The 72089-nt window shown below is 39.1% G+C and overlaps 1 protein-coding gene across 1 annotated transcript; it reads right to left on the bottom strand.

The window, feature by feature from the left end:
- Positions 1-49475: 49475 nt before the first annotated feature.
- Positions 49476-50675, bottom strand: LOC149165622 (uncharacterized). The gene has a single exon (XM_089429881.1). It carries the CDS (start codon positions 50673-50675, stop codon positions 49476-49478), a length of 1200 nt encoding a protein of 399 aa, XP_089286007.1.
- Positions 50676-72089: the final 21414 nt, after the last annotated feature.

The raw sequence follows: 72089 nt of genomic DNA, 5'->3' as shown, positions 1-72089 counted from the left end.
AACGCAGATGTAACCACGGTCAAACAGCAAGGTTCCAAGCGGTGGCACGGCTCTGCGTGAGCAGGTGAAGCACGTAACCACAGCTGGCATCTTCTTCGAGCCACGAAGACGGCAGGGGACAAGAATCTAACCGTGGATTTATCATCCACGATGACCGTTTCCTCAAACAGTGCACGGTGCTGCTGCGTGTCTTTTGCACAGTTAATTAGTTAGCTGGTTGTTAGCTTAGTTTACGCAGAAGACAGTTTGTCTCTGCTGCTATAAATAAAGCGTTTGCATACGCTTAGTAGTTAGTCTTCAAGTTTAGTTTTTGGCTGTAATCATTTTGTTTATAAAACTCTGTTTTAAAGACTGTTTTATACAGCGTTTACACTTTTGTATTTTGTGACATGCTGATTTAATACCAAGAAGACAGTTCTGTTCCTACCTGCGTAGCTGATCTTTTTCATTGGCTGAGTGGATGGAGGGCCCCTGTCTGCTACAACCATTGTACAGTAGCTTTTAGATTTATTTTCCTGCATTTCTCTTTTCTGATTTACCATGTATATTAATGTACAGTTTGATTTCTGCAATTTCAATTCCTTTTGACATGTATATTAATGTACAGTTTGAATTATGCTGCTTTACGTTTCTGTACTTTTCATGGCTGATCAGCGTTTGTTTTTGCAGCTTTTTTAGGAGCCCGGGACAGTGTGCTTTTCCTTCTTTTTATCACTAGTGGCATTTGAAGTTGTCTTATCTAAACTGCTGACCTTTGCTTTGACTAGTTTCCTTGCTTAATTAGTTTCCTTGCTTAGTTACTTTACCAGGTTTTGTCAAGTTGCTAATCTCTTGATGGTTCTTCTTATCATAATTTCACTAACTTTTGTGGGACCAAAACATCATTTAATTGTAGCTTGGTTTATTTAGTTTTAGACTCATATTGCTAATTCACTCCTAACTCTTTTTCACATGATCAATTTGGCTAAAGGCAGAATGTTAAGGGAGAATTAAGTAGTGTGATTTGTCATTTAATTTTTGTATTGCTTTAGAGGAGTTAGAGTAGTGTTCTTGCTTTCAATTGAGTTAATGTAGATGTCATTTTCATTCTTATCAGCAGTAAAGGTATTGGACTAGTGCCATTGGTCTTCTTGTTTGATGCTTTACTTTCATTTGAAGCTTTAATTTCATTCCAAGTTATTGTTCAAGTTTTTCCTTTAAATTTCAAGAAGCATTTAGAAATCACAATATACACACACATTCACTCACTTGTTTATAACTCCATCACATCACATTAGGAAGATAAGTCAAACATGAACTAAAAACGACAAAAAGAACTAGAAAAGGCTGCTTAAGTATATATTGTACACTTCACTTCATCAGCTTACGAGCCCCGGGTTGACAATTTATGATAGCAATTTAGACAACACTAAATTGACCAAACAGATGGTTCGGGGAGCACTGGTATTGATGTGGGGAGTTCAAAATGTAACTCTGTACAAGCTGCAAGGTAGCATGGTTGTTGATGGGTGCAACAGTTATGTGGTTCCTGAAAGTGGAGCAGAAAATCTAGTGGTCTCTAGGGAGAAGACCATGCTGTGGCATCAAAGGCAAGACATATTGGAGAGAAGGGCCTTCGAATACTTCATGGTAAAGGTATGGTAGAAGATATGAGTAATAGCTCTCTGGATTTTGATTTCTATGAAAATTGTTTATATGTGAAGCAGAATCAGGTGAGTTTCCCCTTCGGTGGTAAGAGGGAAAAACATATATTAGAGCTTCTGCATACTGATTTCTTTGGACCTGTGAAGGTTCCATCACTGGGTAAGTCTGTGTACTATGTATCATTTATAGATGACTTCTCAAGGAATACATGGATATATTTCCTTAAGAAGAAATCTGAAGTCTTTGACAAGTTTAAAGAATTCAAGGCTCTGGTGGAAAACTTGGAAAAGAGGAAGATAAAGGTGATGAGGACAGATAACAACAGAGAGTTTTGCAGTAAGGAATTTGAATAATTCTATAAGAAGTGTGGTATAGCACAGCAGAAGACTACTCCATATACACCTCAGCAAAATGGAGTTGCAAAAAGAATGAACAAGACGTTGATGGAAAGGGCAACAAGCATGCTCAGTGGTGACGGGTTAGGACAGGAATTCTAGGCAGAGGCAGTGGAGACAGCATGTTACCTGGTCAACAGATCACCTTCATCAACATTGGAGGATAAAACTCCACAAGAGGTATGGACTGGTAAGAAACCCTCTCTTTCACATCTAAGGGTATTTGGATGTGATGCATATGTACATGTTCCAGAGGAGAAATGAACCAAGTTGGATAGTAAATCTGAAAAGTGCATCTTTATTGGGTATAAGGATGGTTTAAAGGGTTATAAGCTTTGGAACCCAATAACAAGGAAAGTTGTGTATAGCCGAGATGTGGTATTCAGAGAGGTGAAACATGTTATTAAACATGAAGTCCAACCAAAGAAACCTAAGAAGATAGAGTTTGAGCTAAAGGAGGAAGAATCAATCTCTACAGTAGAGGAGGAATTAGAATAGGAAGAGCCACAAACTTCGGGTGTGAGAAGATCAGTTCGAGAAAGAAGGCAGCTAGAAAGGTATAGTCCATCTGCTTTCTGTTCAAATTTTGCTTTGTCTATTACTGATGATGATCCCAGAACTGTGAAGGAAGCAGTAGATTCAGAGGATGGAAAACTCTGGAAAGAGGCCATGGTTGATGAAATGGCATCCTTACACAAAAATGAGGCTTGGGATCTAGTGGAGTTGCCGGCTGGAAGGAAACCCATTGGTAGCAAATGGGTGTTCAAGAAGAAGACAAATGCAGAAGGAAAGGTGGAGAAATACAAAGCTCGGTTGGTAGCAAAAGGTTATTCCAAGGTGCCGAGAATTGATTTTGGTGATATTTTCTCTTGTTGCCAAGGTAACTTCTATTAGATTACTTTTATCTATTGTTGTTGCTTTTTATTTTGAGGTAGAACATATGGATGTGAAGATAGAATTTCTTCACGGGGATCTGGAAGAGGAAATCTACATGAAGCAACCTGAGGGATTTGCGGTGAAGGGTAAGAAAGAACTAGTATGCAAGTTAAAGAAGTCTATGTATGGGTTAAAACAATCACCAAGGATGTGGTATCAGAAATTTGATACATTTATACAGGGACTTGGCATCACTAGAAGCAAAGAAAATCACTGTGTGTATTTTAAATTAATTGGTGACCGTGTTATTTATTTGGTCTTGTATGTGGATGATATGTTGTTGGTTGGAAATGACAAAGAAATTATCCAGGATTTGAAAACCCAATTTTCCTCCAAATTCGACATGAAAGATCTTGGTGCTGCAAACTATATTTTGGGCATGGAAATTAAAAGATATAGGGCAAAGAGGAAGCTCTGGTTAAACCGAAGGAAGTATGTCGAGACAATATTGCAGAGATTTAATATGCAAGATAGTAAACCGGTGAAGGTCCTTATTCCTGTAGGTGTAAAGTTATCTGCTGAACAGTGTCCCAAGACACAAGAAGAGGAAGAGGACATGTCCCGTGTTCCATATCCAAGTGCAATCAGTAGCCTGACATATGCAATGGTCTGTACTATACCATACATTGCACATGCATGGGAGTATCGAGCAGGTTTATGTCAAAACCAGGAAAGGAGCATTGGACAATAGTGAAGCGGGTTTTGAGGTATTTGCGTGGCACTAGTAATTATGGTTTGTTCTACCAATGAAGACCAGGATTGGACAGAGTGTTGGATATTCATGGCTTTGTTGATGCAGACTGGGTGGAGATCTAGATCAGACAAGATCTACAAGTGGGTATGTGTTTAACCTATTTGGAGGTGTAGTCAGTTGGATGAGTAAGAAACAATCTGTAGTGGCACTATCAACTATAGAGGCAGAATACATGGCAGCCACTCATGCAAGCAAGGAAGCAGTTTGGTTGTAGAGATTGTGTTCAAGTATTGGCTTAGTACAGAGAGCTATAAGGATAGACTGTGACAGCCAAAGTGCAATTTTCTTGGCAAAGAAACCTGCATATCATTCAAAGACAAAGCACATTGATGTTCAGTATCACTTTGTGAGGGATATGATAGAAGACAAAAAGGTGTTGTTGGTAAAGGTGGACACTTCGAAGAATACTGCAGATGCATTGACAAAATCTCTGAGCTCTAAGAAGTTCTCTTGGTGTAGAGAAACAATGGGCATTACAGGACTGGATAAATGAGTAAGCTCTCTTATGGCCCCCTGTGGAAAGAAAACAACAAATGGGAGAATGTTGGGTTGTGTTATATTCTTTCCATGACTATCCCACGTAGTTAAACAGGGGGTTAGAGGGGAGGCGGAGCCTCCCCTTCGTTGCACCGATTGCATAGCGGGGGCTCACAGGGGATTTGAGGGGTGCAAGTAACCCCACTCTATGGGGTTTGAGGTGGCACCCCGGAAAATTTTGGTTTTGGAAGCTATGTTAGGTTAGGCAGACCCACCTATGGTTTTGTGTATGATTTTCACACATGTTTTTGGATGCAATGGTTTTTAGTCCATGGTTTTGGACGCGATGGTTTTTGGTCCATGGTATTGAATGCTTCGGCATGTACAAATATGTATTGTAACATTGAAAGGAATATAATGAAAAATCAAGCTAGTAGTCCTGGTTTGGGATCCAGGGGAAAATCTCTGTGTATATTATTTTTATGTGTTATGCTCTCGCATTTTTATTTTGTGTGTTTTATTTTGATAAGTTTGATGATCCTCCTATTTATAACGAAAATAGTTTAAATGGAGAGCAGGATGAAGCTCTTCAAGTTCATCAGTTGAGTGTTGAACATATAGGAAGAAACCAGCAAGAGGGATATGTTGGACAGAAATATATTGAGCCATCTATCATAGCAAAAGAGGCTATCTCATGTAAAAAGGAAGCTGATAAAGAGGTTGTATATCATTGCATTGAAGAACACAATGATGCCCATGGATCAGAGGTAAATAATCCATTTGAAGTTGATCACATGTCGTATAGTAATGAGAAAAACTTTTTTTTTTTTCCTGAGGTTAATATTACAAATTATTTTCAATCAAAGCTTAGAGATGAAAAGTGGAGACATGAAAGTGACATAGATCATTTTTTAAAGATGTTATTGATTGTTCTGTTAAGCATATTATCCCAACAGAAGGTCTATTTGGGCAAGAACCTTCATACATAGAGAATTTCCTTTTTGGAGTTGATCAAGACCATATTTTTTCTTATTCTTTTGAAGATTCTATGGTAGATTACATGGAAGAATTTATCAACAGTATACACATATCATTTTGTGGATATACTTCTATTTTTTTATGTGAGCTGCCTCTATGCATAGTTTATTTTTCATCCAGGATTAATTGTATTTTAAAACTTCACTGGCAGAATGGTTCAAGATTATGCACTCAAATGCTAATCTGGTATCATTGGAAGATTAACTTCACCTGATTGAGGTCAATCATGTACATATGTAGGGACTTGTACATAAATAAGCTCAGGTGTTGAGCATTTGGTTTCCAGTTGTAGTTCTTCATTTTAATCATTAGTTGATGAATAAGGGTGACTTTCCCAGTTGGAAACTAGTTTGCAGAGGTTTCAGACTTCAAGATTCTCAGGTTCCAGTTTGTCAAATTTAAGGGTTTTCACAGTTTTGGACTCCATGCCCAACTAAGGCTACTGATCTACGATTCTCAATATTTTTTTATCAAAGCACAAGCATCTTATCACTGCAGATATTGGTGTGGGTTCACTGTACAAATGTTCACACAGTTAAGGTTGGAAAAGATATATATGGCTCCATGCCCAATCAATAAGGCACTAATCTATGGTTCTTAGTGCTTCTGCAGTAAAAGCACTATCCCCAGGTGGAGCCAGATGTTGTAACATGTATTTTTTGTTGCCTTTAATATTCATGTTTCATTAAAAAATCACTTGAAAATATCTTTAAAAAGAGATAAAAGTAAGATGAAGAAGTGACATAGCAGAATTGCTAAAAGAATTGTAAAAGAATCGGCCCCGGAGTAGCCAAATTTGCTATACAAACAAAACAAGTCATTATATAAATGATTATATGGAGCTATACCCTGTTAGCACTCCAAGAAACTCTCCTAGGTTGTAGCTCGGAGATGCCTGGTAACATATAATCTTCAATATTGTTCTCTGAACTATTGGAATAAATGGTGGTTTCGATCAAGTTAGATAACCATTTTAGCTCTGTTTTCACTCAATGCATGCATGAACGCTCTAACCAATACAAGGCTTTAGAACACTAATGTTTAATAAGTTATAAATTCAATGGACAGATGGAGAATACTAACTATACCAGTAGATTACATATATAAACATACATCAATGGCTAGCTACAGGTAGCAAAATAGAATACTGACTGTACTGGCAGATGCATATATGACCACATATGGATGGCTAGTTACAGGCAGCAAAGAAGCTTGCAAATCTAATATATCAAAGCAAAGATAAGATGACAATTCTCTATCCTTAGACACACAGAAAACCTGAACAAACTGTTCAAGTGCAAGCATAGAACAAAAAAGAGAATAGACATTGAACATATAATGGCAAAAGAAGCTTATATTGCTAGAATGAAGATGAGAAGCTTGAATGAACAGAGGAGGAATAATCTCCAAGAGTTGAACCCTTATTACATTTAGCTTTCAGCCTTTTATAGGCCTTTTACAATGATTCTGAGCCTACTGAGGCTCGAAGTCTTAATCTATCCTCTTTGTCCCTTTAACTGTTTGATGCCCTGACTAGGAAAGCATGGGCTTGGAGGATTATTCTTCTGACAGCAGAGTAACTATATTAAGATATTTTGGTTGCGCTAGCAGGACTGTTGATGCTCCATGATCAGTTGTTGTCGTGGTTGTGTTGCGCTGTCTATTCTCAGCCTCTATGTCAGTTTGGATAGGAGCTGCGCGTGCTGTGGCTCTTTCTATGTTTTAACAATGTATGCTTTCTGTGAAAGCAGAACAGCGCTGCCCTAGTGTGTACCTCTGTTGAAAACAGTGCATATTTATATTTTAAATAGAAAACACAACAACACTGAGAATCCCACCCTTCTCTGTCCTTTTCAGACTTCAAAGGTCTTCAAAAATGGTTTATTCTTCTCTTGGGTCCGCCCTTGTCACCCTCGCAATTCACAAAATCCTGCTCTTGTGTGTTTTCTTTGTATTTGGAACTCTGCGAAAAACACTGAAAAACACGTAAAATCGGCTTTGGCGGACCTGAAACAGTATATATTTTAACTCTGAAACCCATCGGGTCTGGCCTTATCGCTATCACAATTCGCATTTGGCCCGTTCCCTTTGTATTTCATTGAACTAACGAAAATACATAAAAACATTAAAATATGGCTTTTCCCGGACCTGAAATATTATATAATATCATTCCTGAACCCTTTCGGGTCTGGGCTTTATCGCTATCGGTGTTGTTATGTATTCCTTTGTATTTCATTTAAACAATGAAATATATTGAAAATGTATTGAAAATGGCCAACCTACAGACTTGAAGTTTTATGCAATCTTATCTATATAACCGTCGGGTCTAGTTATCGAGTCGCACCCGTATATATGTAAATAGGCCCCACCCATGGTATATTGCCAATGCAACATAGTGATGCAATAAATCACAATTGTTAATCACTCAACTCCTAGGCCTTTATATAACATAACATATGTTCTCCACCGTTGCGACCACCGATGCGACCTGCCGATCCGATCATCGCCGATCGCTGATCGGCAGTGTCATGTGCCCGCCTTTAGACTGCCCCCTCTGTGATAGCGCCGATTGCGATTAGCCACTTAGATCTGGGTCATTGGTTGGCCAGATCTAACGGTTGTTGTGCCTCAACTATTAAAGCCTCCATTTGTGTATTTTTCATGGGTTTTTAAGTAATTTAGCCTCCCGATAGTGTATTTCCGCCCTTCCAAGGGTTCTCCTCTTGCGTTGATTTTGATCACTGGAAGATATTTGAGAAAAAATTGAAGATTTAAATCCTATTAATGGACTCATTGGCATGTTTTTAAACAAATTTGGAGACTCTAAGAGCCATTATGGATCCATTTGTGGGCCTTTTTCCAGTAAGGCTAACAAACCCAATCTATATATATATATATATATATATATATATATATATATATATATATATATATATATATATATATATATATATATATATATATATATATATATATATATATATATATATATATATATATATATGTAAGTGCATATTGAAACAAGAAAGAAATAAAGAAATATATCGGATTTACAAAGGAAACAAGTGTTAAAGTGTTAACACTGAACCCGAAATATATATGTTGTGTTTAAAAGTTCAGCAGGTCCACAATGATTATGGACGATTGGTTCTCCTGACAAGCACCAATTGCGATTTGCGATTGGGTTCCAGACCCGATATTTTATATGCCATGTTTTAAGATGTTGGCATGTCCAAAATAACACAGAGCGCTTATTATATATGTATGTGATCCCGTCAATCGCGATCTGCGATAAGGGCCTGACCCATATATATATATATATATATATATATATATATATATATATATATATATATATATATATATATATAATGTGTTTCATAACTCTGGCAGGTCCACAAAGCCTTTTATGCATGCATGTTGGTTCCTTTTCCGATTGCGATGAGCGATGGCGATTTCAGACCCGATAGTCTATACATTATGTTTTATAACTCTGGTGTGTCCGTTATATCATGGTTTTGTTAAGGATTGGGTCAATATAACATTTGATAGCACCGATTGTGATTTATAATGGGAAGTCAACGGAATTGGGTTAATTCCTTTCAATTTCGCTTTGCGTGTTTTGCGTCGATTTTGTTGTGTAAATGAAAAAATTAGTGTTAAAGCCAAATTTGAAGAAAAAGGCAGTTGGTCGAATTTCTTGGTGTTTTGGCCAATCAAAACGCCTAATACATACATAAGTCCATATTTAAGCATGGCAAACATAGTTTATCACAACTAAAATGGATTAATCATTATTTAAGCATATACAGAAGAACCCAATAGTCAATTAACAGAGCAAGCCAGCAGTTAATGTCATCTTCGAAGTTCAGTTATTTTTCTGTTATTTCATGTTCTTTGACGTGTCTTTTACCCTCTGTAAAATTCTCTAATAGTTTTTACTTCATATAGTTAGAGAAGCAGTTAAATAATTTGGGCGGTTTCAGAAATCAACAACTATTCCATAATGTATAAAAAGAGGAAAATTTACAAAGAAAGTGTTAATGGCTCAAATTTTGGAGAACCCGGAGACTAGGCCACTGTATTCCTGATATCATCATTGATTAATGAAAGAATCAGAAGTTTCCATGAGTTGTTGGGTATAATTTTGTAGCCTTCTCTGTCATGTGTCATGTTATGTTTTAATTCTTTCAAGCATAGTAATGAAGCTGCAGGTCTTTATTTGCTTATGTAGATAAAGTTAAAATTCCTTAAAAGAGCACTCCTATAATTGAGGTTTCCACCTTCCTTTCTAAGTTATAGATAATAGTTTCTGTGAAAGAATAGCATATTATCTTTAACTTCTCCAAGCGTCACAGATAGTAGTTTCTGTGTTAAGCAGCATATTGTCTACGATTCAGTTCTCATTTTCATATTTCTTCTAAGTGATGGATAATAGTTTCTGTGAAAGATTAGCATATTATCTTTAACTTTTCCTTCAAGTTTTCTTCATTCATCATTTGTATCTAGCAACAAATGGCATTCTGAGATATTCTGGTCATACATGTATTAAAGGTTAAAGACCTAGTGTTCCAAGTCCTTCATTCGAGGATACAACAAACAATAAAGTGACCAATAAGTTACAATAAATAACATTTATTAATGTCTTAAGCACAATTTCTCTACAGCCGAGAAATTGGTTTCTTAAGGTACAACATTAATTGGCACTGTTGCTGAGGAGAGAAGACAAGAACATTTTTCCCTAGGTTTTCAATATTTTCCTCTGGTTGTTCAATGAGGAGGAAATATTGGCTATTTTGAATAAAATCAATTGATAAGAGCACTTTTCCTTGAGTTTATTAAGTTTGAAGCTGATTCTTGAGAATGACAAGTTTCAGCAGTTGGTTGTACATTCACACTTGTGATTTTCACTTACAACATTGATTGGCGACTCCACTGTACTTTGAAGTTTTATTTTATGGCTTTTAATGAATCTCCCTGCATTCTTAGTCCATAAATTTCATCCATTTGAGTTTACTAGGATCACTAGTTATCCTCATGATATGCCTACATTTTCCCCGTGGAATGAGTATCTTCCAAAATTCAGTAGAAAGGAATATGAAGCTCCGGCTCAGCATCTCCAACGGTTTCATGAATGCATGGAGCAGCAGGAAATCATTCATGAAGATGTGAAGATGAAGTTGTTTTTGTTTTCTTTGGACCTAGAAGCTAGGGTTTGGTTTAGGTCTTTGCCTTTTGCAAGCATTTAATCTTTGAAATATTTCCATTCAGTATTCAATTCTTCTTGTAGAATTTATTATCCACACAAGTTTTGTTTTGAAGGTTGTTCTGAATATTATGATGCTAAAGAAACTTTAAAAGCTCAAGATAATCTTGTTAGGAAACTAAAGATCTTGTTGATAATATATCAAGCATCCAGAGAAGTTATAGCCAAATTAACTATGAACAAGTCTCTGAAAGCAAGGAACTATCATTTTCTCAAAATGATGAAGAGAAGTTTATAAAACATTTCTATCCAATAATATCACAAGCAGAGAATTGGTTGACTCTAATCTAAGAAAATTTGGTGGTTGCAGGAAAAGCACCAGAGACACAGCCTATCCAAGACAAGGGAAAGGCAAAGATGGAATCCTCTCAAAGTCAAGCATTGGAGGATATGTGTAATGTAATTAAAACTTTGTTAGATAAGTTGAATAAGTTAGAAAATAAGAATTCTCAGACATCTACATTATATGCAGTAGATGAAGATGAACTTGGTATCGAAGGAGAAGAGTATGAATATGATGAAATAGATGCCATTCATGATGAAAATAAAATGATGAATATTGGAAACAATTCTCTGATTTCATGCAAACTGAACTACATAAGAAATGTGACTTGAGATTGAGGAAAAGATCAAGAAGTCAAGAATATAAAAGTGATCAGCAAGTTTCAACTTCCTCACCAAAGGAAACTCCACAAGAATCTCAGCCTGCAAAGCAAGTGAATAAAGCAGATCAAGGGAGTATTCAGATGGAAGAAAATTCAAACATGCATGAATAATTTCTGCTCAGCAGTCGAGAAGAGGAAGAAACAATTAAGTTGCAAATAAATCCCTAGAGATCTTATTTTGATAAGTTTGATGATCCTCCTATTTATAACGAAAATAGTTTAAATGGAGAACAGGATGAAGCTCTTCAAGTTCATCAGTTCGGTGTTGAACATACAGGAAGAAACTAGCAAGAGGGATACGTTGGATAGCAATATATTGAGCCATCTATCATAGCAAAAGAGGCTATCTCATTTAAAAATGAAACTGATAAAGAGGTTTTATATCATTGCATTGAAAACACAATGATGCCCATGGATCAAAGGTAAATAATCTATTTGAAGTTGATCATATTTCGTATAGTAATGAGAAAAACTTTCTTTTTCTTCCTAAGGTTAAAATTACAAATTATTTTCAATCAAAGCTTAGAGATGAAAAGTGGAGACATGAAAGTGACATAGATCATTTTCTTAAAGATGTTATTGATTGTTCTGTTAAGCATATTATCCCAACAGAAGGTCTATTTGGGGAAGAACCTTCATACATAGAGAATTTCCTTTTTGGAGCTGATCAAGACCATATTTTTTCTTATACTTTTGAAGATTCTGTGGCAGATTACATGAAATAATTTATCAACTGTCTACACATATCCTTTTGTGGATATACTTCTAATTTTTGCTGTGAGTTGCCTTTATGAATAGTTTATTTTTCATTCAGGATGAATTGTATTTTAAAAATTCACTGGCAGAATGGTTCAAGATTATGCACTCAAATTCTAATTTGGTATCATTGGAAGATTGACTTCGCCTGATTGAGGTCAATCATGTACATATGTAGGGACTTGTACATAAATAAGCTCAGGTGTTGAGCATTTGGTTTCCAGTTGTAGTTCTTCAGTTTAATCAATAGTTGATAAATAAGGGTGACTTTTCCAATTGGAAACTGGTTTACAGAGGTTTCAGACTTCATTATTGTCAGGTTCGAGTTTGTCAAATTTAAGGGTTTTCACAGTTTTGGACTCTATACCCAACTAAGGCTACTGATCTACGATCCTCAATATTTTGCTATCAAAGCGCAAGCATCTTATCACTACAGATATTGGTGTGGGTTCGCTGTACAAATGTTCACACAGTTATGCTTGGCAAAGCTATATATGACTCCATGCCCAATGAATAAGGCACTAATCTACAGTTCTTAGCGCTTCTGTGGCAAAAGCACTATCCCCAGGTGGAGCCAAATGTTGTAACATGTATTTTTTGTTGCCTTTAATATTCATGTTTCATTAAAAAATCACTTGAAAATATATTTAAAAAGAGATAAAAGTAAGATGAAGAAGTGACATAGCGGAATCGCTAAAAGAATTGTAAAAGAATCTGCCCCAAAGTAGCCAAAGTTGCTATACAAACAAAACAGGTCAAATATATCGGATTTACAAAGGAAACAAGTGTTAAAGTGTTAACACCGAACCCGAAATATATATATTGTGTTTAAAAGTTCGGAGGGTCCGCAATGATTATGGACGATTGGTTCTCCTGACAAGCATCAATTGCGATTTGCAATTGGGTTCTGGACCTGATATTTTACATGCCATGTTTTATAATGTCAACGAGTCCAAAATAACACAAAGCGCTTATTATATATGTATGTGATCCCGCTGATCGCGATCTGCAATTAGTTTCTTAAGGTACAACAAGAAGCACAAGGCATCATGGATGAAAATATTAAAAAGGTTATGCTAGTGAGCACACTATAGGATCACGCATTGACATGGTATATCAAGCATTCTAATGACCACCCAAACGTAGGAATCACAGAGATACAAACCACACAAAATAGGGAATTTAGCAAGCCAAAATCAGAAACACAATCAATCATCGGGTTTAAGGAGATCGCGATGCTCCTGGGTGAGACCCCCTGGGATCTAGACCAAAGGCTAAAGAGTACATTTCGCGAAGCCAATATGACGTTGACAGATGGACAGCATCGCGCATGGTTTGTAGCATCTCTAACACCGCACTTAAGGGCAGCCCTATCACGGCAAAAACTTTCCACCCAAGCCGAAGCGTTGGAGATAGCAATGAGATTACATGAGACCCCTATACAAGACCCGGGGTTGGGAGTCCAACAAATCCACGTGCAACTGCAAAATCTGTGTCTGGAAATGTAAATTTTGAAACAAGATAGAACACCTCGGTCAGAGGCGCGCGAGGAAGTATGGTGCATAAAATGCAAAGGCCAAGGGCACGACAAGGACCACTGTCTAATGTTCGCGAACTACTTGGAAAGGGGGGGCCAATGCCATTAAGATCGAAGGCACAAGCAGGCCCGAGCGTGACGCCTGCATTATGGTGCGTGATCTATCAGATAGGAGGAAACACACTATGGATAATTGTCATCTATTGCAGAAGTATACTCAAACATCCCAGTAATTGTTTTGTAATTTCTGCAAGTCAGTAGGTCATGATGAAGGCACCTGCCGAAGCCACGAAATAATGATGGATTAGACTCCTTCCTACAGGGTCCAGACCAAAACGTAAGCCCTCGACCCAAATATAGGGATGGCGCATGCTGGATTTTAGGGGCACGATCGAGGTCAAGGCAGAATGGGACTAGGAAGGGGTCGTGAACAAATAATTTGTTACAATTACAGAGGGCCAGGGCATTGCATAAACCCGACAATAACATCATGTCGGTACTGTACTCAGTTTGATCATGAGGCAGAAGAATACCCTTCGCTGATAGTGAGGATGCACAAAAAGGGGGTACTCCAGCCCCCTCCGACTTAGAATTTGCAGATGATGAGGTCTGAGCCGTGCGAAGAAGACCCGAATGTAAACATGATGCTCAGGAGTGGTATGACCAAGGGAGATGATAAAGGGAAGTAGCCAGAATAAAGTGCGTGGATTCGCAAGGCTCCTACAAAGGAACCCAGATTTGATTTAGAACGCTCGAAGGAGACATTCATGGAATCTAAGAAGAGCTTCACGAAGGCCTCCACTTTAGGTAGTGAGGATCAACTAGAACCAAGGATGGATCCTTCAATGCTCACTACCTTTCTGGAGACATGCATGAAACTGTTGCATGATAGTAAGGTAGTCAAAGGGCTATAGGAACTTATCACTAGGTGTGCGGGGTTAGGAGAACCACGCGTGGTCCGGAAACTTGGAAAGCATGCACTACGCACATGAAGGAAAATGAGGTTGACTGTGCAAATCAGCGAGTAAGAAATGGATTAGGTAATCCTGAATCTGGGTTTGGATGCAAATGTACTACCAAAAAAAACATGGGAATGCATGGGTAGACCTACGCTACAATGGTCCCCTATTTAGTTATGAATGGCGAACCAATGAAATATTTTGCCCATGGGAAGATTGCAAGGGGTAACAGTCGATATTGAAGGTGCAAGCGTGCAGGCGAATTTTGAAGTGATAGAGATTGTTGATGATATTAATCCCTATCCTACACTATTAGGAATAGACTGGGCCACTGATATGAATAGAGTCAAAAATCTGAAGACGCGCAAAATGATCTTTGAGAAAAAGTCACTACGCATATTAGTACCGCTAAATCTAGTCGAAGGAGCGCGATACACTGAACCGATGCGCAATGATGATAGTGATGACAATCTCAATTCCATTCACAAGATAACTACATGAGAACAGGATTGGGTGAATCCGACTGCAGATGGAAGGATTTTGTGGGAGTGCGAAAGCTCCTGCACTTCGGATTCAGATGAAGAAGTAGAACGATCGCAGAATCGGTTGCACGAAGTAACAATGTTGAATTGCAACATGATGATTAGATCATTGTGTTGCGTGACAACAGAGGCAAGGGAGTTGCCAACATATGATGGATTAATAGTAGTGGATGAATTTTTGAGCAAATTTGAAAGTGCAGTACCAGAATAGCAGCGATCTGATGTTATGAAATGGGCATTGTGCGCAACACCTACACGATGGTGGGGTACGCATCAAGGAAATTTTGAGGACTAGCGAAAATGTAGAAGAATGATGTACCTATGATTCAGGAAACCACAGATACGGCTAGTAGACAAATATGACAAATGATATGTTCCTCGCACACACCTCGCGAAATGGACCAAGGTCTATAGGGAAGAGCCACAGCTTGAATGGGTACATTTATTCTACCATACCTTGGATGTCATACCCATGAATTAGTATACTGAGACGGAGCTCCACCATGGTATGGGCGAATGGGATGTCTTGCGCATGGGATTTTTGTTAACCTTCACGTTTGAAGATCATTGGTTGGATACTATTGATGATGTGCTACAAGCAATAAAGTTGCTATCTTCAAAATACCACAAGAGCCAATGGTAGTACTTCAGCCAGAATGGGCAACACAGTCAAGTAACACACTAGAGTGTTATAAGGTAATTGTTGAGGAGGATGATGAGGACCCACGAAACATTAACATTTCAGAAATAGAAGGACGTTGCAAGATTCGCAAACCATCACTTGAAGACCTCGATATCACCACACCGCTAAAGACGAAGTAGGTCAACATTGGAATGGAGATAGAGCCGAAGTACGCAATTCTGGGGGACTATTGGGATGATGCCATGGTGGATAAGGTCGCTGAGTTACTCCGCAAATACCAAGAATTGTTCCCGACCAAAATTACGGACTTAAAAGGGATCGTTGGTGATTTAGGGATGATGAATATCACCCTAAAACTCGACGCGAAACAATTAAGCAGCGGCCCTACCACTTGAATCCAAAGTATAAAGAAAAGGTTTGCGATGAATTAGACAAAATGCTCGCAGCTAGAATTATTGAACCAGTGGAAGAATCCGATTGGGTGAGTCCTATGGTAGTACAGGAGAAAAAATAGAAGGGTGAAATAAGAATATGCGTAGACCTCAGGAAGTTGAACGACGCCTGTGTACATGATCCATTCCCAACACCATTCACAGATGAAGTACTGGAGAATGTTGGCAGTCAGGAAGCATACTCATTCACGAATGGGTTCTCAGGGTACCATCAGATCAAGATCACACTAGAAGATAGGAGAAAAACGACCTTCGCAACAGAATGGGGCTGCTTTCAATACACTGTTATGCTATTTGGACTGAAGAACACGCCAGCTATATTTTCGCGCATTGTGGTAGCCGCGTTCAAAGAATACATCCACAAGTTTTTAGAGGTCTATCTGGATTATTGGACTGTCTCTAGATTAGTTAAGCACCATGTAGCGAGCTTACGCTTGATGCTGGATACTTGCCACCGACACCAGATTGAGCTGAACCTTAAGAAGTGCACATTCCTCGTTCCCTTTGGAAACCTGCTGGGACATGTGGTTTGCAAACAAGGACTGATGGTGGACCCTGTAAAGATTGTTGTTATCCTAAATTTGGAAGCACCGCGAAGTGTTATTCAACTGCGCGCTACCTTGGGACACACTGGATACTATATGAAGTCCATCAAAAGTTATGCCCAAATAACCGCGCCGATGGAAAAGATATTGAAAAAAGATGTTACATATTGCTGGAATGATGATTGCATGAAGATTTTGGATGTCCTGAATGGGAAACTGACCTCCACTCTAATCTTGATCTTCCCAAAATGGGATGTGGAATTTCATGTACATGTTGATGCATCATGTATCGCGTTGGGAGCCGTACTCACACAGGAGGGCGCGAAGGGTGTGGATCACCCGATTACATTTGGGAGTCGAAGATTTTCCAAAGCAAAAAATAATTACTCTACCACCAAGCGCGAGGGGTTGGAAATGATGTACGCGCTCCAAAAATATTGACACTATTTACTCGGGGGACACTTCAAGATGTATACCGACCATTTCGCGTTGAAATACCTGGTAAATAAGCCTGTGTTGGGGGGGCGCATATGCATATGGCTCGTACTATTTCAAGAATATGATTTTGAGGTCATAGTCAAGTCAGGATGCCTAAACACAGGGCTGGATCACTTGTCACGAATTGAGATGGGCGAGGAACCCACGAATTTGGAGGAGGGACTACCTAATGCACAGCTCTTTGTAGTGCGCATCACGGACGAACACTTCGAAGATATAATCCATTTTCTAACAACAGGGACTGCACCAAAGGAATACTCAGTCCAATAGAATAAGGAATTGGTGGTGCGCATGGCAGAATTTTCTGTCATCGCGGGGCACCTCTATAAGATGGGCAATGATGAGATATTTCGAAGATAGGTACCTGAATTTGAACGAGGTCAGATCCTTGCAGAAGCACATGGGGGCGCTGCAAGAGGACACTATGCAGGATGCACGACCGCATAGAAGATGCAGGGTTATGGTGGCCAACCCTGCACCAGGATACGGAAGTGCACTGTAAGGCTTGCAATATATGTCAAAGGACTAGAAAACCATCACGAAGGGACGAGATGCCACTAAATCCACAAATGACACTGTAGCCATTTGAAAAATGGGAAATCAATTTTGTGGGACCAATCAAACCTTAGGGAAAGACGGGTGTGCGTTACATTATCACCGCGACAGAGTACTGAACATGATGGGTGGAAGTGCAATCGGTCAAGGACTGCACGGCCACTATAGTTGCGAAGCTTTTGTTCGAAAATGTGTTGACACGATTTGGTTATCTGAAAATCTTAATGAGTAATTGCAGAACACATTTCCTGAATGAAACCATCAATGCACTCATAGAAGAGTTCCAGTTGTATCATCAGAAAAGTACATTGTACCACCCACAATCTAATGGGACAGTCAAGGCATTCAACAAAACACTGGAGACTGCACTGACCAAATTATGTAACGTGCAGTGAAACGACTGGGACCTACACGTACCTCTCGTATTATGGGCATACAAGACAGTGTGCAAGAAATTTATGGGACAGACACCTTTCTAATTAGTCTATGGCACGAAAGCTATCATGCCGATGGAATACATCGTACCTAGTCTTTGAATAACAGTGCTCATAGGCATGATGGACCGCGAAGCTCTAGAACAAAGGCTCGTGCAATTAGAAGAACTCGAGGAAGAACGGTTTCTGGCTAGATTTCACCAGCAGGTACAAAAGTAGCGTGAAGAGGCCTGGCACAACCACCATATCAAGTTGCGCACCTTCAAGGTAAACGACTTAGTACTCTTGTATGACAGTAAGTTCGAAAAATTTTTGGGAAAATTTAGAATGCACTAGCTAGGACCATATGTGGTAAAGGAGGTCATAGATGGAGGTGCGGTCCAGCTAGTTAAACTAAATGGAGAATCCTTCCCAGGAAAAGTAACGGGAGACACTTGAAACCCTACACAAGTGGGCCGGCTCTCTGACTAACAGGCTGAAGCACAGTCTTCGCAACCCGAGGAGTCGAACAAGGGTGTGGGACTATAAACACATACAAGAGATGCCAGTACCAAGGTCAGGATACAATTCAAATGCGAATGATTCAGAAGCAAGAATGCAATAGGTACAGCAGGCAGTGGCTCATTGCACTGCCAACATTTAGACCATCGGGACTAGATTCGAGGGACTCCGTGCCATGATCACCACACCAACAAAGTGACTCGAGACGAGTCATAATGATTGTGTCGGGGGTCTATTGGGCATGGAATCCCCCCACAATTTGTTTTGGGGCTCAAAGCCCAAGTTTTGGTCAAAGGTTTTGTAAGACTCTGCGAATTGCGGGCGCGAAGCGCGAAGTATAGGATGAGTCATAGGGTTGTCCGCCCTAAAGTATTGTAATGTAATGTAAAGTCATGTCAGCCTACCCATGGTATGCGGACCATTGGATTGTATAAATAGAGCGAGGCTCTAAGTGTAAAGATAGTGAAGGAAGAACAAGAGAAGAAGATGAATGGTTCGAGCATAGAGTAAGAGTCTAAGTGTATTAGGTCATAGTAGTAGGAAGAGGCTTTGCAGCTGAGTGCGTAGAGGCTTAGAAGAGTCCGCAGCTGAGTGTGTAGACCCCTACAGCTGAGTGCATAGGGTAGTGTCTAGTCTGTAATCTTGCTCGAATAATAATAAAGAGAAGTTGATTCCTATTTCTGTGTATCTTCTTGTGCATTGCCATCTTTACATTTATACTATTTTATTTTTCACGCGCACTAATATTATTGTTGAATATGTTGTAATAATCATTAGTCTTACACACATAAGTTAAATAATCAGGCAATAATGGATTGAATAGCAAGAAACTTGAGTATTATACAGTTTGCGCCCCGAGTAGGGCTATGTGGAAGCAGCATCATAGGTTGCGAAGGAATAGCAAGTGTGCGTAGCAACGTGCATGCAGGATCAAACTGCGGACCTCCAGAAGCTCATCAAACATCCCTAGGGTGTGGAAACCTAGTTCTATCACCCTCCCATACTACTTCGAGTGAGACCTCAGTCCATACTCCGTAGACTGTTGCCGAAAGGGCCAGTAGTACCAGGATTTTCTTGGCTAATTCACCTCTGAAACTAGGTCAGGCCCATAGAAGCCAACATTGCCCTTGGATCTTAGTCCCGTAGGATCTCCTTTATTGACCATTTTGTTCTGGGGTAGTACTACTTGGGAGACCCTGACTTTGGGTGTGTTGTCCTGCTCCTTTATCCACATATATTACTCCCTTTCCAGTCACTATACCCCATTCATCATTTCTTCCACTTGGGTCCACATTTACATTCTAGGTCCACATAGGGCCTGCCTCCCTATCCACTTGCCCCCACCTTGGGTCAGGCCTGGAATGATTCCCTGAAGGTTGAAGTAGTTAAATGAAAAAAGCATAATTGGCCACATTTAATAGGAAATTGTATCACAAAATGCAAAAGATGACTGGGACAAAATAATTAGCACGTGGGCAAAATCAAATATATGAGCTCTACCCCAATCCATGGTCATCACCCTGGTTCCATAGGCCCTAGATGAGCCTCTTTTATCATTCAGGAACCCATGATTGTCTGAACCCCTGGAGGGCAATGAACCGCCCTACCTAGAAGGGGTTAATCACTACTATATCTTACACATCATGCTATTGTCCTTTAAGCTCCAAGAAATTAATTAAAGAAAATTTGTAAAAGGAAAAGGGCATATAAAGAATGGTGGAAAAATCAAGGTCGGGGCACCTCATGTACCACGATATATCCCTCCTACACATTACATACTTAGGTGTGGGCTTCCCCTTATCTAGCTACCCCTATGCCCCAATATGCAGCCTAGGATTTCCCATCTCATTCCCTACTCCATTCCACTTATTTACCACTTGCCACCGCCATTAGATGGATGTACCTTGTACATATTGACCCCTTTAAGGGGTGAAACCACCTAATATGGTACTTGGTTAACCCTAGTTTCAAGCTTGGAGATAATATCACATGCTAAAGCCCACTACGGAAGGGAATTTCATTATGAAGTGCCCACTTTGTTATCCATGGTTTCTAAACTCTTTTACATGATTATTTTAATGATTGGTTGTACAAGAAGCTTAGGGGACACATTGGATCTTATGCAGGATTGCAAGTGGTTTCCATTTGGGTTTGGTCTCCCTATACGGGATCCTAACCCCTAGAGGTCTACATTAGCACATATCGGGTGTGCATAGAGAGCCATTGGCCTCCACAACAATAGAAAACACTCCACAGAGCTTCATCAATTCTCATAGATTACTAGCGATCTAATTTTGGCATGATGTTAATATGATTGGTACATTATGCCCAGCAGGCCCCCACAGGAGCCCCACACTCTTGGCAAGTGTCCCAGGACTTGTATGAAATCATGTCAGCATTAATTCCACCACTCAGACACTTGTAGAGGATCTACAAGCATCTCTGATTCATATGGAGACCCATGGAGCCATTTATGTGCCCTCAGACCCACTAGGAGCACCACATGTCTACTACTTGGAGAAAAAGGGGCCAACCCCTTGTGCATCATATTCCAAGGAATTTTTTCCTCAATATGGCACTTCATGACATTCATAGGCCTTTGGAGGGCCCCACGACATGTACATATTATGGTTTGGCCCCTTGTAAGACTTATTTTAATACTTGTGTGCTAGTTTCGGGGGCTTGTCATCAATAGGGGTTTTATTTTCACATTATTTTATCATTAGGGGCTAATGTAGGCCAATAGGATAATTCAAACTCCTTAGGAGGCTATATATTGATGTTAGATACATATATTTGGATCATCACTTGACTTGGGATCTCTCTGATCATTGAAAACTTCGCATTTTTCCTTGGAGGGTAGTTTTTGGAGATGAATGAATTTTGACATATGGATTTGGGCTATTTTTCTTGTCTTGGAGCTTTGTATTGCAAATGAAATTTTGGTTGGATATATTCTATATCATTGTAAGTAAATATTGACGTTGTTATTCTTGTTGCGACATACTACTAAAATTAGGGCTAGTTGTTGCATAATTGAAATGTGCAATTAAGCATGTTTTAACTAATTTAATATATGGGCCAATGTTATATGAATGAAATTTCCTAGAGATTATTTGTCTCGATAATCTTGCAACATTTTCTTTGAATTATAAATTCTTGAAGGCCACTTTTCTTTTCTTTCTCTCAACATTGGATGAAGTTGACTTTCTGGGCCTCCTTGATCAAGAAACCAAGTTCTTACTCATCATCATCCTTAACTCCAAATCCCCAAGTGAATTAGGAATTTATCCCTAAAAAGGATGGTCATATCCTTCGCCTTTTTCACCTTTTACAACTTTTTCCCAGGTCTAGCTCTCAAAGGTCACGTAGGGCATTAATTTCCGAGGAATTGACCCAAGGAAAAACTTTGATATCCTACAGGCTACTGCGTTGGTGGGTCCCCTCCCTCTCCTCCAAATTCAAAGCAATTCTAACAGTGGAATCTCTGGGAATCCCAAGCCATAGCTCTAGGATCAAATTTTTCCTAGGAATCCCCAAGGCTAGACCTCAACAGGAAACATTCAACCTTTTGAAGTAAATATTATTGTTTGGTCCTTTCCTTTCATCTTGTCCAGGATAGGAACATCATTGGGTGCTACATTCCATCCTCTAGCCTGGGCTGAGTCCACTTGGCCCCATGTGGTCCCACTTCTCAATAAAGATTATTTTTCAAGGACCATTTGGGAACCCAAGTTTCCCAAGGGTTATAGGGATTCAGAACCTCGTCTATAAGCCTATTCCTTCTCCCTCAACCCTCCAATCTTCACCCCTTACCCCCGGAGTATCAAGTCCCTTGCTTAAAGAACAAACAAGTTTCATTCTTCACTCCATCCTTGGGAAAGGGTTTCCAGGGTAAATTTCCACCTATCCATTGATGTATACTTTACAAGTGATCCCTACACTATTTTTACCCCTCCCATCGATGAAATTCCATAAAGAGCAGGGAAAATTAGTTGTGGTGACCCCTTTTTGGTCCCCTACTAGTTTCAGTGGTAAAATTTCAGGTGTCATTGCCGAGGACACGAAATGTGCATTTTGTTCCATATACAACATATTGACATATCATTATTGGAAAATCCATTGGAAGAATGAAGCCCTAGTTCTTTATTTAACTTTAAGGTTAATGCTTGTAGGGTGAAGCAAGCATATTTATAGGAATCTTTAATTTCACCCTGGTGACTCCTACATATGTTACATGCATACCTCAAATAGGTTGTCATTCTTTCGTAAATTTCCCGCTTCAAACATTGCTAGCATCTCTGGACATCCTAATCATGTTGCGAGAAGGATGTTACGCGGGATGCTTTTGTTTGATGGTGATCCACTCTCTGCAACTAACCACGTTGAAAGATTTAATGCACATTCTTCAAGACAGAAGGTTGTCCACCAATGTCCTTATTTTATTATTCATGGGATCTCTCGATGGTCATAACTCATGGGTGCATGATCATGAACCTAGGAGAATCTCATCTATTGAAGAGTTTGTTGATGCCTTTCTAAGACATTTTCAAGTACACCTTGCATTAAGCATCCAAGAGGAATCCTTCATCGAGCATCATGAAGACATCAAGAGTCTGGGTAATGAGCGAGAATATGAGTCCTCCTTGGGTCCACATGATGAAAATGATGATTTTAAGGACACATGTGCTTGGAAGGGCGAGTTTATGGAAAGTGAGATTAAGACAAACCCTACCTTTCTTAAGGATACTACTCCCGATGAATCCTCTTTTAGCCCCTTGGAAAATGACATTGAAGATTATTTCCACATTGAAAATGAGAAATGGGAAATCATTGGTCTTCAATTTGACTGTGCTCCAATTTATGACACTGATAAAGAGGATGAGGATGAGATTCATCTTCCCTTCCCCCCAGGCACTATTTATGATGACATACCCATTTATACCCTTGGGAAGGAGAATCTTCATTTTCCTTTGCATAAAGAGGGGTAGTTGGAAGTGATCAACTTTCCTTTTAAGAGAGACCTGATCTTTGATATTAAGAGAATTGATAAGGCTCCCACTTCTCCTAAGTATGATTCCATGTTCAAATCCCTTGGATTATGACTTTGGGAAAGCACAACTTGTTGAATACATTATTTATTTCTCCCTTTTTCCTATTGGTCATCATCGTGAGTCCTCTTCAAGTGATTCCTTCACCCCTAGTCATATGATGTCAATTCACTGTGAGCCCTTCCCCCCACCCGAGTATAGTGTCAAGGAAAAGCCCTTCCTCGATTATACTTTTCCTGCTTGGACGCATCCTCAGGGTTTTGATCACTCCATAGTCTCCCCTCTCCATTGTAATCATCATGTGAAACCTACCTATGTTCCTCCATCTCATTGGCCTCCCTTTCCCATTATGAAGGCCATAATCCATGACGTAAGCAACAAGGATGATGGTGGAAGTGATATGTCGGAGGTCGTCATCCATCAAAATTTTGTGAGCATATTTGTTGATATTTCTACATTTTGGTTGTAGGAGAAGATCTCACAAAGTATATTACATCCTTTTCTCACCTCTTCTCACATAAACATCCATGTGTAGGCATCATATTTTCTCACCTGCCGCCTGTTGTACCTCTAAAGATAATTCTAGGTTATGAATTATGCCAGAGCATCTGTAATGTTTTGTTGGTTTTTAAAGTTTTTAGATGACCAAAGCTCTAAATCGTTTAAACAAGTGCATTTTCTTAATTACTCATGATTTATTAGAAGGGTTCATTCTTCACCTCTAACAGTAATTTAGCTTTAATAATATATGTAAGGTTGAAACTTTAGAGACGATATGATTTTTTAAACATCTAACAAATTCTTTAACCAGTCATATACAGTAGATGTGTGTAAAATATGTTTACAGCCAAACAATATATGTTTGAAACTTAAGGGAAAATTACAATTTAGTGATGTAGAGGAGTTAAATCAAATAGAAATTTTAATTAACTAATATTTGTAAAGGATTATAACTTCATGGGGCATTTCAGATAAATTGAAACTCAATATTATCATACCCGGAACTCTCATAAACTTCAAGCATATGTAGATTAAAACAGAGCGAAAATATAATATCAAAGAAGAACTTACAAGGACATAAACTATTTTGAAATGAATCCATAATCTATTTATTATTTCATAAATAACTTCAAAGGATACAAGTCTTCTCAAAAGTCTATCACAATGGTTCAACCATTTCTATGTCTCTATTCTAAGTATTTATAGAAACTTTGACATCTCAGATTGGACTTCAAAAAAAATACATTTATAAAATAATATTTGTTTAAAGAGGCATATATTTTCAGATATAGAGGGAAAAATATGAAAATTTGTTAAAATTTGTTGCGATGTTGAGGCTATGTAGGAGTATGTTGATGACTATTGCTACTTTGCTGGAAATTTTGTTTCTTTAGTTATACTTCACTTGATCAATTCTAGCAACCGGTCCCGCCTTTTCTCACTTGGGATAGAAAAGCTAAACATATTTCTGAATCTTTCATCCACCTCGATGTATGTGTCAAAAGTTGGTTTATTTACAAAATGGTGATGGACCTCATGCTGGATATTTAAATCAAACTGTATTCCCTATATGAATGCTTCCCCACTAATAATTCCTTTAGATTTTTTAAACTTGGAAGCATCAACACCTATGTTTCACAGTTTTTCTTGGTAGTTTTCTAATGGGATCAATTGGCCATTAAATTTCATGAAAGTAGGCAAGCCTTTTTCTTGTAGCAATGTAAATTTTTTGTTGAACCTTCTGGCCTACAACTCTAGATCTTTGCATTTATTTTCCAACTATATCATCAAATTATTTTTGGTCAAGATCTTATTAACCTCCATGACTATTGATGTTCTGTCTGGAATGTTCAAGTCTTCTAAATCCTCCTTAGTTTTGGAGTTTAGCAGTTTGATGATATTTTGTGCTTCTTCTGGCCTCTGCTCCAAATCTACCTTTATATTTTCTATTTCTGCCTTAACTCTATGCATAATTTCTTCATGTTCAAAATTAATTTATATTGAAGGCCACATGTCTATTATGTTGGCATTTATATTCTCTCAAATATTTTTCTTAGCCTCTGCTAACTTTTGAATGACAAAGGATGAGTTTGTAGTTTTTCTGAAGTTCTGACAAATATGCATTGTCAGTTTTAAGTTTATTCTCTTCCATCTTAACCAATTTTGCTAATAATTTTTCTTTTTCTAACTGAACTATTGATAATTCATTTAGAGTTCTAGTAATCTCTTCTATAGATTATGAAACTGTAGTCCTTGTTGAAGTTTCTGCCATTGTACTTGTGCATGTAGATGATCCTGCTACTTCCCACTATTCTTTTTCTTTCAACAATGCTTCCATGCCCTGCTCCATATTTTGTATCTATGCATTTTTCTTAACCACTATAGTAAAAAAAAAAATATTTCTCCATTTCTATATTGGCAACCTCTTTACCTTAAGGATGTTCTGTGGAGGGTAGCTTCAATTGCTTACTCAATGCTTGAATGTTTGCTTCCTTGTTTTTGATGAGCTATTCTACTACTTTGATATCCTTAGGATCATGTCCTAGCTTTATGATAAAATCTTCCAAAGATTTGATCTTGTTATCCTTAGAAAAAGATGACATTTTTTCAATTTTAAACTGAGAATTTATGTTATTCAAAGATGATTGTAATTTGGAAACAATCATTGTTGAACTGGTGAGTGATGAAAAGATCAGCTCCCCTGTTTGTTTATGTAAATCGATCTGATTGATTTCATGTATTTTCTTGGTATCAATTGAAAAAATGGAGGCTTTATAGTCTTCAGCACTCCTGGGGGCTGGCACTAGAGGTTCCATGAAGGCCATCTGGAACTGTCCTTTTTCTTAATTGAATGCAGAAAGTAGTATGTGTTGAGTCTTAGTTGTCTTCTTCCAAAACTCAGAGTAGGTGGAAGCCTTCAAAGCTTCATTCTTTAGTTTTATCTCCCTGTATCTTGAAAAGATACTCTGTTGAGTAGAAACCTGTGAACTAGATGATACTGGAGATTGGACTATTGCTTCTATAGTAGGTGATTGTATTGTTTCTTCTACTTGAGTAGAAGGAATAATAGGGGTTCTTGATAAAATCACTGTGGATGGATGCTCTGTGTCCCCTTCCTCTGGAGTTTCATCTTGAATAGTAATCACTTGAGGATTGACTTGAGAATCTAACTTCTGAGTATTATTATGGTCCTTGGTCTTTTTCCTTTTGAAAACAAGAAATTGTGTAGCTTCAGAGTCAGTTGGGGACATATCTTCTCTATCCCTTTTGAATATATTTTCTTTAGAAATATGTGTCTGCATGGATGATTGGCTGACCAATTGTTCTTCAGCTTCCTGTAAAGTACCCTCAATAAATTCTTCCTTATTGGCATATTTTTTTGTCTCAGGCTTTGGTGTGTGTGCATAGGGAGTACTTTTATGTTCCAATCTAAGCTTGGAAATGATGCCCTGAGGATCATAAGACCAAGAAAAATTGAGTTTGAATTTCATTTGACTCAAGATTGCTTCTATTTCCTTTTTTGCAGCTCCAGTGGTGATGATGAAGGGCCCTATGTGAGTTTTCAACTTGAATTGTTCTTTCTTCTTATAAGAGACAAAATGCACTTCATCCATATTTAACATTTTCCTAGAGTATTCCAATGCAAAGATCCTAATAGGTACAAAAACTAGCAACCTGTAAGGAGGCAATTATGATCCATAAACTCTAATCTCAATGTAGTTCTAGTATAAATACCAGTCTCCAACTTTGGCTTGCTCTGACAAGTGTAAAAATTTCTTTATCTCTAGTGAAATCCTTGGGATTACATCACTTCTTAGCAAACATAGTGAGGTATATAAAAATTTATCAACATAATTAGTATAAGAATACTCCTCTAAGTTATTTCTAACCAAAGAAGTCCAGTGAATGATTAACCAGGGATTACCTTCATTATTTGTCTTCTGCAAAGGGAATTTAAATTTGTCTAACTGATAAAATAGCATAAGGTAAACTAGGACTGACTGATACTTATAGACACCTTCCACTTTAAAAGTGACAAACTGGTCATTGATTGAGTTAGCCAAAAAATGATTGTAATTGTAAAGGAGGGAGGGTAGTTTTCCAACTGCAAAAGTAGATAAAAATCTTAATATTATCTCATCTACCAACTAATCATTATGGTACCCAATTAGTTGGGTTACCATAGAAATTACCTGCTTGGACATTTCAGGGAAAATTGAAGCTGGATATGGGGGACTAGTCCTGGGTAATTCAACATTTTCAGGAAGAAAATACTCAAAAATTTGGGCTCTCTGAGGGAATTTCAGCTTGTTATATAATTCCATTAAAATATCAACAGAAAAAGGATGATGGGAGGCCTGATATTCAATTTGCAGGGCTTTGCAGATGCTTTCAGGGGAAATAGAAAAGATGACTTCATTGTTCTAGGAAATGACTGCCCTTTGACTTGGCAAATATCTAAGGTGGCACAAGATAGAGAACTCAAGAACGAAGTGAGTCTCATGGAAAACAAATTGTTTAGGAAGGATTCCCAAATACTCAATTCATCGCTTTTATCCAAGTATTGATACTTTTCCCAGTTATGGAGGTCGTAGAGGTCAAATTCTGATAGGGTTTCTACAATTTTGTATAGGGTGTCTATTAGGGGAGCTTTGTCAAAATATGGTACTGGGGGAATAAGGGGATTTCACTCTATAGCCTTTCCCTTTAATTTATGGTTTGACATCATGAAAGTGAAGGAGGGTATATAGAAAAATAATATTGGATAAAATCTTGACAGAAAGTCTGAGGAACAAGATTACCCATGAACTAATTGTTGACTGTGTGCAGGAAAATTGTTGTCGAAAGCTGGCAATTGGTGGTAGTTTGCTTTTCTCCTGTAGGATCAATGATGAGCAAAAGGAAAAGAATTATTGGCATCAAAGGATTTATAACAGTTGAATTGGTTTGATAATGACATGGTTAATGTTTGGTGAGAAGAGAGGTTTTATTAGCAAACGATTATATGACGGGAATTGATGAAATAATGTTCATAAGAGATTTGGTGGAAGATTTTGAACATTAATGGATATATGACGTGGAGGGAGTGACATGGTAGGACAAGTGGCAGAAGTCAAGTGGTGAGGGGTAACAGTCTATATCGTAGGGAAGGAGTGGCGAAGGGGAAGACACATGGTAGAAGCGGAGTGGCGGAACAACAAGCTATTGGTGGGAGGCGGAGGTGGTTTTTCAGGGGGTTGCTAGCATTAAGTAGTATTGGGAGATAACCCCCAGTAATGGTCCAGTGGCTACCACATCTTCGTTGGTAGTCTCGAGAGAAACCACTTTTTCCCCCCCATGTTAACTATGAGGAGCGTGGGGGGCGGGGGAATGTCTTGTTCGTCGTAGATCTTGGTGGGACAAATCGCCACCGTTAATTTTAGCGCAGTCTTTATTTTCAAACGACAAAACAATTTTTTCTTAATATAAATTTACCAAATACATAATAAAAATTAAATAACTGTGGTTTAAAAACTGAAAAATTATCATTTTTAAATTTTGAAAGCAGAATTTCAACTTGCTCGCTAGTTTTATTTTTCTAGGGATTCATTCATATTTTTGTCATTTTTCTCATATTCATTTTTTATATCCCCTTTTTATTTTTCATTCTCTTTTCTTTATATATTTTTAATTTTTTCTATTTCTTCCTTTTATTTTTTACATGTAAATGTAAAATACAAAAGAATGTTACAACATCACCCACAACACCCTTCACGAGTTTGGATTTGCATTCACTTTGGGATTGCTACACAAGTAGTCATAATGGTAGGCATATGCATATTGATATGATGATATGTTGGTTGCACTCACTTTATGATTACACTTTGTGACGATTAGCATCATCACAAGCATGTTAGGGTAGGATGCATTACATGTTGATTTTTGCATTAGAACTAACATCATATGATTTTTCTCATGATAGATTAGATTGCATTTAGGTAAAAAAAAAAAAAAATTGTATTTCTTGTTGGTTTATGGGCTGACATTAAGCATGGGTGATCATAAGACACCGTGAAAAATATGTTGCCCCATGGATTTGATCTTTGACATGTGCAGATAATAGGTCTACAGTGACCAAGAGATTGTTTGATTTCTTGTGACCTCCCATTCAAGCAGCCTCATCCACTTCTTCGAGAGATCACGTCCCAGTTGGAGCCAGATTTTACCCACCACTTTGTGGGTGATATCCCCAGAAGAATTTTTTCTCCATGATGAACCTCATCCAGTAGCCAGTAGCACCTTGCAGCCTCCTATTATCTCGTTGTGCCATTTCTCTGCCACCTGAGGTAGCCATGTGGTCCCTCACCCATCTATATTGATCATATGTTTGAAGGTGGGCCTCACAAATCTAAAGGTATGTCTTGTCATTTGGTAATTGAGTATTGGGTTTACTTATCATGGATACTTATGGGTATGGAATGATGGGGGGATTTGGCAGAAAGGGTGGGCTTAGTTTGTGCTCTTGTCCCCTTGATCTCTTTTGGATGTTTCCCTTGGATCTTAGTCCTATGGGATCTCCTTTATTGACCATTTGGTTCTAGCGTGGTACTACTTGAGAAACCCCGACTTTGGGTGTATGGTCCTGCTCCTTTATCCGCATGTATTACTTCTTTTCCACTCATTATACCTCACTCATCATTTCTCCCACCTAGGTCCACATTTCCATTCTAGGTCCAAACAGGGCCAACCTCCCTATCCCCTTGCCCCCACCTTCGATCAGGCCTGGAATGATGCCCTCGAGGTTGAAGCAGTTAAAAGAAAAATAAAAAAAAACATAATTGGCCACATTTAACAGGAAATTTTACCACAAAATGCAAAAGATGACGGGAAAAAAATAATTAGCACGTGGGAAAAAGAAAATACATGAGCTCTACCCCAATCCATGGTCATCACCCTGGTTCCATATGCCCTAGATGAGCCTCCTTTATCATTCAGGAACCCATGATTGTCACAACCCTTGGAGGGAAATGAATCACCCTACCTAAAAGGGGGTAATCACTACTATATCTTACAAATCATGTTCTTGTCCTTTGAGCTCCAAATAATTAATTAAATAAAATTTGTAAAAGGAAAAAGGCATATAAATAAGGGTGGAAATATCAAGGTCGGCACACCTCATGTATATACTTAGATGTGGGATTCCCCTTATATAGCTACCCTTATGCCCCAATATGTGGCCCAGGATTTCCCCTCTCGTTCCCTACTCCATTCCACTTATTTATCACTTGCCACCCCCATTATATGGATGTAACTTGGACATACTATCTCATTTAAGGGACGAAACCACCTAATAAGGTACTTGGTTAACCCCCTTTGGAGCTTTGGAAACAGTAGCACATGCCAAAGCCCACTACAAGAGGGCATGCCATTATGAAGTGCCCACTTTGTTATCCATGGTTTATAAACTCTTTTACACGATTATTTTAATGACTAGTTGTACTAGAAGCCTAAGGGACACATTGGATCTTATGCAGGATTACAAGTGGCTTCCATTTGGGTTTGGTCTCCCTATATGGGATCCTAACCCCCAGAGGTATACATTGGAACATACAGGGTGTTCATGGAGAGACATTGGCCTCCACAATAGTAGACTACACTCCACGGATCTTCATAAATGCTCAGAGACTACTTGTGATCCACTTTTGTGATGATGGTGATATGCTTGCTACAATATGCCCAATAGGCCCCCACAGGAGCCCCACTCTCTTGGTAGGTTTCCCAGGATTTGTATGACATCATGGAAGGATTCATTCCACCATGTGTACCATTGCAGAGGATCTATAGGCATCTCTGACTCATATGGAGACCCATGAGGTCATTTATGTTCCCCCGGACCCACTGGGACCACCACAAGTCTACTACCTAGAGAACAAGAGGCCACCCCCTTGTCCATCATATTCTAAGGAATTTATTCCTAATTATGGCACTTCAATACATTATTAGGCCTTTGGAGGGCCCCACGACATGTACATATTATTATTTGGCCCCTTGTGAGGCTTATTTTTGTACTTGTCAGCTAGTTTGGTGGGCTTGTCACCAATAGAGGTTTTATTTGCACATTATTTTATCATTAAGGGCTAATGTAGGCCCATAGGCTAATTCAAACTCCTTAAGAGGCTATATATTGATGTTAGATACATTCACTTGGATCATCACTTGATTTTGGATCTCTCTAATTATAAAGAACTTCACATTTTTTCCTTGGAAGATATTTTTTGGAGATGGATGAATTTTGATGTATGGATTTGGGCTATTTTTCTTGTCTTGGAGCTTTGTCTTGTAAACGAAATGTTGGTTGGATATATTCTATAACATTGTAAGTTAATTTTAACATTTTTATTCTTGTTGTTTCATACTGCTAAAATTAGGGCTAGTTATTGCATAATTGAAATGTGGAATTAAGCGTGTTTTGTTTAGTTTAATGTATGGGCCAATGTTATATGAATGAAATGTCCTATAGATTATTTGTCTCGACAAGTTTGCATCATTTTCTTTGAAGTATAAATTCTTGAAGGTCACTTGTATTTTCTCTCTCAACATTGGATGAAGCTGACTTTTCGGACCTCCTTGATCAAGAAACCAAGTTCTTACTCATCATCATCCTTGACTCTGTATCCCCAAGTGAAATAGGCGTTGATCCCTAAAAAGGGTGGTCATTTCCTTCACCTTTTTCACCATTTACCACTTTTTCCCATGTCTAGCCCTCAAATGTCACCTAGGGCATCAATTTCCCAGGAATTGACCGAAGGAAAAACTTTGATCTCCTACGGGCTACTGTGGTGGTGGTTCCCCTCCCTATCCTCCAAATTTGAGGCAATTATAACAATCGAATCTCTAGGAATCCCAAGCCCTAGCTCTAGGAACAAATTTTGCCTAGGATCTCCAAGGTTAGAACTCAACAGGATCAATTCAACCTTTTGAGGTAAATATTCTTGTTTGGTCCTTTCCTTTCAGCTTATTCAACATAAGGACATCATTGCTTGCTACATTCCATCCTCAAGCCTAGGCTGGGTCCACTTGGCCCCATGTGGTCCCACTTCTCAATAAATGTTATTTGTCAAGGACCATTTCGGAACCCAAGTTTCCCAAGGATTATAGGGATTGAGAACCTTATCTATAAGCCTATTCCTTCTCCCTCAACCCTCCAATCCTCACACCTTACCCCTGGAGGATCAAGTCCCTTTCTTAAAGAGCAAGCAAGTTCCATTCTTCACTCCATCCTTGGGAAAGGGTTTCCAAGGTCACTTTCCACCTATCCATTGACATATACTTTACAAGTGATCCCCACACTATTGGGACTCCTCCCATCAATGAAATTTCCTAAAGAGCAGGGAGACTTAGTTGTGGTGATAGTGGGCTAAGCCTCCACTATTTCCCTTAACCTAGCAAATGCTCTCTTAGGAACCCCTTTTAGGTCCCCTGCTAGTTTGAGTGGTAACAAGAAGCATAAGTTTAGTTAATATTTGACACAGTCATCATGTGTAACCATAGTCAAACACCATCAACCATAATCAATTATAATCAACCAGAATCAACCAAACATAGTCATACTCAATCCATAGTCATCCATACTTAACCATTAAGAATGGTAATGGACCAAAGTCAACAATTTTCAATAATAGTTGAAACCATTGTCAACCATTGGTAACAAAATTTAACCAAAATCAACCTACAATCAACCATTGTTAACCATTATGATATCTACTGAACCAAATTCAACCATCTTACTCAATCATAGTCACTTTTAGTTAAGAATAGTTAATCTTTGGCACACCCAAACATGTTTAACAAACCATCAAGTTTCTATGCTAACATATGATATAGTCAAGATGAAAAGTTATGGGTGTGAGAATTGGAATTAAATAGTTGTAAACCTAACACATATAAGAGAAATGACCCTAAACATTATTTCTTCTCTTCTTTTTTCACATCATTTGAATCTACACATTTAAGTGCAATGGTATCACTAATTTTATTTCATATTTAAAACAATAACTTTTGAAAGTTTGGTTCTCATTCACACACTTGGAACTTATGTTTATGTGCTTAATATAGACATTAGAAAGATGCACACTTCCTTTGGCCAATTGTATCGAAACCTCCCCATGTAAACTTCATATCTAATAATGAAATTCCATAAGATTTACCATCGGTAGATGCAAGACAATACACAAAATACAAAAATCACGTCAGAAACTTCTTTTCAGTAATGATGCAATTGAAATAAATTTAAAATAAAAGATCCTTTATACTTTGTAAAATTTCAAATCCATATTGAAAAATGGCACTCAACCAACTTGTTAGATCATCAATATTAATATCATTCACTATTCCTCTTAGAATCTGTTATCACCTACTGCAAAATTGTTCAAATGGTGCCAAATGATGTCAAACGAATGCAAAAGAGTAGAGAAGATTGAAGTCATATTCAAAGCCACATAAGGACTAAAAACCCACATCAGACCCTCCCCATTGGAAAGTGATTTGAACAAGCTTTCCAAAAGTATGTAGAAGTCCAAAAATATGTAGAAGTCCAAAAATGGACTCTTGGATCAAAAGATATGGCCTTCTAAAGTTTCAAGGATTCAAGCCTTCGAAAAGAAGGAATATCGGAGGTCTGATATCGAAGATCGCATATCGGAGGTCCAGCAACATCAGAGATCGGTGATCGCACATCAAAGTAGCATGGCATATCAGCACATCACATATCAGAGGTCTGATATATTGGAGGTCTAGCAATATCTGAGATCGGAAATCGCTCACTAGAGCATCCATCATATCAGCGACCAGAGGTTGACGACCACACATCGCAAATCGGAGCTCAGAGGAGATCGATGCATTAAAATATTGAAACATTGGCAATCACAAATCAGGACTTTTGTAGGTCGAAACCTTTTAAACGTTGCAACAAGGGAAATGTGTCGATAGTGTAAAATTGTCGAGGGACTCAAATATAAGTTTACAAAGGATTTAATTGCAAAACCAAGGGTGGACAGGCCCTTTTCTCTCTCCTCCGGTAGGAGGCATGGTAGAACAGGATTGGCTTCGATAATAATGTGTGGTGGCTAACGTCAGCATGACGTGTTGGTAAGACAGGACAAGTGGGATGAATTTTTGGCATTTTGAGGGGCCTAAGGGGGCAAATATAGGTGGCATGTGGAACCACTCAAGAAGTGCCAAGTGAAAATGATGATGTCATATTGGAGGTCACATATCAGTAGATTAGAAATGTCGCAACTCCAAATTTATTTCCCCGACTAGAAACCTCTGATGAAGAGGGACTCCGATATTGGGCTAGCATACTGTCGCTAGAAGAAGGAAAGACGTGCAAAGCACTTTAAAAAGGAAAAATGGCCGCCAGGCAGGAACAAAAGGCCCTACCACCTTAAGGCTAAGCACCAAGTCACAGTCCTCGTTTCTATGATTAAGAAATGCAGAAAGGGTCTAAATAAAAGGGGCCAAAGGATATCAGGACTCATTGTTTTGTATTCTTTTTAAAAGTAAAAGAATCGATGAGTAAAAGCTCTAATAAGTGTAATACAGAGGGTTAAAATAAGGATGAGTTGGCAGTTGCGTTATAGGGCACCACTAAGGACATCACAGGTGATCGCTCCCGACTCTAGAAAATGGGGTATTCAAGCAATTAAGGTGGAAAGGGACAGGTAAACTAGTCGAGTAGATGAAGCAAAATGTCATGACATAGACATGTCTTGATCATAGGCCATCACAAGAAGTGGTATTGACATATTTTTCTATAATCATCATTCATCTTTTCCAATGTTTTGTTATTCTGTTATTGTTGTATTTTAAAGAAGGGAATCATTATGTTGTAATGATTTAGGTGACAGAGCCTTCACATGACGAGATAGCTAATTGATCAGACAGCTAGAACTCGGCTAAGATATTTTTGTAATTGTTTTCAAGCTCTCCCTCTCCTTATAAAAGGAGGGAATAAACACTTAAAGAAGGTTCAAAATTTTTGGAAAGACTTCTCTTAAGGGACCTTTTCCTGGTTTTGTGAGGGCATGTATTAATCTTGATGTACACACTTTTCTCAGAAGATTAATACAAGGTTTCTTGTGATTCTGACTTTTTGGATTGCAGTGTGTTCATCTCCCTCTGTATTTTCATGTATGTTAAATATTCCTCTTAGATTTCATGTCACGTAGCTATTAGATATATTTCTCATTAAATGTAGATTCATTTAAATCAAGATATTGATGGATAATGTCTGCATTGATGTGGAAACAAAATCTTTAAAAAATGCTCTATGTATCTCAACATTCCATAAGCATTTCCTTACTCTCGCTTCTCTCTAAATATAGATATACATAATTCTTAACATTTAAGCTTTGTATGATATATTTCTCCTCTATTGTCTTTTACCATTACATTTGTTTTAACAACTAATTTGCTGCAAACTCTTAATCTGATTTAGCCACCACTAGTTGAGGATTATTTCATGTGTATTCATGCATGTAAAGTTGCTTCATACATTATATCTTTATGAATGGTTCTGAAACAATCCAATTTGATTTTATTGTGACAAACTATGGTGTTGTAAGTCTTTAAGATAAATATGACAACAATAATTAAAATGTGCTAGGCATTGTTATGCCATCAACCCAAAGGTTGTATCTAGGAGTGACAACATATTTTTGGCAACGTTGTCAGGAAACAGATTAGAGAATTTTTCCCATGGGTATGACATTCATACACTCTTTGATAAGGTGAGCAAAGATGTGTGGATTGTAGATTTATCACCTTGGCAACTCCACTATCAAATCATAAGTTCATCGCCTTGGCTTTTAATATGCCCCATACCCGTTCAGATACCTCTCAACAAAGAACGCCATCTGTATCTAACCCATAAAGACTAATATCCAAAAGTATTTGGAGGGAGAAATCCTCCAATAAAGATGCTACTATCTCTTCATTTCCTAAAACATCCTCATCCATCTCATATAATGCCATAATTCATTGCTCCGATTTTCCTCCTAGAGTCCTAGTATATTCTTCAGAAAGTGGTTAGCCACTCAGTACCACCTCCTTAGAGGTAAAGGAAGAAGAAGTTCCAGTAAACACCCCTTCTCTCTCATTTCCTCCCCTCCCTAAAGTTGGGGAGGTATATCCTATAGAGTAGCCCTACCCACAGTGTGAACAATTTTTCATTCCACAGTCAGGAAACTGTATCGTAATTAGTCATAGCTCAGAGACCCCTAATAAACAAAGCACCACCACCTCTTCTCCAAATGGTTGTCCTGGGTTTCCTGTTAAATGAATATTCTCCCTTAGACCTACCTCAACCTTTAAATGATATGCCACAGGAATATCTCAAGCTCCTGCCCAATTTTAATGAAGAAGATGACATATCAGTGTAGAGACACATAGAATTTTTATGTGCCTTCGCAGAAAATTTGAATGTAGAGCACTAGGATGTAGTTTTGAGGTTCTTCATCCAATCTTTGGATGGGGAAGCTAGGAAATGGTTCAATTCCTTGATGAATTCTTCCATTACCACTTGGGAAAAAATGGGGAGAGAAGAGAGATCATGGATAAATTCTTACTGAGTTCGATGCTATGGAGAAGAAACTCGATGGGGATATCTCAAATTTTATGAAAAGGTTTAATAAATTGTACACCATTCTACCTGCTGAGATTAAACCTCCACAGGTCGTTGCTAGAGTAGTTTTTGCTAGGGCCTTTGAATCAGAGTTCGGCTTCACATTCAAAGAGAGGAAGTCTTGTACCTTGGACCAGATTCAAACTGATGCTCTCAAGGTAGAAGAAAATCTTACATCAACAGGGAATTCAAGAAGCAGAATTGACCCTAGAGAGAAGAAAAAGGGGAAAGAGGAGGTAACTTTCTCAAGTCATGGATGTAATCACAAGAACAAAAGATAGAGGAGATGGATAAGTTGATAAAGAACTTATCAAACAAACTGAAGAAAAAAAAAATGGAGCTAGAAAATAAAAGCCTTCAACAACATAACTTCCCAACTACTAATTGAGGTTTCAATCCCCAATACAAAAGGCATCCCCTATAGATATTGCAAAGGAAGAGGAAATAACAGCTAGACAACATTCATCCTCCATTATATATAGAAGATTATCCAGAGGAGAAGATACAAGATCCCAACGAAGTTCAGGGGAACCTGTATTCCTCTTTCTCTGATGAAGAATGAGAAGTCAGAACATATGAAGAAGAGGAGGATGAGCTTGATGCAATGTTGAACGCTGGTGAGATTGATGATTAATGTAAGAAATTTTCTGATTTCATGCAGGCTCAGCTGCATAAGAAATATGATCTTCGATCATCTAGAAAGAGATCGAGGGGATAAGACCAAAATGAAGGCACTTCCTCCCAATAGCCTCCTAAGCTAGTTGAGAAGGGGAAGGGGCCTTTAGATCTAATTACTCAAAAAAATAAGGGTTCCTCAGATCCAAACTACCATAAGCATGAAGTCCTCAAAGAAGAGAGGTCACCTCCCCCTTCTAGGCCTATCCGTGAAAAATAAAAAGAGTCGGTAGAGCTTAGCATTGCAGAAAAAGGTGATGTTATCTTCAATCTTCAAAAAGAGCTAGAGAAAGTTAAAATCCCAGTCCCGTTATCTGAGCTCTTGAAAAAACCCACCTATAAGGCCAAAGTTTCACAGTTCATGTTTCCATCTACTTCAGTCCAACCACCTGATAGTTTAAACCTCCAAGAATAAATGCCAATGGTCGTCTTTGCACCCCATGTCAAAGAACAATATCCCTCCACAACACCTTTTTATCTTACTCTAGTAGTACACAACCTCCTGCTCCATAATTGCATGTTGGACTCGAGTGATTCCCATAATTTGATTCCACTTTCAGTAATGGAGCAACTAGTTCTGGAGATAACCAAACCATACAAAGATATCTACTCTTTTGACTCTAAGATGGTAAAGTGCTTGGGTATGATAAAGGACTTGGTGGTGAATTTGGCCTAGATCCTAGTAAAAAGTGTAGTGATGGACATTGTAGCAGTAGATATCCCTGCAAGGTTCAATATGTCTTTGTCCAGATCTTGGGGATAAAAGATTGGAGGTTCCATGAATATGGATCTTACCTATGCTACCATCCCTATATTTGATGGAGAAGAAAGGAGTCTATATAGGGATTCAAGGTTCGTTAAGACAATCACAAAATATGATTTCCCAAATAACGATCTTGTGTATGGGAAAGAAATGGATCTCTATTGTTTAATGCTAAAAGAATATGATTTTATTTTAGAAGAAACACAGGTACAACTAGCAGCCAAAGTAGATCAGCAGCTCAGAGAAGGTAGAAAATTCTAGAAGGATTATTTTGATGGTGCAAATTCTAAGGAAGGAAATGGAGTAGGAGTGTTGTTGATATCTACAGAGGGTAGCTTGATTCCCATCTCATTAAAATTGGAATTTGAGGAAACCAATAATGTGGCAGAGTATGAGGCATTAATTCTAGGTCTGCAAGCAACAAGGAACTTGAACATTGAATGCCTGACTTTGTTTGGATACTTGAAACTGGTGGTAAAGAAAATCAAGAACCAATGTCAAATTAAGCACCACATGCTACGGGCTTATAGAAATGAGGTTTGGGATTTAATTGACAACTTCTTCCTAGCTTTTAATATCCAATTCTTACCTAGGGAAGGAAATCGAATGATTGATTCCTTGGCTATAGCTGCTAGTAATTTTAAGCCACCACAAAATCCACTTCTCAGATATGACGTTAAAGTTAGGGACAGACCCTCAGTGCCTGATAATGTGAAACACTAGCAAGTGTTTGAAGATGATGAACAAATCAAGTGTTTTATGCAAGTCATTGAGGAATTCTCGAATTCTATGGTCGACTAAGAAGAAGAAGAAGTAAAAAAGGAACAACTAACTGCTTGGGAGGAAACTATTGCAAGGCATAGAGTTCTATAGCTAAAGGGAAACATCATTCCCTATGGCCTAGCTCCTTTGGAGAGATTATTCAAATCCAATGACATGGCTTCAAAACTTGTTGAATAGTGAGTTGATGAACAGGTGGAGGATTGTAGGTTTTAACCTCATACATAAATTACCTGCATATGAATTCTAAAACACATAAAATAAAAAATGCAAGAGAATAACACATAAAAGACATATACACAGAGATTTTCCCATGGATCCCAAAACAGGGACTACCCGATTGATTTTTCATTATGTTCCTTTCAATGTCACAATACATATTTATACATGTTGAAGCATCCAATACCATGGACCAAAAACCATCGTGTCCAAAACCATGTGCGAAAACCATGTACAAAACCATGGGTAGGTCCGCCCAACCTAATATAAGGTCCAAAAAAATTTCCCCGGGGTGCTGACCCGGACCCTGTAGAGGGGGGCTACCCCCCCCCCCCCCCCCCCCCCTCAAACCCCCTGTGACCCAGAGACCAATAGATTTTCTGCTCCACTTTCAGAAACCACAGAACTGTTGCACCCATCAACACTAGTGCTACCTTACAGCTTGTACATATTTCCAATCCAAAATCCCCACATCAATACCAGTGCTCCTCGAACCATCTTATAAATATCCTTCTCGAACATTGTTTTTACACCTGCATCATCCAGCTTCCTTACGGAAATCAGATTTTTGGCCAATGCAAGAATATGAAGAACACCCAGAAGTGTTCTAACCCTTCCACCTTGCAACTCCAACTTTACTTTTCTGTGACCAACAATTCTAGCCTTCCTATCATCCCCTAAGAAGACATCACCACCATCATATTTCTCATACTCGTAGAACCCCTCTCTATGGGGAGTGAAGTGAAAGGATGCACCTGAGTCAATCAACCATGCCTCATGATCTACATGTGTACTTGAAGAAGCCAAGGACACATCCCTACCTTCATCTGAGGTGGTTTTCGCCTCTGCAGAAGGAGAATCATCATATCCCTTTCCTTTGTTAGGAGCTTTAGATTTACAGTCCCTTTTGTAGTGCCCTTCCTTTCCGCATTTCCAGCACACTACCTTTACAGGTTTTCTTGGAGATTTAGATCTCCCTCTAGATTTACTTCTCCCACCTGCTGACTTATTTTTGTTTCTGTTCTGAGACCGTCCTCGTATAGACAAGGCATCACCATTCTGGCTCTCTATATTTTTCCATCTCATCTCCTCCGTCAGCAAGGATGAGACTATTTCATCAAACTACAAGGTAGTTGCATTGCTACCTATTGTGATAACCAGACTATCCCACGGATCTGGTAGAGAACACAACAAACTAATGCACTTATCTTCATCTGAAATTTCAATATCAATATACAATAACTGACTTACCACAGTATTAAATGCATTCAGATGCTCTGTCACCGAGTCTTCATCTTTCATCCTCGGGTTATACAGCTTTTTCCATAGGAACAATTTATTCACTAGATACTTAGATTGGTACAAAGTCCCTAACTTTTCACACAAAGCTTTCATCGTAGCTTCCCCTGATACATTCAACAATACTAAATCTAAGACACACAATCGTATTGTGCTCTTTGCCTTCTGATCCAACTTCTTCCATTCTTCATCGGACACTCCCATTGGTTTAGTACCCAGATCTACCACGATCCACTGATCTTTATCCACCAACAGATCCTCCATCTTGAGTTTCCACAACTCAAAACTCTGACCATTAAATTTCTCGATCTCTATCTTTCCACTGCTCGCCATCTTCTTTCACCACCAGAATCAATCCCGCAGATCTCCCACTGAATAGGGTCTACCACAGACCCGAGTGAAACCCCTCAGCAACAAAGGCATCCCCCTGAAGCCAAAAACACTCTGATACCAAATGTAGGTTTTAACCCCGTATAGAAATTACCTGCATACAAATTCTAAAACACAGAAAATAAACAATGCGAGAGCATAACACATAAAACACATATACACAGAGATTTCCCCTAGATCCCAAAACCAAGACTACTAGATTGATTTTTCATTATGTTCCTTTCAATGTTACAATACATATTTATACATGCCGAAGCATCCAATACCATGGACCAAAAACCATCACGTCCAAAACCATGTGCGAAAACCATGCACAAAACCATAGGTTGGTGCGCCCAACCTAATATAGCGTCCAAAAAAAAATTCCCAAGGGCGCTGTCCCGAACCCTGTAGAGGGGAGCTACTCACCCCCCTCAAACCCCCTGTGACCCCCCCTTTCCCAATTGGCACAATGAAAGGGGGGCTCCACCCCCCCTCTAACCCCCCGGTTAACTAGGGGAGCTAGTCATGGAAAGAATATAACATAACCCAACAAAGATTACAACATCGGCTCGGAAAATGAACCTTGGATGATCAAGTTGTCAAAAGGGATCCCCCATCAATATAAAAAAAGGTACGTAAATCTCCTTAAAACCTATAAATATGTATTTTCTTGGTCATATGATGATTTGAAGACTTTTGATACAAATGTTATTCAACATAAGATTCCCTTAAAGAATGGAATGAAGCTTTGTAAGAAGAAACTCAAACAGACCAGTCCCCTTTTACTCTCATCCATTGAGAAGGAAGTAATAAAGTTACTTCATGCCAAGATCATTGTACCATTGAGTTACTCAGAGTGGGTGGAAAACTTGGATCCTGTCGGGAAAAAGAAAGGAGAGATAAGATTGTGTGTGGATTTCAAAAACCTCAACAGAGATTCATTAAAATACAAGTACCCACTGCCAAAAATGGATTATATATTATAGAAGGTAGTGGCTCAGCTCAGATGTCCATAATGGATGGCTTTTCACGGTATAATCAAGTAGTTGTGCATCTCGATAATCAGAAGAAAACTACATTCACTACACCCTGGGGGACTTTCATGTATCCAAGAATGCCATTTGGCCTTATGAATGTAGGAGCAACCTTCCAGAGGGAAATGGATATATCATTTTTTGGAGAACAGGAAAAATTCATAGTGGTCTACCTAGATGATATCACAATCTTCTCTAAAATAGATTAGGATCATATTGAGCATTTGAAACTCACTTTTGAGAAATGCAAGAAGTATGGGCTATCTCTAAATCCAAAGAAATCTTAGTTCACTCTGAGCGAAGGTAAGTTGTTAGGGAATATAGTAACACAGGAGTGGGTGAAGATCAATAAATAGCGTGTGGAAGCCATCAGCCACATTTCCCTACCTAGAAATAAAAAAGAGGTCCAAGTGTTCTTGGGAAGGATTAACTTCTTGAGGAGATTTATACCCAATTATGCAAAGATAGTGAAAGGTATCATGAAGATGTTGAAGAAGGAGAATGAAGTAAAGTGGAGCACAGATTCCCTTGAATCCTTCTCTAGGATCAAGAGAGATTTTTCAGAGGCTCCTGTGTTAGTCAACCCGGATTATTCAATACTATTTTACATCTTTTCTTTTGCCTCCCCTCATAATATAGCCGCTATGTTATTGCAGAAGAATAATGAAGGTCATGAGCATCCTATAGCCTTCTTCATAAAGGTGTTGTGGGAGGGTGAATTTAAATATAATATATTGGAAAAACAGGCATATGCCTTGGTCAAAGCTTTGAATGCCTTCAAAGTTTATGTTTTACACTCTAACATTATAGCTTATGTTCCAACAACAGTTGTTAAAGACATCCTAGTGCAAGGGGACAGTGATGGAAAAAGAGGTAAGTGGATTGCCAAAATCCAAGAGTATGACATGAATATCAAGCCCACTAAACTCATCAAAGGACAAGCATTGACCAAAATCTTATCTAAGTCTAATTTCCAGGCCTTGGGGATTAACCTATTAATAGAAGAAGATGAAGAGGGGATACAACAACCAATGATCAAGACATTGATCCAAAAAATTCATATCAAATATGAAACATATGCCTGGTATAAGGATGTTATCCACTATATTTTACTCTTGAGGTGCCCAGTGAAGATGGATAAATCCAAGTATAGATCATTAATATTACAATCCCAAAATTTTATTATATCCAATGGGAAATTATAATTGAAATACCTAGTTGGAATTCTACTTTTGTATTTGGTATAAATAGAAACTCAAAGGGTAATTGATGATTTCCATAGTGATGTTTGTGGAGGACACTATAACTAGAAGACCACCACACATAGTGATCCAGGTGGCTCCAGAGACACACACAGGACAAAGAGGGCTTATGGAAGCTCAAAAATCAAAGTGATCAAAATATTTTCAAACTAGGACCAAAGCATAGATCTCGTCATCCTGACTGCAATGGTGTGAACAATTCATCAAACCAAGCTCGTATGTGAAAGTTAGAGGTAGTCAAAGTTCAAGGTTGACCAGGTGATTAGGGAAGCTTAAGGAAGGCACAATTTCGCTGAAATCTGGCCACCGGATTCCTACCATCTTCTGGGCGAAATTGTGGCCTCAATAAAATGTCTCCTACAAATTTTCCAAAAAATGACCAATTTTGTTTTTAACGTGGGCCGGCCCCCACCGGGCGACCCCATGAGTGTATTACAACGGCCCACTTAACATGCAAACAACCCCCATTTAATTAACGTATTGCGGAGGGTACAGGAAGGGCCACCTAATGTGAACCCCACCCCCCAGATATGATCTGGGTTTTAAAAAAAAAAGGTTAACAAAAATGTTAAGTGCTATTTTTGAGTGGGCGAGGTTTGAACCAGACCCACCTCCACGCAATCCGCCAACCATACCAACGACCCACGAGGGTCCTCAATGATACCTCTACTCGAAAACTCATATAAAACCTTCATTTCATCAGTGCGCCTACACATTACATCAAGTTGAAGTCTCTTTTCATGTGGCATATCACACTATCACAAACCTTCCTTCATTATGACATAACGTGTATCACACCTAAAATGCCCTTAGTTGTGGCATATCACATCACTGCAAACTTTCTTTTGTTAGAACATATTGCTTATAGGACAGGTTTTTTTATGTGACACATCGTGCTTTCCTAAAGTTTTATACATCATGAGAAAGAAAAAAATTCTGAAATAGTATTTCATAAATTGGTTTCTAGTAACGACAAGAAACCAAAATATTTTAAGCCAAAATCATTAGCACTTATTCATCCAAAAACCACCAAAATTCATGAAAGTTTTTGGACGACCATAATCATCGCATTTGGTAAACTTGCAAAGCTTCTATTGTCACTCCTAGAGATAACCTTTGGGTTGATGGGAGACCAGTGCTTAGGACATCTTAATTAATGTTGTTAGATTTATCTTAAAGACTTACAACACCATAGTTTGTCATAAGAAATTCAAATTGGATTGATTTAGAACCATTCATAAAGATACAATGTATGAAGCAGCTTTACACACAGGAATACATAGGAAATAATCCTCAAATAGTGGTGGTCAAATCATATTAAGAATTTGTAGCAAATTAGTTGTTAAAACAGATGTAATGGTAGAAGACAATAGAGGAAAAATCTATCATACAGAGCTTAAACATTAAGAATTTTGTATATCTAGATTTAGAGAGAAGCGAGAGTAAGGAAATGCTTATGGAATGCTGAGATACATGGAGTACTATTTAAAGACTTTGTTTCCACATCAATGCACACATTATCCATCAATAGTTTGATTTAAATGAATCTACATTTAATGAGAAATATATCTAGGAACTATGTGACATGAAATCTGAGAGGAATATTTAACATACATGAAAATACAGAGGGAGATGAACATATTGCAATTCAAAAAGTTGGAATCACCAGAAATCTTGTATTGGTATTTTAAGAAAAGAGCGTACATCAAGATTCATGCATGCCTTCGCAAAAACAAGAAAAGGTCCCTTAAGAGAAGTCTTTCCAAAAATTTTGAACCTTATTTAAGTGTTTCTTCCCTCCTTTTATAAGGAGAGGGAGAGCTTGAAAACATTTACAAAAATCTCTTAGCTGAGTTCTGGTTGCCTGATTGACTAGCTGTCTCGACGTGCGAAGGCTCTGTCGCCCAAATCATTGCAACAAGATGATTTCGTTCTTTAAAATACAACAATAGAAAAATAACAAAACATGGGAAAAGATGAATGATGATTATAGCGAAATATCTCCAAGCCACTTTCTATGATGGCCTCTGATCAAGCCACGTCTATTGTTGGGTCGTTAATATGTCATTATTATTATCACTTTTGAACACTTATTCCACCCATTTCTACCATTCTTCATCACGTCATTTGTCATAATTTATTATATAAATCCATTTTATGATGATTTATGCTCTTATGAACAAATATTATTTATTCTCCTTTATTTCTAATAAATTGATGATTATGCATGATTTTATCAATGATAGTTTTAATAAATTGGTTGTAACATTATTCACCATTTTTAGCCTCCAAGATAATTTCCAGATTGAAGATTTGATCATTAAAAGTGCCAACTCAGCAATTCGCTGGAATAAGAAGTGACAGTTTTGCGGTTGGGATTCTGGGCAAATGAAGAAGAATCTGGAAAATCTGGAACATGGGTTTTGTCCAGAACGGATCGAATTAACTTTATTCAATACAAGTTTGCCCAAATTCGGCTTGTACTGAGAGAAACGCAGGGTTCTTTGAGCACAATTTTCTCAGATTCGCTGTGTGGCCGTTTTCCAAATCTCAGCTGCAAAAGCCAAATTCACCTTGCTCTTGTTGAAAGATGGAAATATATCTTCTTGTTGATCAATTGGTTGGAAACAATCTAATTTTGTAATAGAAATCATGTTGTAATTATCTCTGTTGAAACTTCTCTCTGATCTCTCTCTATTTAAATGAAAACAGAGATCAGAGAGGGGGATGGATTTGAATGATGGAATTGAGGATGAATTAGAGATTCAGAATTGAGGATGGCAGAGAGAATGGATAATGGATGAGAGATTGAGAGACTTCTTGTTGTAATCCACTGTAACTCTGCTTTGATATTTTAATATAAATCTAGTTGCCATTCCATCTTTGATCCTGAAGTAACCCAGCAGCATCCGCTGGCAGCTAAGGGCCCAGCCTCTGGTGGAGTGCGTTGTTGTTGTATTATATCTTTATGCTTCATGTGTGGTTTGATCTCTTTCTTTTACTCTGTTCAGTAATCTGATGCACTTTACTATTTTACATATCAGCGCTATTAGATATACTTGATTGGATACTATCGTTATCTGCAACAGGAATGCTATGTTATCATTTTAACTTTGTATCGCATTGTTGTTCCTCTTGATAATTGATATAACATTGTTGTTCCTTACAGATTGTCATTCAATTACAGATTAACCGCGCTGTATGTTCCTAAATCGGTACAACTGTATGATGTATTCTTAAATTGTGACTGTTGTTTATTCGGGATTGCTGTTCCGTTACACTTGCTGTTACTTTATAGTTGTGATTCATGCATATTGTATCGAAGCTCGGATTACTGTCCCTTTTAATGATAAGTGTGTTGCGTGCTTGATTTGGATTGTTGTACATTCATATTTAATCTGCTGTTCCATTTCCTGTTATTCGCATTATCTTTGCTTTGGTGTGAAGAACGGTCTGAAACTGTAGTGGGCATTGGCATTTGTTGTCTAGTCCCCAGGCTGATGATCTGTTCCTTGAGTACTTTTGGTTACATTAGTTTCCAAAGGGATGAGTTATTGTTACTGGACTCTTGACTGATACATTGCTTATTTTTCCGAATGAATGATTTAGGCTTCAAGGTATTTTGTTATTGATTTCCATTAATTAGAGTTTGTTGTTCAGATTCCTTTAATTACAGTTTGCTACCCATTTACTTTGTTGTTCATTTCTGTTGATTAATTGCAATAGTTTACTTTTAAAGAGTTTTCCTAGTTTACTTTCAATGGCAGCTTTAGTTCAATTTCGATTTCCTTTAAATTGCTTTAAAGCATGACTGTTGACTATAGAGAACATTGGTTATTGCTTCCTCGTTCCCAGATTGATTGTCTTGTTCCGGTTTGATTTCAATTGCATCAATATCCAGAGGAATGAGTTATTGCTATTGTATCCTCGATTGATGGTTGTTTGAGTGAATGATTTAGTTTAGAACATTTCAGTTTCTTGTTGTTCCAATTAGATTTTGTTTCCATCTTTCATTTACTTTTGCATTTTAAGCACTATACTGCAAAACATTACTCTTGAGTAAATAGCCGCCTCAAATTGAGTACACTCTTGAAATAAAAAGGCGTCGTTGCCGGGGAGAGTGTAGCCATTTCTAAAGAGTAGTGTGAATCTGATGAGTTCCTGCTATGAGAGAATTGGGTATTAAAAACGGAAGGTAAGAACCTGTGTATGGAGTATGTAACAGCCCTGCTCCCCCGCCCGCTTTCCGGCAAATTTGTTAATTTTTGTTGGGTAGAAATAGATGTTTTAATTTTTGTGTGAATGGCTAGGGAAAAAATAGAAATTTTGAAAAATGAATCACATGATTTCACTCAAGTGGTGATGTAAGCACCACCCATTTCACTAACTAATTGACAGGAACATTGGAAGAAGGAGCTTCGAAGGAACACATGAAGAACATCTTCTGTTATGGTAAGAAACTGCCCAACATTTCTACTTGTGAATTTCCTGCTCAACTAATTTCACACCCTCACCATAATAAACCAGTACAACATGCTTACAGTGTTGAACTACCAAATTTACCCACCCTTCCCACCCATTCTATCTCACATGTTCCATTAGAGAAAACTTACAATGAGATTCAAAATGTTTCAAATTCAAAAATTGTAGAAGCTATGGAAGAAAATGAGGTTTTTTTTAGGTTGCACCAACAAACCATTTTAAAAGCTCAAGAACTTCATGGTATGATGGGAAATCAAGAAAGTAACGGATATATTGAAGATTGGTTTCACTCCATCACATGTTTGCATCATCACTCCATACTTCAACAATTTTTGATACCATCTTTTCAAGGGAAGTTGGCTTCTCATACCCTAATTTTTATCAACATGCATTTTTCAAATTTGGGTATGTGCATACGTAAAGCGTTAATTCTAAAATGGTTCCACTGGAAATACTCTTATACATAAACATATTCGATTCTCAAAGAAGAGTAGGCTAGTGGAGAAAATAAAATAAATAAACAAATAAAACAAACACATCTTTTTTATTTTTATTTTTGTAAAGCTAGTTGTTTTTTGTTGCAACATGCTAAGGAAATCAACATCGGTGATAATTTTTTAATTCATTTGTGTATGTAGATGACTTATAATGGAAATAATAGTTCTACAAACACTTTTTTTTTTCCACTGGAAAAATCCGTAATTTTCATTATTTTAAGAAAATTACATATAGTAGATGTTGTTAGCATATGCTGTAGTGATCATACAAAATCCACCACGCAGGGTGATGTATCAGAGTATAAACAAAAATATGAGATAGGTCATATATGAGTCTGGCTGTATAGCCTGTTCGAGATCTCGCAAGATCCATTTACAAAAAGTATGTTAACCATATCTATGTACAGTTTTTCAACAAAAAAATACTATATTACTGTCGGTTATTGGGACTGTTTTCCCGCTGTTCTCTCTAGTCTATGTATGGCCTATGGAAAAATCTGAATTCTTCAGTCCCCTTCTGCTCCACAATTAGCCATTCTCCTCTGGGAAGTATCATGACCTCTTTGGATAATTTGTCAGCCTCGCTATTATGTTCTCTGTAAATGTGTAGACATGAGAAATGATTAAATGCTGCCTTGAGTGTATGGGCATCATATAACATATTGCTGAGAGTGTGTGTATGACATATAGTGGCATTATTGATCCAATTAACAATAGTCATAGAATCCCCGAAAATATTAAGATTTGTATACTGATGTGTCAAAGCGTAATGCATAAGATTTCAGATGGCCAAGAGCTCTGCATAATTGTTTGATCCTCTGCCGAATCCCATTTTTACAAGGTATCTATGGTGTTCATTGATATGCAGAACAAATCCACCCCCACAGCCAGTTTGGTTTGCAGCCCCATCGAAGAAGGCCCAAGGGGTCGATTTGTCGATAATGGGTTGTGGCTGTATCGTCCTAGATCGAGTGGGTGGGGGGTCAGGGAATTCTTGATACGCGGCGATGATGTTTGCTTCTGTACGGGGCCAACACACAGCCTGATCCTCGAATATATATCGATTCCGCACTAACCAAATGTGCCAGGTTGTCACGAGGGGAAGGTTTAGGAGCTTCGAGCCCAAGTGGCAGTGATTCCAGGCTGACCACGCACCTGTAATGTCATCCCCATTCCAATTCCCCGTAACGCCAAGATGAGTGAAGATGTTGTTCCATAGTGTGCGAATTGCCGTGCAATGAAGGAATAGATGGACCGAAGTCTCTGATGCTGCTTTGCAGAAAGAACACCAGGATGGTCCATAGATGGATCTGCGAGTAAGGTGTTCGCCCGTGGGAATGATATCATTGAGGACACACCAGAAAAATAATCTGGTGCGTGGAGGGGCATTCAGCTTCCATATGTCACGCCACCACGATGGCGATGGTTTAGGTATTCTGTGAATAATAAGAGCGTTGTACCCAAACTTAGGTGTGTAGATACCATTGTCCGCCATACACCAAATAAGTTCGTCCGGTCCTTGTTTGATGCGGATATGGGATTCGTTTAATGCCAGAACATATTCACGCCATTCCTGATGCCACTGCGGTGGGAGGTCAAGTTGCTGAGCTGCTTTCCAAGCTTGAGTGAAAATGTCTGTGAGCTGTTGATCAGCAATATGAGCAAAATTCCGAATGTCCCAATCATGAAGAAATGAAATGAGATCTCTATTGAGGATGTGTCTACCCCCACTATCAATCCATGGATCCAGGCCAATCCTGCCCAGCGTTCCATCGTTTATTCTCCAGACTAGATTATCTCGGATGAGGGGAAGGGAGTGTATCAGGGCCTTCCATATTGATGAACATCCCTTCGTTGACCACGATGGTAATCTAGCCCAATCCAGAATATTCTGAGGCCAAATGTATTTGTGATAGGATACTTGTGCCCATAGGTTTTGGCTGGTTAATAGTGTCCATCCCATCTTAGCAGCAAGAGCCATAGCGAAGTCGGTTAGGTCTTTGAGACCCCAGCCTCCCCATTTTTTGGGCAAGGTGATTTTCTTCCAGCTTATCCATGCAAATATTCTTTTGTCATGATTTCCATTCAGAGGTATCGGTTGCACAGTTGTTTCAATCGTCCCAGAATATTCCGCGGTATCCATGCAAGTGCCATCCAGAAGACCGGGGTAACCTCTAAGATAGACTTGATGAGTACCAATCTGCCAACCCTAGATAGGTATCTGAAGCTCCAGCCTGAGAGTCTTTTTTCCAATTTGGCGACCAACCACACCCAATCAGCAATTCTTTGACAAGTAGGCTTAAGTCTGAATCCCAAATATTTGAGTCCTCTATCCAGAGGGAGAACATTATAGGGAAATACCTGAAGGGATAGCTGGGATTCCTGTACCGAAGTGCGGGAGCATGTGATAGAGGATTTAGTCTGATTTGGAAGCATACCTGTAGCAGCAGAAAATAATAGAAGGATCTTTGAAAATGACCGAGAGTCTCGAACACTGCCATCAAGTAGGATAAGTACATTGTCCACGAAGAGCAGATGTGTGAGGAAACATATATCGGATATGCGAAGGCCCCGAATATCTCCATATCTCTTTGCAGAGTCTATGAGACGACTAAGGCCTTCCATGACCAGCAAGAAGAGAAGAGGAGAGAGGGGGCAACCCTGTCTCAGTCCCCTTTCGGAATGAAAAAAGGGTGAGGCCGAACCATTTATGAGGATGCTGAATGTAGGGGAGGATATACAGGCCATGATCCATGAGATGTAGGAGTGAGGAAAGCCCAGGTGGACTAGGATCATTTTGATATAGAGCCAGCTGACCCTGTCAAAAGCTTTTGAGAGGTCAATTTTGAGGAGGATGCCTTTTAGGTGCTTGGACCATATAGAGTGTATAGCTTCTTGGGCAGGCCTATGGCCTCATGTATCTATCTAGATTAAAGGAAAGCAAATTGTTGTGGGGCAATGGACCTGGAGAGGATTGGTCTAAGACGATTTGCAATAGTCTTAGAAATGATTTTGTAGAGGCAATTGCACAAAGAGATAGACCTGTAGTCATCAAAGGATTCAGGGGTATCAGTTTTAGGAATGAGAGCAATGAAGGTAGAATTGATGGCATGGTAGATGGATCCTGTAGTTCTGCTCTCCTCCACCACACTCAGAAGGTCCGGCCCCAGGACATCACAGAAGGCTAAATAAAATTCAATGGTCCATCCATCCGGGCCAGGGCTCTTATCTTTTTTGAACCACTTCAGTACTCCTTCCAGCTCCCCTGTCGTAACCGGATCATTTAGAGCCTCCACATCCTCTTCCTCAACAAATCTCGGGAAGTGATTTGCCACATTGATGATATCTGGTAGATTAACTTCACGGGGACACTTGTAGAGGTCCCTGAAGTGGGAGGTGCCCAGATGAGCGAGCTTGTTGAAAGTGTCTACTATTTCTCCATCAGGTGTGGGGAGCTTCCAGATAGTATTTGATACTTTCCTGCCCTTAGTGAAGCTGTGGAAGAACTTCGTGTTATCATCCCCAGCTTGAATCCATAATGCCCTACTCCTCAATCTTATGGATTCCTCTCTCTCTTTGAGAATTTTTTCTTTTTGATTCTCCAATTCAATCAGCCTGCATTTGTCTGCTGCTGTGATGAACCCCAACCCCCTTTCATCGGTGAGAGAGCATAATTCAGCTTCAATATGGGTCAGTTGTGCGATGTCTCGAGCCTGTTTCTCCTTTGCCCATACAATAGATAGATGCTTAATTTCCGAGAGATTTCTGCAGAATCCTTTAGCAAGTGATTCTGATCCATTGATAGGGTGAGAGGACCAGTAATCAGATATCATCTTGATATATGATGGGTCCTTCAGCCAGGTATGATTAAATTTGAAAGGTGCTTTGGGCTTTTTGAAGGGACCCTGAATCTCCAGGTATATTGGAGAGTGATCCGACCATCCCCCCGAGCCAACCCATTGTTTGTAATGTTGCAGTCACTGAAGAAGTGCCTCCTTCATAAGGAATCTGTCAAGTCTACAGGCTAGTGCAGCATCCCCCACCCGCCTGTTCCTCCAAGTGGGAAGTATTCTCTGCATGGGGATATCCACAAAGTTTGATTGTTCAAGCAGATTAGTCATGAAGTCAGTAATGGAGTCAATTTGTGCCGCCGATCCCCATGACTCCCTGAAACCCAAAGAGAAATTGAGGTCTCCTCCGATAACAACCCAGTCTTCGCTCATTATGGTAAGATGTAGAAGTCTCTGCCAGAACGATTCTCTCTGGTTGTAGGGGGCATATACATTGACTATGCGAAGGTTCATGCCTAGATCAGCTGAGAAGATGTCAAGCCCTAAAAATCCTGATCCCCCCCAAGACGAGCCCACTTTAATAGAGCGGGGGTTAATTCCAATGGCCAGACCTCCAGAACGGTCGACGGCATCAAGGGCAGTGTAGATCCAACTAGGTGTCATGGCTTGCATGGCTCGAGTAATCTGATCTGCAGAACAGAGGGTCTCTTGAAGCATGATAATATCAATAGGATCAGATTCTATGAGCCGCTTCATGGCTAGTTTCTTGGAGGAACTAGCCAATCCTCTGCAATTGAAGGAAAGGCACTTCATGGGGGAACACCTCTCGGGGTATGGCCTGCTCTAAGGACCCCGTCAATGGTGGATTGCCGACCTGATACAACCTCTGCCCCCGCTTGTTTAATAGCCTTTGAAAGATGAGATTTTCTACCCCTGGTAGGCAAGGTCCCAACCTCTGGCCCCGCAATGCCCAGGCCCGAATGTCTGTTGGGTGGCTCTTTGGCAAGAGTCCTGGAGCGGAGGAAATAAGTATGAGGAGGGGAGGGTTCCGAGGGTGATAGAGGGGGACTAGCCATGAGAGAGGAAGTGGTAATAGTGGGCTCTGTAGTGCAAATGAGGGGGGGGGGATGATAATGCACAGTGAACCATGGAGCTCTGTGAGGTGGAGCCACATTCATGCATAACATCAAAAGAAGTAAATATGGGGAGTGAAAGAGTACCCGAGACCGTACCAGCTTCAGCTGCCGAGCGAGCCCTGGTCCTTGGCGGAGAGGGTTGCCGCAGTCTCGGATCGACCGCAGGTGAGGTTGTCGCTTGGGGCAGTCCCGAAGAGGTAGGTCGAGTGGAAATAGGAGATGTCGTTCTGGTCGGAGCCGGTGTAACCCTCGGAGATTCCTCTGCTTTCTTGATGAGTGGAAAATCCTTGATGAGGTGCCCAACTTTGTGACATCGCCTACATCGGAAGGGGACTCCTTCATAATCAAGGATCTGCACCCTAATGCACCTTCCCCACTGAAGTGTGATCTGTTCTTCGAGTCCATCCCGGGTGTCTAAATGTACCAATATACGTGCTAGGGTTTGGTTCCTTGATTCAACAAATGTGTGATCGTAATCCAGGTATGTACCCAGGGCATTCCCGATCCTAATGAAGACTTCTTCGGCCCAAAACTGCAGTGGGAGGCCAGGTAGGTGCACCCATATCGGTCCGGCTCCGATCTGTTCGCGTTCTGGATCAAAAAGAGGGCTCCATCTCTTGAGGAGGACCGGGGCCATTTCAATATGCCAGTATCTGGCTAGAACCAGATTTGTGTGACTTTCCTTGGTGAAATGTAGGGAAAACCATCCTCTGCGGAGAACATGGACCACAGGAAGTTCGAATAGAACACCGCCCCAGATTTCCTTCACCCATTGTGTGAGCCGCTTCGCCGAGTATGCCCTGCCCCGGACATGCCCTACCAGTACAGTGTTAGCCATGTCCATGAGATCGCTGAGAGACGTGGATTCGTCGAACCTAATGGTGATGTCTTTAGACGTAGCCTTGATGCACTTGGTCTTTTTCTTGCAGGTGCGAGGAGCCGACGGGTGGTCCACCAGGGGATTTGTTATACCTTCCAGAGATGAGGGTTTTGCGGGCTTGAGTTTTCAAGCAGGTGTTTCAAAGCAGCCGGAAGGGCGGGTTCCCGAAGATGATGGATTTGCTGCAGAGGGTACCGACAGGCATGGTGAGGGCGCCGAAAGGAGTGGGTAGGAGAGCGGATCAAATGAGGGCGAAGGGGGCGTGTGTGTAGCCAGAAAATGGAGTGAGCCCGGCGAGAGCGGGGGCACCTCAAAATGCGGGGAATCGTTAGGGTTCGCTCCTGCAATAGCCTGAGAAGTGCAGTGAGCGGGCAGCGAGACGGTGGGCAGGTACTGCGGCAGATCCGGTGCATTCACTGATGAAGAAGGTGCGGACTATGAGCGAGCAGCGAAACTAGGGTTCCCGAATATAACCTTGTCCGATGTAGGTTCCTCCGAGTAGTCCACCGCCTCTAGCTCCATAATGTCTGCCATAACTGTCTCCTGAACGGTGACTGAATGCGACGGGTGGAGAATCCAATGGTGGTGTTGATGCTAGAGTGTCCCAGAGTAGTGACCGCGACGGTGATGCTGTGCAAATCTAAAAAACCCTAGCCGCGTCGATGCTGCGGTCAATCTCAGTGAAACCCTTTAGCCGAGACCTTCACGTGTGCATGCCATCAGTCCTACCCGTGTATGTTTTGTTGGAAATAATACTGAGAGGGGGGGGGGTGAATCAGTATTATCAGATCAATAAAACTTTTTCAATGCTCAGAAACATATACGCTACTTCCGTTAAGTGAACTCGCGTGTACACGCCACTGTGTCTAATGAAACTCGCGTATATCCAAAAATCTTATAATTCAGTTAGGTTAATCTTCAGTAAATGCATCAGAACATTATTAAGCATATTAACAGTAAACAGGTGCAGTATAACAGAACAGAACATCACACAAGAGCCACACACATGAACACCATGATATAAGGTGGAAACCCAATGTGGGTGAAAACCACCTGCTACAATTCGTCTCTTTCTTCTTTAATGAGAAACTTCTTTTACAATGTACTGGTGCAGTCCTTTACCAGTACGCAGGCTACAACCTGCAGAGGGCTACAACCCTCTCTCATTTTCCAACTACTTCTGGAAGGGAGCTACAACCCCCTCAGCTCTTGTACTAGCTGATCCATTTACTAGTACGTAGGAGCTGACCCTACAACCTTCAGGGACCACGTTTCATCAATTTTCAGACTGGATCCAAGAGTACAAAACAAACATTACCGCAATACAATCATTAACTTATACTTGCATCATAATTCATTAAACAACCCCATACCGAATCACTGAAACCCTGTCATCAAGAACACAGAACCCAAACCAGAGTCCAGAACTCTGCAACAACCACCAGAATCAGCAGCAACCTGAAATATCAAACCTTATCATGCATACACTACTTCACTGTACCAAAACCGCGTGTATACGCGCTTTCACCAAAGGCAACCCGCGTGCAGATCTAGAAATAGATTCTTATGCCTTCGCTGTCAGATCCGACCCTTGCCAAAACGTCCCGAACAGATAACCAGCAATACCAGATCCTCTCACTGTGTCAGACACACAATGCATATCTCTTTGCCTAGTGATCTTCTCCTTATATAGCCTTAGGCCTTGTTCAATACCAAGAGCCAAAACCATAGAAACACAATACCATTAACCTCGAAACTAGGGATCAACACGTCCGTCGAGACATTATGGTCCAAAACCATAGGCACAACTTCCAAGGTCTAACTGCCACGGACCAAAGGTACTTTTCACATGTACACGCTTTTACTGAAGCCAACCTGCGTGTACACGCTAATTCTCCTTGCTGAACCTGCGTATATCTCTTTCTTGTCCTGCTGTACTGAGATCTGTCCTCTGTGTCCTCTGATTAAGTTGCCATCACCTGTACCAACCTCTGAGCACCTGTACCAACCTCTGAGTGAGTTGCCATCAAGGACAACACTTGAAACATAATGCCAACAATCTCCCCCTTTGGACTTGATGGCAACCACCACACCAAGTCACTCTCCCCCTTTGACATCAAGGGCAAAGGGCGTACCAAGATATTCTCTTCTTTGGTATACCTTCTACTGTCCATACTGCTGTCCATACTCCCCCTGAGTACATGCTGAAGATTCTGATTTGGCTCCCCCTTTGTATATGCCAAAGTGTACCAATCTATCCATGCTCCCCCTGAGCAGATGCAGGATCTAAGACCAGCCATTCAGATCTGTACCATAAGCATCAACCTGCAATACTATTCCTTTGATCAAACAACAAGATGTATCATTTAGTTTCATCAGCAATCCATAATGCCAACAATGAATTATTTGAAGTATATGCTCCCCCTGAGTGTGAGCCAACCATGACTGAACCATTTCCTGAGTCTGTTCTGCTGCCCCCTGAGCCTGAGCCAACCATGACTGAACCTGGGATTGTTCTGCTGCCCTTTCTCCATATACGCGACTTTGCAGCCTGTAACTCGCGTATATACGCGACTTGTCTTCATTATATCAGCGTATGCAGGATGGAATACTGAATTTCATCACTTTCAGATTCCCCTGTGTCTGTTATGTCAGCTGACTGAGTTATGCCACACATTTCTGTCTCTGTCTTCTTCAATTCCTGCAACTGTGATGATGTATGGTCCTCTTGTCTTGAATTTTGAAATCTGCTCCTGCATTCCCTTCCTTTATGCCCATAGTTGTTGCATGTATAACACCTTACATTTTTCATGTTCCTTCTATCACAATCAATTGCTTTGTGTCCATATGCATTGAAGGCAAAGCAATACCCTCTGAAATACCTGGGATGCGATGATCTTTCTTGAACCATTCTACTTCTACATCTGGCTGCAACATGTCCAAGATTATGGCATACATAACATTCAACATTATTCAGTGGAGGAAATAATCGTCTATCACGTCCATAGTTAGCAGTAAAGGATCTTCCTTGAGGAATTTCTTTCCTTGGTTGTTCCTTGAGCATTTCAGATTTCTCATTAGAGTTTCTTGCCTCACCTTGTGAACTAGATTCACCTTCAACATATTCATGAAAACCAAGACCAGTCTTGATAGCAGGAGATCTTTGACTATTAAGAATATCATCCAAGACTTTAGAACTATCTTGAAATCGTAAAAGCTTATCCTTTTCTTCTAGTTTACCTTTCAAGATATTTACCTCAACTTGATGTTGTTCTTCCTTTTTCAGATACTGCTTCCTTAGGTCTTCTTCAACTTTTCTCCCTTCTTCCACTTGTCGCTTTAGTTTGATCACTTCATGTTCTTGATCTTCAAGATATTCTTTTAGAGAGAGGATCTTTGATTCAAGTCTCTGAATAGTTGTGCTCTGATCTTTTGCTATATCCTGCAATTTCTCCCTTACCCTGGTTTCTGTCTCCAATTGTTCTTTTAATTTGGCAACTTCTTCAGTTTCTGCATTCTTCTTTTCATGTGCCATGAAACTTTTAATATCTTTGCGATTATTGGATGAAGCATTCTTCTTTTCATGTGCCATGAGACTTCTAATATCTTCACTATCATTGAATGAACTTTTAATATGGGTATAATAGCTTCTACCATCTTCTTCAGATATCTTGCCTTTGTTATGAGGGCATCTAGCAGCATAGTGACCAACTCTACCACATAGAAAACATTTGAAAGGTAGCTTACCTTTGAACCGTCCAGTTCCCCGTTCAAGATTCTTGACAAAATTTACCTCATCTTCTTCCTCTGACACTTCGAATGCGGCCTCTGGTGGTACCTCTTGTCGCATTTCAAAAGCAGTTAAGATCCCGTGAAGCTGTGACATGGTGATTTTCTGCACATTCTCCTTTTCTTCTATGGCAGATACTTTAGAATCAAATTTAGCAGACAGAGATCTCAAAACCTTTTCAACTAAGACAATTTCCTCAAATTCTTCACCCAGATCCCTCATACAATTCACAATCTCATCCATACGCAGGAAATAATTAGCTATGCTTTCATTACTACGCATCTTAAGAGTTTCATACCGGATTCTGAGAGTTTGAAGCTTTGCTCTTTTTACCTGATCATCTCCTTCGTAGCTTGTAACGATTTTGTCCCATATTTCTTTAGCTGATTTGAAATGCATGATCTTCATAAATTCTGATTGAGTCAAACTACTCAATAGGACAGTAACAGCTTTGGCATTGAGCTCATATTTCTTTTTCTCTGCTGGATCTGTAGGGGTTGCTGATGGAAATTTGTATCCTCCTTCTACGATTCCCCAAACTTCTGCTCCAAGTGATTGTAGATATGCAGTGGTCCTTATCTTCCAGTGAGTAAAATTGTTCCCGTCAAAGACTGGTGGCCTGATGTGTGCCTCTCTTTCTTGATTAGCCATTCTGATGGATCTTTTCCTTCAAGCGATCAAGCTTCCTCTGAAGGACCTGCTCCGATACCAATTGTTGGAAATAATACTGAGAGGGGGGGGGGGTGAATCAGTATTATCAGATCAATAAAACTTTTTCAATGCTCAGAAACATATACGCTACTTCCGTTAAGTGAACTCGCGTGTACACGCTACTGTGTCTAATGAAACTCGCGTATATCCAGAAATCTTATAATTCAGTTAGGTTAATCTTCAGTAAATGCATCAGAACATTATTAAGCATATTAACAGTAAACAGGTGCAGTATAACAGAACAGAACATCACACAAGAGCCACACACATGAACACCATGATATAAGGTGGAAACCCAATGTGGGTGAAAACCACCTGCTGCAATTCGTCTCTTTCTTCTTTAATGAGAAACTTCTTTTACAATGTATTGGTGCAGTCCTTTACCAGTACGCAGGCTACAACCTGCAGAGGGCTACAACCCTCTCTCGTTTTCCAACTACTTCTGGAAGGGAGCTACAACCCCCTCAGCTCTTGTACTAGCTGATCCATTTACTAGTACGTAGGAGCTGACCCTACAACCTTCAGGGACCACGTTTCATCAATTTTCAGACTGGATCCAAGAGTACAAAACAAACATTACCGCAATACAATCATCAACTTATACTTGCATCATAATTCATTAAACAACCCCATACTGAATCACTGAAACCCTGTCATCAAGAACACAGAACCCAAACCAGAGTCCAGAACTCTGCAACAACCACCAGAATCAGCAGCAACCTGAAATATCAAACCTTATCATGCATACGCTACTTCACTGTACCAAAACCGCGTGTATACGCGCTTTCACCAAAGGCAACCCGCGTGCAGATCTAGAAATAGATTCTTATGCCTTCGCTGTCAGATCCGACCCTTGCCAAAACGTCCCGAACAGATAACCAGCAATACCAGATCCTCTCACTGCGTCAGACACACAATGCATATCTCTTTGCCTAGTGATCTTCTCCTTATATAGCCTTAGGCCTTGTTCAATACCAAGAGCCAAAACCATAGAAACACAATACCATCAACCTCGAAACTAGGGATCAACACGTCCGTCAAGACATTATGGTCCAAAACCATAGGCACAACTTCCAAGGTCTAACTGCCACGGACCAAAGGTACTTTTCACATGTACGCGCTTTTACTGAAGCCAACCTGCGTGTACACGCTGATTCTCCTTGCTGAACCTGCGTATATCTCTTTCTTGTCCTGCTGTACTGAGATCTGTCCTCTGTGTCCTCTGATTAAGTTGCCATCACCTGTACCAACCTCTGAGCACCTGTACCAACCTCTGAGTGAGTTGCCATCAAGGACAACACTTGAAACATAATGCCAACATGTTTCCATTCTCATCCTAGTTCTACAAACACTTATATTCACTTTTATCACCAATTTGAAAAAATGCTTGAAATCACATTTTTTTTTGGCTTGCGGGCTTGATGAAATTTCTAAAAAACAGTCGGGACAGTCATGTTTTGAGGGACCAAAATGCAATATTTTTAAAACCTGTTTCTGTCCTAAGTAGCCCCTGATATCTACTTTCCAACCCAATTTGAATCACTCAATTTGGATTTGAAACGAAAAACTTCGAACCAAAACATTGACAGGGTGTCTAGCAGGCAGCTTAGGAACAGAGTTGGGACAGTCAGTTTTTGGAGGCCTAAATGAATGAATTTTTAAAACCTATTTCTATGGTAGATTCCCCTATGAATCTAGTTTACAATTCAATTGGAATCACTCATTTTCGATATCGTATGGGGAAGTTATGATCAAAATATTGACTGTCTATCGTAAATCAGCACTCTTAAAACTCTGTCTTTCCGGCTGTTTTTTACTGTATTTGACCTATCAATTCTTCTTGTCTTCAAAACCTGTTTCTATTGAAAATAAATAAATTAATCTTCTTTCATTTCCAATTTGAATCATTCGAATCCGACAACAAACGAAGAATCTATGCTTAAAACATTCACTGTTGTTCTAAGTGGGGTAAGCGAAAATGACTCTGTTATGCAGGTTGTTCTAAGTAAAATTGACATATAATATCATTGAATTTTTAAAACCTATTTCTATTGGAGATACACCTTTGAATTAGCTCTCATTTAGCTTTGGAATCACTCAATTTGGACAAAAAACAAAGAAGTTGTGATTAAAACACTGCTGGTTAGTATGGTCGACCACTGCTCTCCCGCAGGTGACAAATAAATTTTACTTTCTTATTTTCTCCATGGATTTGTTCTACAGAGTAACTACTTGTTAATTTTTTTTTCATAATTCTTGGATTAGGGGAGCCGTGCACCTCTCTTTCTCCATGATTTAATGTTTTATTGCAAGTAGACACTCGTTTTTTTGCAGGTCCTAGGAGAAAAAGAATGTCAATTTATGGATGAGTGATTCTTCAAAGAAATTTTAAATGAAACAAAGGAATTTCATCCAACTCATTACCCAAAGGATTCATAATAGAAGAAATGAAGAATTTATTTCCATTTGAAGATTCATGTCATGTCTTTGCTGCCAAAACATTTTTCAAAAAGATCATTTTTTTTTTACATAATATCATAGCTGTTGTAACTTAATTTATTTACATATTGTTTTTAAATAAAATGTTGTTTCTTTTCTAATTTCTCTTATATTTTGTGTTTCAGGTGTTGCTTCATTCAAAGTGTAACTCATCCTCAGCATCAATACAGTGAACAGCGAATTCATTCTTTGCGTGCTTGCATTTTATGCTTGTGCATTTTTGCTATTCCTTTTTTTTTAAGAGAGAACATTTATATGCACTTTTGTTTCTGTTGTTCCTTTTCTAAAAGGACGTTGTTCCTTTTCCAAAGGAACAACACCTTTTGGGGCAGCAGTTTATTTTGTTGTTCCTTTTTCACGGTTCATTTTGTTGTTCCTTTTCCACGGTTCATTTTTCCGTTCCTTTTCCACGGTTCATTTTGCCGTTCCTTTTTCACGTTTTGTTGTTCCTTTCCAAATGGAACAGCACTTTTGCACTTTTACGTTTTGCTATTCCTTTCCAAATGGAACAACACTTCTGCACTTTCACACTTTCGCACTTTTATGTTTTGTTGTTCCTTTCCAAAATGGAACAGCACTTCTGCACTTTCACACTTTTGCACTTTTACGTTTTGTTGTTCCTTTCCAAATGGAACAGCACTTCTGCACTTTCACTTTTTGCTGTTCCTTTTCGAATGGAACAAAACTTTTGCACTTTTATGTTTCGTTGTTCCTTTCCAAATGGAACAGCACTTTTGCACTTTCACGATTTGTTTTTCCTTTCCGAATGGAACAGCACTTTTGCACTTTTCATTTTCGTTGTTCCTTTTCCAAAGGAACGGCACTTGTGTTTTTGCTATTCCTTTTCCAAAGGAATGGCACTTGCGTTTTTGCTGTTCCTTTTCCAAAGGAACGACACTTTTCATTTTTTCTGTTCCTTTTCCAAAGGAACGACACTTGCGTTTTTTCTGTTCCTTTTCCAAAGGAATGACACTTTTAGTTTTTGCTGGTCATTTTTCCAAAGGAATGACATTTTCATTTTCACACTTTTTTTGTGTGTATTTTTGCTTTTTTGTGTGCATTTCCTTTGTTGTTCCCTACAAGGAACACCACTTTTTGAGTGTTTTTGTTGTTCATTCAAAAGAGCAACACTTTGGGATTATTTTCGAGAGCAACCCTTCCTTCCTCTTGTGGGATTATTCCTAATTCATTTCAACCACATTTTACTGATTCCATTTTATGGCATGAAGTACGCTACTTTTATGAGGATAAGAATTATGGATTCTTTTGAAGCGAGTTAATATCATTCACGTTATGATCTTTAACAGGACAGCTCTTTGATGATAGATTCTTTTCAAAAGGGACACAATTATTTATATATTACTTTACTGCATTGTTTTCTGCTGTACATGATACTGATTGATCATCTTAATACCATGCTGGTTCCATCCTCCCTGGTTATAATCTTCTCTGTCTGTAATAAATGAGATTATGGGTATATTTTTTTTTTTCTATTGACACGTTCAACTTCTTCCACCATCCCTGCTCTTAAGGAGTACTAAGCCTCCCTCTTTTTATCATAAAAATGTGTAATAACAACAAAATTTTGTTCGCAGATGGAGGATAGGGGGTCTCATTACGAGCCAGCCTACCATGTTCATAAGGTTGTAAGAAAGTGACATTCCCATTATGGCCACCACACCAGGGTTATGATACATTGGATAGCCAACTTATCCTTGGAACAGGAGGTCTCATCACGAGCTGGACTGATCACGTTTGCTACATCCCAGTGAATGGCAGTGTGATTATCTGGTTACCACACTAGCACACTGATCTCTTCTGTAGAACAACACTGTAACTCTCCATTTATAAATTGAGGATCCTGGCTCATATGGGTTAAAAAGAAACCCTGTCGAGGCTATGGACGCCTGCTGGCAGCAGCGGCTCTGCTTATGGTATTGAAGTTATATCTTATCGTCAATTATTATTATAATACCCTTTTCTTATTTTTTTCTTTTTATCATAGAAGTTATTTCCTTAACTTTTTCCCTGTTTTGAACCTTTATGCATGAGAAATTGTTTTATGATCAATCGCATCATTTTCAGCTAGCATACTATCAGTAAAGTATCTTTTTGGCATATCGTTGTTCTTTTTCTCTTTTTCATCACTTATCATCAATCCAAAGCGTCCTATCTCTTATTCATAACTATCTTTACACACTCTGCTCTCATTATAACCATAACTCCCGCTGTCCTATCATTGATATGTGTACTCTGCTTTATTTACTATTGTATTGTTCATTCCCTTGCCTTGTCATCAGCATAACACCTTTCATAGGTTTTATGGTCATGAAATCCCTTTTTCAATTGGAAGGGGGAATGTATGCATTATGGGATTGCATGCGATATGATCACTGCACTCTGCCATTACTTCTTGATTTGACAACATATTAGTATTGCATGTATACATATGTTTTTCTAATTGAAATTTTGCATGCATCTTAATCTGTTGCTATTCAAAACTAACACTATGGATTCAAGAACATTGTATGCCAAATAGTGTTTTGTTTACAGGAAAACAACAAGTATGGGCAGAATTCTATTCATAGCATGACCACACTATTGCACTTAACAGAAGAGGCTCGCGAATATGAACAATTCTTCAGACATGATGTGCTTACCTGGATTCCACCTTTTGCATCACTTTCAGCACCAACTCTGCCTACATCAGCTTCAACAAATGACAGTACATATATGTCATTTCACATTTTTCTTTTTGGAGGTAAAACTTGAGGTAAAATAGCATAATTTTATGATTTATTACAAATTTAGGAGAGTTTAATGAAATCCATTTTGAGCATTATTTAACATCCTTCATTCCACATCTTTACCACTTCCCCTTTTTCAGCGGCATATCATCTTTCAGTTTGGGGGAGTGTTGCTTTCATTCATTTCTTTCTTATGACCATGTCATTCATATTCTTTATCATCCATTGCTATTCTTATTCATTCTCAACACCTCCCTTATTCCATGTTGTTTTACACCAAGCATAGACTTCAACAGATAGTAGCCACCACCTCTATTTGTTTTCTAGCATCGCATGAGGGCATGCTAATTTTTCAAAGAGGGGGAGGAATTGCTACGCATGATGGATGTTTTCTATTTTCTTTCTCATTTAAGGCATACAATTTCAGTGTAGAAATTGATTTCCATAATATTTTTAAAGCTATGAACTCAATTCTTGTGATTTTTTGAAAACACAGACGTATCATTAATACAAACCCAGACAATTTCAAGATAAATTGGTTCATAAAATTTTGGAAATCATGCACTCTCACCTACAGCCATTTTGTTTGTATCTCATGATCCGTGCATCAAAACAGTCTGATTTTTGGATCATAAAGGCATTCATATATTCTAAATTTACTTGCCAAATTTCAACAAAAGCTGGTTTGTAGTTTTTGAGAAAATGGTTAATGAAGTTTGTTGTTACTTATATCATATTTTGTTGCAACTTCATATATACATATAGTTGAATGTCAATGTAAAAATTGTTATGCCTTCATCAAGATTACTAAAAGTGAATATTCATTAATTAAGGAAGAATTCATTTGTTCTATCTATTTCATGAGCTGAGATGAACATATTTTTTATTGCTTGGTTAACACATGGGTTTTTGTCTTTGGGTTGCATGAGGACATGCAATATATTCAGTTTTCGTTGCATGAGGACATGCAATATATTGAGTGTGGGGGTATGTTGGGTCGTTAATATGCCATTATTATTATCACTTGTGAACACTTATTCCACCCATTTTTACCATTCTTCATCACGTCATTTGTCATAATTTATTATATAAATCCATTTTATGATGATTTATGCTCTTATGAACAAATATTATTTATTCTCCTTTATTTCTAATAAATTGATAATTATGCATGATTTTATCAATGATAGTTTTAATAAATTGGTTGTAACATTATTCACCATTTTTAGCCTCCAAGATAATTTCCAGATTGAAGATTTGAACATTAAAAAGTGCCAACTCAGCAATTCGCTGGAATAAGAAGCGACAGTTTTGCGGTTGGGATTCTAGGCAAATGAAGAAGAATCTGGAAAATATGGAACATGGGTTTTGTCCAGAACGGATCGAATTAACTTTACTAAAAAATTGTTTGCCCAAATTCAGCTTGTACTGAGAGAAACGCAGGGTTCTTTGAGCACGATTTTCTCAGATTCGTTGTGTGGCCGTTTTCCAAATCTCAGCTGCAAAAGCCAAATTCGCCTTGCTCTTGTTGAAAGATGGAAATATATCTTCTTATTGATCAATTGGTTGGAAACAATCTAATTTTGTAATAGAAATCATGTTGTAATTATCTCTGTTGAAACTTCTCTCTGATCTCTCTCTATTTAAATGAAAACAAAGATCAGAGAGGGGGATGGATTCAAATGATGGAACTGAGGATGAATTAGAGATTCAGAATTGAGGATGGCAGAGAGAATGGATAATGGATGAGAAATTGAGAGACTTCTTGTTGTAATCCACTGTAACTCTGCTTTGATATTTTAATATAAATCTAGTTGCCATTCCATCTTTGATCCTGAAGTAACCCAGCAGCATCCGCTGGCGGCTAAGGGCCCAGCCTTTGGTGGAGTACGCTGTTGTTGTATTATATTTTTATGCTTCATGTGTGGTTTGATCTCTTTCTTTTACTCTGTTCAGTAATCTAACGCACTTTACTGTTTTACATATCAGCGCTATTAGATATACTTGATTGGATACTATCGTTATCTGCAACAGTAATGCTATGTTATCATTTTAACTTTGTATCGCATTGCTATTCCTGTTGATAATTGATATAACATTGTTGTTCCTTACAGATTGTCATTCGATCACAGATTAACCGCGTTGTATGTTCCTAAAGCGGTACAACTGTATGATGTATTCTTAAATTGTGACTGTTGTTTATTCGGGATTGTTGTTCCATTACACTTGTTGTTACTTTATAGCTGTGATTCATGCATATTGTATCAAAGCTCGAATTACTGTCCCTTTTAATGATAAGTGTGTTGCGTGCTTGATTTGGATTGTTGTACATTCATATTTAATCTGCTGTTCCATTTCCTGTTATTCGCATTATCTTTGCTTTGGTGTGAAGAACGGTCTGAAACTGTAGTGGGCATTGGCATTTGTTGTCTAGTCCCCAGGCTGATGATCTGTTCCTTGATTACTTTTGGTTACATCAATTTCCAAAGGGATGAGTTATTGTTACTGGACCCTTGACTGATACATTGCTTATTTTTCCGAATGAATGATTTAGGCTTCAAGGTATTTTGTTGTTGATTTCCATTAATTAGAGTTTGTTGTTCAGATTCCTTTAATTACAGTTTGCTACCCATTTACTTTGTTGTTCATTTTTGTTGATTAATTGCAATAGTTTGCTTTTAAAAAGTTTTCCTAGTTTACTTTCAATGGCAGCTTTAGTTCAATTTCGATTTCCTTTTAATTGCTTTAAAGCAGGACTGTCGACTGTAGAGAACATTGGTTATTGCTTCCTCGTTCCCGGATTGATTGTCTTGTTCCGGTTTGATTTCAATTGCATCAATATCCAGAGGAATGAGTTTTTTTCTAGTGGAAAAATCTGTAAACTTTTATTTAAAAAATGAAAAGTTACAATTGCAGATGCATTGAGCATTTCCATAAGCTGCCCATTGGGCTCAAGTGCTTTCGCACCCTTCGCAACGATACACAACTAGCGTGCAAAAATGGAAAAAGAAGAAGAAGAAAAAGAAGAGGGAAGAAGGGAGAAAGCAAGGAAAACTGGATTTCAAATCTTCAGGTTTTCCTTCCCTTTTTCTTTTCGACCTTGCGCCACTCTCCTTGAGTAGGCTCGATCGAAGCTATGACTAACTGTGTTTCTGCTCTCTGCGGGTCTAACTCCTTGTCTGAATCTGAAGTATCTGATTGATGAAGTCGTTTAATCCCTCCCATGCTTTGATCCTCGTTTGTCTTCTCTGCCTGATTTGGGTAGAACTGTGGAGTCTTGTTTTCTGATGTATTTTCCTTCTAGGTTCCCATTGCTTGGGGTACCTCAGCATTCTCTGTGGGGGTATCGTCCTCTTCTGCTTCTGATTCTTCATCCTCTGAGTTAGGAGGGGAGAATTTCCATCCTTTCCTCTGCTTCCCTTTCTGCTTTCTTTTACTGTGTTATCACTGAAGATGCTGTTGTCAAAAAAAATTTAGCCTAGCTTAAAGATAGGGTGTTTTCGCAGCGCCAGAATTCTTTTAGCAGTTTCGCAGCGCTACCTGTTTAGCTGGTTTCGTAGCGTGCTACGAAATTGGGAATTGGTTCGAGTTTTCAGTGAAGGTCCAAATCCTAGCATGCCTATTGTACACTGGCTACAACTGCTGTGGATAAGGTTGATGTGCTTAAAGGTCTAATGCTGACTAAAGGATATAACTCTGGTGTTGTTGCATACAATGCTCTGATCTATGGATTTTGCAAAACAGGTGTTAAAGTATTACAACAAGCAATTGTCCATTTACTATTAGATATAATGGTGAAATGCTGTCAGCCATCAGAAAGGAAAAAATGCAATGATGCTTCTGAAAGGTCAAGAAGCATTTTGGATAATAATGGAACTGCAACTAACAGAACTGTTGTTGAGTTAAGAGGGAAAAATGGAACACTAGAATCTCTAAATAATCCTGTAGATCAACGCCTTGATGTTGGGATGGATGGAGCAAGCAGTGCAAAGCACTGACTTACTGGCAACAGTGTCTGCGGGAAAGGTTGCAGTTTGGCCTGTTTCATCACCTCTAGAATCAACTGCACAAGAGTCTTCGAGAGTGAACAATTCTAATCAAAAGCAAGAGACAAAATGGCCAGAGCAATCTGAAGAGCTATTAGAGTTGATTGTCAATTCTCTCTAGGCACTCGATGGTGTAGTTCCCCACGGTGGCCAAAGAGCATCGCACAGTAACATTCCTTTATACCAGCTACATAAACAACATAGGAGTCAAGTTGTTGTTTCAAATCTTTGGAATTGCGAAATATGGGGATGGATGTCGGTGATTCCCCCACCAGAATCGCAGTTGGAGTATGCGTAATGGAAAAGAAGGTTCCTTCTGCTGCCAAGAAGCACATCCTTGATTGGCTGAGGGCATTTGGTGAATTTGAGATCATAATATTTGGAGACATCATCATTCTTGAAGAAACAACGATGAAGTGGCCAATTTGTGATTGCTTTTTATTAAACCAGCTACCCTTTTGAGAAAGTTGAAGCTTATGCTACTCTTTGAAAGCCTTTCCTTGTGAATGAGCTTAGACCTTAACATCTTCTCCATGATCGTCGAAAGGTATATGAGCGCCTTCAAAAATTTGGCATTCCCACTCCAAGTTATGCACTTGTGTTGGACTACTTTGTGGAGCAAGGGATTTTGTTCAAGTCCATGGAAAGTGAATTATGAAGCCTTTTGTGGAAAAACCAGTTCATGGAGATGATCACAGTGTTATGATTTACTACCCAAGTTCTGCTGGTGGAGGAATGAAAAAGCTACTTCAAAAGGTTGGAAATCATTCATGTGAGTTTTGTCAAGATGTTAGAAATGTACGAAGAGAAGGGTCATACAGACATGAATAATTCATGCCCACTGGGGGAACAGATGTTAAGGTATTTAAACTCGGGCCTGACAATGCTAATGCAGAGGTCAGAAAGTCTCCCGTTGTTGATGGCATTGTCATGAGGAGCCTTGATGGGAAATAGGAGAGAAGATCCAGAGAATGATTCAGTCATTTCGGTCAGCTGATGATGATTGTAAAACCAAACTAGCCATAGTGCAGAAAAGATTTCCCGCACTTACAGAGTCTGGTTACAATGCTTCTTGATATTAATAGTGACCTGGCACATTTTATGAGAAAAAGAGCAAAGGTTGAGGGCTGCGCATTTGATCATAAGGCGCGTATGGATGCTATATATTGCCATGTCCGTGAATTAGCATGGAGAATGCACATTAACTGTTTGACAATATCAGCATTCGAATTTTCTCTTATGCAATGCAGTGATTAAATGCCAAATGTCAAGTGGTTTTTATAAAGGTTTTGATTGCCACAAGGCCGCCATGATTAGTGACACCGGGATAGAGATGTGGCACAAGGGCTGGAATGATATTGAATGATGTCGTTAAAAGATGAGTGCACATTGAATAAACACAAAAGGAAGGTTGGATTTGGAGGAGAGATAGAATGGCGTTTTTCTAGTATGCAAGGATTAGTTCAGGGCTTTCCAGAATCCGTCTTTCGGGCAAATTGTTGATATTGATGAATATTTTACAGATAAGAGAGTATCATAAAATCGCTGCTGTCGTCGTGTTGCTCAGGTGCACGCTGTACATTCCATTCTGTGGAAGTTAATTAAATCAGAGGGTTTTTTGTTCAGGTCCTTCGATCTCGTGAAACGCCTCTGGTTAGAGTTCTTTCAGATATGGAAAAATGAGGCTCGTTTTTGGGGGTTTCAATTGTGGATTGAATCGTGCAGAAGTTGTGAATTTTGATCTTGCAGATTGGTTACCACATGGTGGGTTTGCAGTGGAATTGTATTGGTTGTATCACAAGTCTGCAGTTTTGTTGCATGACGAGTTGTTATATGCTGTGGTTCGTGTAATCAATACTGAGCGCAATCATAGAGAACAACTTTGGAGAAAGGGTGTTGTGAGAGCCTCTCGAATGATTTCTCTAAAGTATCCTGAACATGTTGGCGGCGTTGAAGAGGATCCAGAATGTATTATATGTCGATATTTTCTACATATTTCTGCTGATTGTGTGCAGTTGTCGACCAGGTGCTTTTGTCTGTCTACAACATGCAAAAATGACTTTGTGAATGCAATCCAGATCAGCAGTGTTTTCCGTATCGTTATACCATGGCAGAGCTAGAAGACTTGCTTTGTGTGGAAGATGAAAATTTTGCTGAACGAGACAGCGTTTTGAAGGATAGGAGGGTTCGAAACAGAAGGATATCTACAAAGCAGTCTACATAGTCTCAAGGAACACATCTAGTTAAGAAGGAGCCTGGTGGACTCTCAGTGGCACTTCTCTTCAAAATCGTGTGGGAGAATTATGTTCTTTTGTTCGGTTCTTAGGGATCTATCTTTACTCCCATTACTTCTGAAAGAAATGCGCGGGGACTCATTTAGGATACTTGCACAGTTCAAATGCTCTGTTCAGTTCTGGTTTATGGATTTTCAAAAAACTCAAAGGATCTCCTTGTATGCACCAACTAACATTTACTGATGAGGCAGATATTCAGAGTTGTTTTTTTTAAGCTAAGCCAGGGAAGCTGATATTTCTTCTCCAGAATTGGTTTTAGTTTCAACAGAATCTCAATTGCCAGCCAAAGAGGAGGTAGTCTGCTAGATAAAAAGTGTAAAGTTGGGGTGGCTGAACTTCATGCATGTTTTCATATCTGTTGAAGCAAAACTGAGATCTTACAGAACCAGCCTTCCAGTTTCAACACTTTAGATTCTAACTAGATGCAGCTTGGATGTTTGATGCGCGGTTTGAGCAATATTCAATCTCATTTTGTGCACTCGGACTCCAAAGATGTATGCTAAGATAATTTGATTGGATATTGGATTGTTCTCATAAGATCACCATGGTTGATAGCTAAGAACAGTGCGCTTCATGGCTAGAACAGTGTGCTTCATGATTTTCTTATGAATGCTTAATTTATTTGTGGTATGTGACAAATCTATCTCCTTCAGATGTGAGGAGTATCTTGAGCAATAGGTTATGTAAATTTAGAATCTATTCAGAGATAATGTATATGCCCTTCAAAAATATACATCAAGGGATGGTGATGCAGGATCCAATGGCTTCAGGTAGTGGTAATGAACCACTAGATTCTACCGTAAGGCATAAAAGAAGAATAGATGAACTCTAAAGGTAGGGTAGCAGGTGAAATGTTTTAAGCAGTACCATCATCATGACAGAGCAAATCAAGCAAAAAACTTCACCAACTGCCCTTGCACTAACTATAAATGTGTTAAACACTGTGCAGAAAGGTTGAGGCTATTAATCATGCTTATTTACAAGTTGTCCTCATAACCTTGTCCAAAGCATCAATTAGGCATAATGAATTTTTAAAGGCAGGGAAGAAGACTGTGTTTTCTAAATCACACAGCAGTTTCGTAGCGCGCTACGAAACTGCTGTAGGTGATGATTTTAAGCGCAGAGCAGCTAGTGTGATACTGTGAGCGGGAGTTGAGGAAGAGAAACACCTGTCTATCAATACCACCTACAGCACATCAGAAACATGGCAGCATTTCATACCTGGGGTTATGAAAAGAGCTGAGACATGTTGCTGAACTTTCGGAGAATATTGGGAGACAGAGACCGTTAAAATAGGAGTACATCTTTTGGTCAATTAATGAGCCATCAGCGCTTTCAAGCATCCAAAGTCAGCATTCATTGCATCTGTAACTCAGCCATCTTAACCCAAGCAGCAAAAGGACATGTGTCAAGAACCAGAAAAGCATCATGCTACGAGGAGCAAAGATTGTGGATTTTGATTAAATGAAAACCATTTGTAATTTCAGTTTAGCCATTATGT

Source organism: Pinus tabuliformis, chromosome 5_1 (genome assembly GCF_031772625.1).
Source record: "Pinus tabuliformis cultivar Carrire ecotype Pingquan chromosome 5_1, CPIR1, whole genome shotgun sequence".
NCBI classification, from domain to species: domain Eukaryota; kingdom Viridiplantae; phylum Streptophyta; class Pinopsida; order Pinales; family Pinaceae; genus Pinus; species Pinus tabuliformis.
The sequence above is the reverse complement of the archived record's forward strand: the minus strand, read 5'-3'. Positions and strand labels throughout refer to the sequence as shown.

Coding starts and splice junctions, on each gene's coding strand:
- LOC149165622 (XM_089429881.1), bottom strand. CDS start 50,675: ATGGCTCTTGCTGCTAAGATGGGATGGACACTATTAACCAGCCAAAAC.